Raw genomic sequence first — 70,157 nt, forward strand, 5'->3', positions numbered from 1 at the left:
CTGAGGAGGATGTGACTGTGTGGGAGCCCTTCCCAGCAAGGGGCTGGAGGGCTGGGCCCCCGCTGCAAAGTGCAGGACAGCGGCCACTCATCCCCCACAGATATGGCTGCTCCATCCTCTCTAGCAGGGGCTTCCTTATGGATGTCCCACCCTGACCCTGAGCACCGCTTTTCCCAGCAAGGGGCCACCAAGGCTGGGACAGAGCCTGCTTTGTCACCCTGCCGTTCCGGAGCGGGGTTTCTGCATGTGGCCCCAAGTCTCCCACCCCACAAGGGTTTTCCCCCACCCTCAAGCTGATGCCTTCTCTCCGCTGAGGAGAAAGACATCCCAGAAAGATTGAAGCCACCTCCTCAAACAGGCTTCCCTAGAGCAGGATCCGTGCCACTCAGGGCACAGGTGAGGCACGTCCAAAGGCCCAACTCTCGCTGCCCCTTTGGCGAATGTGTGAGGGAATGGGGCTAAACCCAGAGGCCTTGTCTCGGAGCTGGAGCCACGGCCGAGTTCACCAGCCAGCAGCTGCTCGTGCTGGTACCACCCCAAGAGGAAGGAGAACAAGAGCAGAGGAAGCTCTGGGAGAGCCTCTGGGCGCTCCGTGCACGGGCCTCACCTCTCATCTCCTCCGTCGGGGTCGGGCTCTCCGTATTTCCCACAAGGAGCTGAAGGCAAGGGAAGGGAAGTGACTCGAGAGCCACCCAGCTGCCCACAGCCCCGTAGTCATCCCTGGGTCATAGCCCGTCTTCCTCCCCAGCTCAGGGCCAGCTTCGGCCATCCCCGCCCGCAGGGGCAGGAGGTGTGCCCATGTTCCAGAAATGGTTCCCAGAAGACCTGAGGGAGGGTCCTCACGGGCTGGGGTGCAGGATGGGTTGCAAACAGAACCAAAGGGTGTCAGGTAGGTGCATTTCATATTCGGAGAAATTTTTGTTCTTTAGAAAACAGACATTTTTCATCAGCTTAAAAAATTATTGTTGGGGCCCAAGCAGGTTGGTTGTTTGCCTTGCATGCAGCTGACCCAGGTTCAATTCCCACCACCCCACCTTCCCCCCTCCCTCCTGCATCCCATATGGTCCCCCCACCACTGCCAGGAGTAACTCCTTAGTGCAGAGCCAGGAGTAACCCCTGAGCAGCACAACCCATAAAGCCAAGAACAAAATTTGTGATCCCCAGTGTGATCCCCAGCAGCACCACTGCCAGGTTTGGCCAAACTCCCCCTACCCATCCCCCCCACCCCCCTCATAAACCCGTTCTTGAGAAAAAACAGTTCACAGAGATCCTGCTAGGCAGTGGGAGGGGCTGGACCTGAGCGGAGGGGGAGGGGGAAGCCCTGACCCACAAGGTCAGCAGGGCTGAGTGCAAAGGAGCAAGTGTGGGGAGCCGGCAGGTCCTCACCGCAGCACCCCTTCAAGGTTCTCCTACGATGGGCCTTGGAGAGTCCTGCTGAGAAGCGATGGGAAGTCAGCCCAGCCGGAAAAAAAGGCTGCCGAGTGCCAGCTCCAACCTTTCTGCGCAAGACCAGGGCCCTGCGCCGGCGCCAGCGGCAGGTAGGCTCCACTGGGACGGTCGGGGCTCAGGGCAGGGGGAAGGGTATTCGGGGGGGGGGGGGCTGCACGGGGCACTCCAGACACTGGCTTTCTTTCATGCCAGTGGTTGCCCACGATGCCATCCTGAGGGGCAGGGGAGGCCCCAGGCTTCTTCCACCCCTCCTTCCTCCTCTGCATATTTGTTTGGAGACTGAGTTGAAAATTCTCTGCCTTACCCACCCTTCTGCCACTGCCCAGAGCTGCCCAGGCCACTGCCATGGCCACCAGCCACATGTGGCCATTTACCTTTGAAAGGAAAATATGAGTGAAAATTTAGGGACCGGAGCGAGAGCTCCAAGAACTGAGCACATGCATTTGCAGGAGGCCTGGGTTTGACCCCTGGCCCGAGACCCTGAACACCACTAGGTGTGGCGTGAAATACAAGAAGTGAAAACTCAGTCAACCACATTCACCCTGCATGTCTTGGTTGGCAAGCACAGTTATACACTTGCCGTGGCAGAAATTCTTGCCGTGGCAGAAATTCTCTGGGACAGAGATGCTCCAATGGGCCTCCTCTTCTGAGGAATGCTGTGAAACGCTGGCCACAAAATTAGGGCAATGACCACTGGGGAACTCAGACATTGACCGGAGAGATAGTACAACAGTGTTTGCCTTCCACGCGCCTGACCTGGGTTTGGTCCCCAGCAACCCATATGGTTCCCCAGCCCACCAGGAGTGATTCCTGAGTGTAGACCCAGGAGTAAACCCTGAGCATCGGGGGCTGGAGCGATAGCACAGCAGGTAGGGCATTTGCCTTGCACACGGCTGACCCGGGTTTGATTTCCAGCATTCCATATTGTCCCTTGAGCACCGCCAGGGGTAATTCCTGAGTGCAGAGCCAGGAGTAACCCTTGTGCGTGTCCGGGTGTGACCCAAAAAAGCAAAACAAAAACAAAAACAAAAAAAACAAAAAAAAACCCTGAACATAACCAGGTGTGACCCAAAAACTTAAAAAAAAAAAAAAAAAGGAAAAAATGAACACGTACCATGCAGAAGTGGAGTGTGTGTGTATCTGTGTGTGTTGGCAGAGGGGAGGAGTTGGTTTTATCCTCTCAAGTGGTGCTCAGGAGGCCAAAAGGCAACTTTCAAGGATTTTCCAGAGACTTGCTGAGGATGGGTTGCTGCTAGGACCCTCCGGCCGTGCTTAGGGTCACACACAGACAGTAGTGGATTATGTTGTGCTGGGAATCAAGGGCACATTCAGTGCAAACACTTTTACCCCAGTATTATCTTTCCAGCCCCATAGTTGAACTTTTGACCATAATTTTCTTTGTTTTTGGTTTTATGGGTCATGATGATCAGGGGTTACTCCTGGCTCTGCACCAAGGAGTTACTCCTGGCAGTGCTCGGGGGACCATATGGGATGCTGGGGGCAGCGGGAATTGAACCCAGAGCGGCTGCATGCAAAGCAAACACCCTACCTGCTGTACTATTGCTCGGACCCCAACCATAATTTTCCAAGCTAACAAAAAATGTCCGTTTTCTTAAAGGACAAAAATCTCTTCGAATATTAATATGTTGATGTCATAATTACAGCCTTTGATTACAAAAAAAAAATTCCCAAAGTTCTTTCTCAGATCACAAACTGATTTGGGTTTTTTGTTTTTTTGTTTTTTTGGTAGTATATTTTTCAGGGGTCTCCAGAATACTCTGTGTGTGTGTGTGTGTGTGTGTGTGTGTGTGTGTGTGTGTACCTTCATTTCCTCAGCTGACCCCATCTATGCTCTTCCACAGAGGATCTTCAGATGATTTGATGAGACCCCACCCATGTTGTGGAAATTAACCTACTTTATGTCAACTCTACTTTTTTTGTGTTGTTTGGGAGCTGGGGGGTACACACCCAGCAATACTCAGGGCTTACTCCTGGCTCTGCATTCAGGAATCACTTCTGACGGGCTCAGGGGACCATATGGATCACCTGGGATTGAACCTGGGTCAGCCACATGCTAGGCAAACGCCCTCCCCATTGTACCAGCTGCCTAGTCTCCTGCTTTAAACGGGACTCTCCTCTAAAAAGTGGCTTCTCAATAGCATCGAAGCTGGGGTTGAAGCTGGGGCCAGCCTTGTGGATGCATACGGCTGCCCCTCACAGGACAACACCAGAATCCAGCAGCACTTTGAGGAGGAAGGATAGGAACACGCAGGCCAGTAGAAGGACCCTGCAGACTAGTGTGTGTGATGGGATGTGGGTGGCAGCTGGCCCCACTGGAACTCAGCTGCAGTGGCAAGGATCCCCCCTCCCCCGCCGTCTCACTGAGCCCACCTCCACTGGGTCCCCCCGCCCCCACTGACTTCTGTGTCCTGAACCCTAACGATCCCATTGCAGGAGGAAGCTGTCTTCCTTAGCCAGCCTCTGGGCGCTGAGCAGCCTCCTCTCCTCTCCTCCCCTCCCCTCCCCTCTCCTTCCTTCTCCTCTCCGACCAGCCTGCCCCGACAGCTACTTCGAGCCAGGGCCCGCTCTGATGGTGGTGACCCCATGCACAGGGGTCCTGGGGCTTTCTGCCCTGTGGCTCCTGAGGGGCGCAGGGATCCCTACTCTCCCAGAGACACCACAGGGGAGGTCTGGCTTGGAAGACCCCCGATCACAGCAGGAGGATGACCTTGAGGCAAGCCTGGGGGTGTCATGTGCCCCCCCCATGCTTCCTGGTAGGGCAATCTACAAGCTGCCACCAAATACCAGGCCTTGTGCCAGCACTAGAGGACACAGGACCCGGGAACATAGGAGAGGACAAGAAAGGTACAGTCCCGGTCATCGGGGCCACCAAGCCTTACTTGTGCGAGGCTGGGGATTCCGTCCCAGCACTTCCAAAGGAAAATAAAAGAATTGAGGCCCGAGTGATGATACAGCAGGGAGGGCATTTGTCTTGCACGCAGATAACCTGGGTTTGATCCCTGGCATCTCATATGTCCTCCGAGTACCACCAGGAGCAGCTCCTGAGTGCAGAGCCAGGAGTAACCACTGAGCATCACCGGTGTGACCAAAAAAGCAAAAAAAAAAAAAAAAAAAAAAAAAAGAAAGAAAGAAAAGAATGAAGGGGAGTGAACAAGAGAAGACAGCATGTCAGTGCCATGGGGGATCTGGGACGGATAGGGCCCTTTCTTCAGTGCCCCAGACCTACCCCCTTGAAGGACCCCTCCTCAAGCCATGCTGGGATGTTTTTCCCAAACATCAGGCATTTTCCTTCACCCTGAGGTAGCTGGCTGAGAGACTCGGGAGGAGAGACGGGAATGGGGTCACCGTGAGGTCTCTACGCCAGCCCAGAACCAGACTCTGGCCTCTAGTGGACACCCCACACATATACATTGTCCCCCTGTCCCCAGGGGATATCAGTCTTGTTGCCACACATCTCTTCAACTCCACCTGTCGGGTCCTACATCCCCTCAGCAGCCTCTGGGGACAGACCCACATCCTCACAACCAGTCCTGGTGACTTGAAGGGCCTGGGGTTTCTGGTTCCCTGGCTCCCTGTTAGAGCATCTGAGGCTCAGGGCCCTTCTGAAGTTAAGTGACTGGCCTAGTGTCCCCCATCCAGGTGTGGGCTCGGTCTTGATGGCCACCTCTTACAGTACCCCCGGGGAGGTAGAAGTTGAGAGTATGGTGAAAGCTGTGACCTCACTCCCTCGGGGCTAGACCACAGTCCCCTCTGGGCATTGGGCTGACTGGAAATGACTACCACAGGGGCCCCTAGCACCAGTCAGGCCTGACCCGACACACACGGCTGGACCAGCTGCACCTCCTCCAGGGAGACAGAAGGCCTGCCTCTGCAGTGCCGCACAAGCAGAGCTCAGAGGCCCATGCTGACCCTGCTGTGGGCCGTGGGTGCCCACTTCTCGAAGCAGCAGAATCCCTCTATAAAAACCTGTGAAAACCTGCACAGTGGGCGGGGCACCTGCCTTGCATATAGTCAACCCGGGTTAGGTCCTCAGCACCCCACATTATCCCCCTCAAGTCCCTCCAGGGGTGATCCCTTAAGCACAGAGCCAGGAGTAAACCCTGAGCCTGGCCGTTGTGGCCCCAAAAAAAACAACAACAACCAAAAAAAAAAATCCTATAAATGAAGGGATTGCGGGGCTTGGCTCAAACAGTAGGACTCAGGGTTAGAGCAAAACCACAGCAAGTAAGGGCGTTTGCCTTGCACACAGCCGACCCGGGTTTGGTCCCCGGCGTCCGATATGATCCCCAGAGCAACGCCAGGAGTAATTACTGAGTGCAGAGCCAGGAGTAACCCCTGAGCATTGCTGGGTGTGACCAAAAAGAAAACAAACAAAAAATAGTAGGGCACATGCCTTGGGTGTGGGAGACTGTGAGTTCCACGGGGGCCCTGAGCACCACTGGGTGTGGCCCTGGCGGTCCCCCTAATGCACAAGTATAGCCACCACAGAAATTACTTAGGGAGGCCCAGGGCAATAGTATAGCGGGGAAGACACTTATCTTGCACATGGCTGACCCAGGTTTGATCCCTGACATCCCATAAGGTCCCCTGTGTACCACTAGGTGTAATTCCTGAGCACAGAGACAGGAGCAACCCCTGAGCATAGCCAGATGTGGCCCAAAAAGAAAAAAAATTACTTAAGGGTTCAGATACTATAGCAGGTAGAACACTTCCCTTGCAAGCTGCAGACTGCGGTTCCATCCCCAGCACCACATATGGTTCTCCAAGCACAGCCCGGGGCACCGCCCTGAGCACCACCAGGCACGGGTCCCAAAGAAATAACTTAGAAGGATTGTACCCAGGAGTCCCTTTCCTGTAGAAGTGACGTGCAAGAGCTATCTGCATGCGCAAGGGTGGGATCCAGACCCTCCAGTGGAGGGATGACTGGCTCTGTCTCTCCTTCCAGGAAGGAGTGGAGCCAGCGCCGTGGCCCTGGGCAGCTTCCCGGTGGGTGAGCCGACAGAGCTGACGTTGAGACTGGGGGAGCCCCTGACCATCATCTCTGAGTAAGTCCTTTCCCGGTGGGGCTCTGCTCTCTCCTGCTGTGGACCCTCCAAGCTCACCTATGACCCCATGAAGGTCTGGCAGGAGCCGGGAGGAGGAACTTAGATGGCCTGGTGTGTGGGGCCTGGGCGCTCAGAGGGCCAGGGGTCCCAGGATGCACCTAAAGGATCCTTGCAGAGCCCAGTGGCACTTCTAAGAGGGGCCCTCCCCCTCCCTTTTCTTTGCAGGAACGGGGACTGGTGGACGGTGGTGTCAGAGGCCTCGGGCAGAGGATACAGCGTCCCAAGTATCCAGGTGGCCAAGATCTCCCAGGGGTGAGTTTCCACAGCCAACCCGGCTGCAGTGGGCCAGCTCCTGCCTCTCTTCCCCCGGCACCACCTCTCTGCCCAGTTGGATGCAGAGCAGCGTGGGGACAAGAGCAGCGTGGGCCCTCACCGCCACCCACCTTCTCTGGAGCCGTCTGGCTCCGGTTGGTGGAGGAAGCTGCAGGGACCTGTGGGCAGCAGAGTCTGAGGGTCCTGAGATGGAGAGTGGACGGGGGAGGAGGGCGGGCATCCACCCAACGAGCCATCACAAGGTGCCCAAGAAAGAGGGCATCTCCGGCCTCCAGAGGTTCTCCCTGAACCCCATGGGGGTCGGCAGTGTGTCACTGTGTTTGCACTCTTCAGCTCTGACCCAGGGTGGGGGAGGCTGCCGGAGGGTTGGAGCACAAGCCATACACGCAGGAGTCCTGGGTTGGGTCCCTGGCATGGAAGGTCATCGTGTGGGCTTCCTTCCCATGGGGGCACCATCCTGACTCGTGCACCTGCCTTTTTTGAGGGGCCTGGTGACTGCCTAGCGCCATGCTGTGTGTTTTGCAATGCCAGGGATGGAACCCAGAGCTGCGCATATGCCAGGCAGGTGCTCTACTCCCGAGCTGCCTCTAGCTCCAAGCACCAAGGTTAAGACAAGGAAAGCCTGAAGGCCTCCAGCAGTCCCTTCCCTTGCTGGTCTTCATGTACAGTTTCAATTTTAGAAACTTGTTTGCTGTATTACAGAAAAAAAAATACGAGGCCCAGTTGACTGGTGACACCATTGGCTACAGTCTCACTGAGTCATTTCCTTGGGCTTCACTCAGCCTCTGACTTTGCCTGTGAAACTTCACAGGGCCTTGTTCATGCAACCCATTGGCTTCTGTGACTGAGAGTCTCAGGCCTGGTTGTCCCGGGACAGGAGGAGGCCATGACTGAGTGAATCTAGAGAATTCCTGCGGAACTTCCTGCCCTTTTCACTGCAACTGAGCTTCCCGTGGATGGCTGTGGTTGGGAAGGGTTCAGGGCGAAGGAGAGTGTGGGCATGGTCAGCTGTGATCCCGCAGCCCCGTGTTGGGTCAAGAAGTGATGAGGCTGGGTGAGCTCTCCCAAAAAATGAGGATGTCTTGAATATTCCTAGTCCAACCTTTCTGCCCACAAATAAGTCCCTCTGGGAGTTTGTTAGGTTCCGGTGAAAACAAAAAATCGTTGACCACAGGCCTTTAACCACAGGGTGAAACTTTGAAATGTTTACACAGAAGGGGCCAGAAAAATAGTACAGCAGCTAAGACGCACTCCTGACACTATATGGTTTCTAATTCTCTCTCTTTTTTTTTTTTTGGTGGGGGGGGAATGTCACACCTGGCAATGTTCAGGGGTTACTCCTGGCGGTCCTCAGGGGACCATATGGGATGCCAGGAATTGAACCCGGTTAGCAGTGTGCAAGGCAAATGCCCTACCCGCTGCACTATCACTCAGGCCCCATGCATATGGCTTCTTCAGCCCTGCCAGGAGTAAGTCCCAGATCTGAACCAAAATCCAAAATATAGAATAAAATACTCATATAGTTGCTGGGGACATGGCTCACCAGCGAAGGATTTTGCTTTGCTGCCTGAGGCCCTGGCTTCTGTCTCCAGCACACACACACAGACACACACTCACAGAAATACAGACACACACACAGACACACACACAGAAATACAGACACACACACAGACACACACAGATACACAGACACACACACAGACAGACGCACACACAGACACACAGACACACATAGACACACAGACAGAGATACATACACACAGACACACACATGCTCATATGGGAGAAGGGAAGGCAGGGAGATGGCACAAAGTGTCATATAGGGCTGGAACTTCTGTTTGTTTTGCACGTGGGAACTAGACCCTTTCACATGATCCCCAAGCACCGTGGGGCATAATAGCCCCCCAGCCTGGACCGAACAGATAAAGAACTGAAAGGACTAGAGTTCATGCTTGCACTCCTGAAGTTTGACCCCCCTGTACACCCCCCCACCCAGAGCACCACTGGGTGTGGCCCTGGTGGCCTGGACCATTGTGTGGCCAGGTCTGAGTCCCAGGTGTCAGGCCTGCACCTCTGGGTGGCTTATTATCAGGCACATCCTGGGGCTGACACCACAGGGATGCCCCAGTAAAAACAAAATGCTCAGGCTGGAGCAATAATCCGGGGGGTAGGGCACTTGCCTTGCACCTGAGTTCCATCCTGGCATCCCTTATGGTCCCTTGAGCCCTGCCAGGAGTGATTCCTGGAGGGAAGAGCCAGAAGTAAGCCCCGAGCATCACTGGGTATGGAGTACCCCCACCCCCCAAGTCAAATCTCAAAATAAATATTTACTGCAACTAGAAATAGATTTCCCTATCCAATTCCTTTGGTGAGGGGCCACTCCCAACAGTGCTTCCAGGACTCTGATGCAAGGGATTGAACCCAGGGCCGCTGTGAGCAATCATGCACTCCAGTTTGGGGCGCTATCCCCAGCCTCTCAGCCAGGCAAGGCGATGGAGTAAGGGCAGTGCCAGGAGAGAGGGGCTCACCCAAACCCCACCCGCACCCGCATTGGCCACTGGGAAATGAGGCCTCCAAGACGGAGCCCCTGAGACCCCGGACCCAGGAGCAAGAGAGTAAAGCCGAGGGGGTCCCCGAGACCCTGAGACCGGCTCCTCCTGGTACAGATGGAACTCAGAGGCCCAGAGGAAGCAGGCCTTGTGGGGGCCCCAGAGCTGGGAGAGAGGGTTCCACCGGGGTCGTGGTCAACCCTCCATCTGAACGGCCGACCCCCAACCCCTTCTCTGCTGCTCCCCAGGTGGCTGTATGAAGGCCTGAGCCGGGAGAAAGCCGAGGAGCTGCTGCTGCTGCCGGGGAACCAAGGCGGGTCCTTCATCGTCCGAGAAAGTCAGACCCGGAGAGGTGGGTGTTGAGCTGGGCCTTGCAGGTGGGGTGCGGACTCTCTCTGATGCCTGGACACCACCGACCCATTCCCCCGAGAGTCCAGGCCTCTCTGTGGGCAGGCGCCAGGCCCTGACTCAAGAACCACACTGGGGGCCCCGCGGAGGAGAGGCCTGGAGGGGCCCGGTGGGGGTCCCTGGGGCGTGTGGGCTGGAGTGTGAACAGCAGGAAGGCCCCAGGGGGCTGGCCCTTCCCCTGCCAGCAGGAAGCGGGGCGTTCTCCCTCAGAAAGGCAGCTCAGGGGCTGGAGAGATAGCACAGAGGGTAGGACCTTTGCCTTGCACACAGCCGACCCAGGTTCGATTCCCAGCATCCCATATGGTCCCCTGAGCACCGCCAGGGGTGATTCCTGAGTGCAGAGCCAGGAGTAACCCCTGTGCATCGCTGGGTGTGACCCAAAAACCGAAAAAAAAAAAAGAAAGGCAGCTCACTCGGGGTCTCTGAGGCTGCCCGCAAGTGATTCCCTGCATGTGGGGGGGTGGGGTGCTGTCTCTCAGACCTAAAGGGGACAGCTGCTCTGTTTGGCGGTACTGAAATCAGGCTCTTGGAAAATCACAGCACTGGATTTCTCGGAGCTGGAACGGTTTTCCGGATCCTTTTATTTCTCCTTCTAGCTTAGATAAATCTGAAAAAGTTTCTTTCATTTTTCCTTTCTCTCACTGATAAAAACACCCAAAGACTGATTTTTTGTTGTTGTTGTTGTTGTTACATTTTATCATACAAAAAGCCTGTGGGTTACGCCCAGCTTTTTATTTTTTTTTAATGTAGGAGTACTGCTATTTATTCAGCCATTGATTAAGCTGACTGAATTGGGCATATACTCCACATTACATTTTTTTTTAATTCAGAATGTTAATTTTATTATTTATTATTATTATTTTCCCCTTCTTATTGATTCACCATGAGATACAGTTACAAAGCTTTTGTGTTTGAGCTCTGGTCATGCAATCATCAAACATCCATCCCTTCACCAGAGCACATTTTCCACCACCAAAATCCCCAGTATCAATCCCTGCCCCTCCCCCCCAATCCCTGCCCCTCCCCCCCACTTCCCCTTTCTCCCCCCCCTCCCCCCGCCCCATTCCAACCCTTCCCCTACCTGTGTGGCAGACAATTTCCCCCATACTCTTTCTCTACTCTGGTACTTTGGTTACTTTCGATATTTCGACACCAGTCCCACCACTACTCAAACCTGCCAAAAAGGCAATGCTAGAAGATTTGCTTTGTATTGCTTGTTATGGATAGAATATAGTGTACAGGAAATTCTGCGCTCTCTCTTCCGGGAGCTTTAGTTTAGAGTCTCTGGGTCTTGGTTGTTGATGAGATTACGTGGCGCCAAGGGCAGTTTGTGGGTCTGGCTTCCAAGCTACCGGAAAACCGGGGAGCTGCGGGGAGGAGGCCCAGTTCTAATCCAAGCGGGCTTGGAGATCTCAGTCGCGGGTTCCCACATACCTGGGTTTTCCTGCCGGTCCGCTCTCGGGTGAGGTTCATCCCGTCTTGGGTGAGACTCAGACCCTCTTGGGTGAGGCTCGTCCGATGCCCAGCTTTAACGTTCAGGGTGGGTCCCTGAGTTGTGCTATTGGGTCTCACTATGCACACAAGGGATTGCATTCAGCAACATGAGGTCATGCTGGGGAGCCGACTCCCGGCCTCATGCATGGGGAGGGGGGGAGGGGGCAAGGCAGGCGTTCTTCCCACTTTGTTTTGGTTTCCCCTTGGATTTTTAGGGCCACGACTGACAATATTTCAAGGACTACTCCCAACTCTGTGCTCAGCATTTGCTCTGGGGCCCATGGAATGCCAGGCTCTTCCACATGCAAAGCAAACACTCAGTATGCTATGATCTCCAGCACCCCTTTTTAATTTATTTTTGGGGTTTCTTTTCTTTAATTTTGGGTTTTTTTTGGACCATACCTGGCAGTGCTCAGGGCTGACTTCTAGCTCTGTGCTCAGAGGTTGCTTTGGGCAGGATTCGAGACCATATGGGATGCTGGGGATTGAGCCCAGGCTAGCCACTTACTACTCCTTTGTCCCCAAACCCCTTGTCAATCAATTGATTCTCATGACAATTTCAAAGTAGAGTTGAATACCTCTGCATGTGTCTATGATTCACCACACCCAAAGACTCTAACTTGGTCAAATTGGGCACCCAATGGTGCTTAGGGATTAGTCCTTGCTCTTTGTTCAGGTATTTTTCCTGGCAGGGCTTGAGGGGACCGTAAGGGGTGCCAGGAATTGAACCCAGATAAGCCTTGGCCCATAATGCCTCCTCCACCCCCTCCCCCCCACACACACACCATGATCCTCTTCTCTGAGTCAAGAAGTAGACTTGTGATAAGGCTTCTGTGTTTGAGTTGCCAGCCCGATAGCAGCAGAAACCCCCTACAAAGTCATCTCGGGTCCTCCTCTCCCGCCATTCTCCCAGGGGAAGCAGAGGCCTCCAGAAGTGTTGGGTACTGGGTAGTTACCTCCGAGATCCCTTCCTCCCTGAGCCCCTTGGCCTGGACAGGTGGACAGGAGGGATATTTCTTTTTTTTTTTTCTTTTTCAGTCACACCCAGTGATACTTGGGTTACTCCTGGCTCTGCACTTAGGAATTACTCGTGGTGGTGCTTGGGGACCATATGGGATGCTGGGAATCGAACGTGGGTCAGCCGCATGCAAGGCAAACACCCTACCCACTGTGCTATCACTCTAGCCCCCAGGAGGGCATTTCTGTCAGCCAGTCCACCTGCTTCAGGCAGCCATGCAGGGCTGACACCGCAGTTGTCCCCACATGAGAGACTGAGGCCTAGAGAATAGGAATAATCTCTCAAGAAGTGCCAAGCTGGGGCTCCTCTGACTTCAGACACCTGAGAGAAGCCCACGGGGAGGACGGCAGGCCCAGGGTGGGCTGGGAGATGCTGAGGAGTGGGAGAACAGATGTTGGTGGGCTCCTTTGTGGGGGGACCCTCCAGTGTGTCTTTTAGGCCCCTCCCCTGCTTTAGGGGGATCCTCTCCCCACCCTCTCCTGTTATTTCCCAGGTGGAGTCCGTCTTTCACCCTCATACACACATCCATAGGCTGGCTGAGGAAAGAGGTGTGGGGGGCCAGGTGCCACGGGCTGCAAACAGGAAACCGCAGCAGGGGAGCAGAATGGGGCAGGGGTGCTACAGAGGGGCCCAGTGAGGCTCAGAAGCCACAGGAAGTGCTCTGGCTCCACCACACACTCCCGAGAACAGTGGCCACCCATCCTGCCGCTCTGACCCTTTCCCAAAATGGCCAAAGAACACAGCCGGTAGCAGAGCAGAGCTCATGGGGCTCCTGAGGAGCCACCAGGAGCCACCTGGTGATCGGATGCTCAGGCTTGTCCCCCCGAGTCACCAGAGGAGGAAGAATCTCGGTGTGACTCTGGGTGTCAGAAAGAGAAGAGGCTGCCAAGGATGCAGGAAAGGCCAAGGCCTCTGCTCTGAGTGAGGAGTCCTTCTGGATGGCGTTTGTCAGGCTTTGGAGGCCAAGAAAGCCGTCACATTCACTCGCATTCAGTCGCATTCTGTCACGTTCAATCACGTTCAGTCAGGTTTCAATTACATTCAGTCACGTTCGGTCGCTTTTAGTCACATTCAATGCCATTCAGTCATGTTCACTTGCTTTTAGTAGTTTTTAGTCGTGTTCAGTCGCATTGTCGCATTCAATTGCATTCAGTCATGTCCAGTCGCGCTCAGTCCTGTTCAGACATGTTCAGTCGTGTTCAATCGCATTCAGTTGCATTCAGTCATGTTCAGCTGTGCTGTTGTGTTCAGTCATGTTGGGTCGTGTTCAGTTGTGTTCAGTTGCTTCCGTCATGTTCAGTCACATTCAGTTGTGTTCAGTCATATTCGGACACAGTCATGTTCAGTCACATTCAGTCATCTTCAGTCGTGCTCTGTCATTTTTCAGTCATGTCCAGTCACATTCAGTCGAGTGCAGTCCCATTCGGTCGGCACTGCCTGCTGCGCCTTCAGTCCTGGTGGCATCAGGGCAACCCAGAGGGTTGGTTGAGAACCACCTGGCTCCAGGTCCAGCTTTTGAATTTGGTGGGTGTGAGGCCTGGCTCCAGTACTACCATTTCTTTTTTTTTTTCTGGGTCACACCCAGCAATGCACAAGGGTTACTCCTGGCTCTGCACTCAGGAATCACTCCTGGTGGTGCTCGGGGGACCATATGGGATGCTGGGAATCGAACCCGGGTCAACTGCATACAAAGCAAATGCCCTACCTGCTGTGCTATTGCTCCAGCCCCAGTACCACCATTTCTAACAAGTTCTCAGCTGCTGCTGCTGCTGCTGCTGCTGCACTGGTCTGGGCACCCCCAGTTCGCATGTCCACTCTGGGGTCAGCATAGACCCTGGCCTCGTGCTGGCATCGCAGTTCCTAAGCCAAGAGGGCAGTTCAGAACCCACCCACGGGGTATTCTGCTCAATGGTGGTTGGGGAGGGGCCTGGCTCTGGAAGCCCTCAAGCTCCCCAGATGAGTCTGATGAGCCGCCAGCGTGGAGACCCAGTGACCCAGTGGGTGTGGGCCCAGGAGCGCAGGAAGTGGGGCTGAGCCGCAAACGGCAGCACTCGGCGGGGTTCTGCTGCATGCGGCGTGGCTCTGAGGTAACTCCATGTGTCACTGAGTAAAACTTCGGAACATGGTTTGTGGTCAACAAAAGTCTGATAGTGCAGCTCCGGGGGTGCGAGTGACATCACACGGTGGTTCTCCGTGCCCCACGGGAGACCTATTGTTAAACTCTGGGGCAGAGGGGCTGAGATCTGCCTTCCTGAGCTCTCAGGACAGTTCCCATGCTCCTTTATGTCTGCAAACACACTCCCAAGCCGGGAACCCAGAATGAAGTATGCGCTGAAGAGAGAGTACAGGGGTGAAGCCTTGCTTGTAGCAGCCAACTCCAGTTCCATCCCCAAATACAGAGCCAGGAATAGACCCCGAGCACTGCCGGATGTGGGCCTCACTCCCCTCCCCCAATAGAGAAGGAAACAGTAGGGGCTGGAGCCATAGCACAGCAAGTAGGGCGCTTGCCTTGCACTCAGCCAACCCAGGTTTGATTCCCAGCATCCTATCCCCCGAGCACCGCCAGGAGTAATTCCTGAGTTCATGAACCAGGAGTAACCCCTGTGCATCGCCAGGTGTGACCCAAAAAAAGCAAAAAAATATAAAAAATAAAAAGAAGGAAACAGTAGGAAAACTTGTCTTGAGAGAGAGTTCAGGGGTCAGAGCATTGGCCTGGCATGCGGCAGCCCCCAGGTCCAGCCCTGGCTCTAGCAGGAGTCACTTCTGAGCCTCACCAGGTATGGCCCGAATCCTCCTCACTCTGAAGAAAAGAAACCCTGCCCTTTATCCCCACGTTGTCCATCTTGTCCTATGTGACGGATGGCCTTTCCTGTCACCCCAGGCATGGAGTGAGAGCGGAATGGGCTCATCTTCAGTCCACGGTGCTTGTGGCATGTGTGGAAGGGAATTTTCTAGGGCTCCGAGGACCTCAGGGAAACCCCGAGTCTCAGCCCCCAGAACACAGCCCCCAGACTGAGGTCTGCTTGCTCACCCCACTACTAGGCTTTCTCTGGCTTTTCTGCACTGCTTTTGTCCTGAGTGTCCAGTGTTCAGCAGGAGAAAAGGCAGGACCTGCGTTCCTGACACTGCATCAAACAAAATAAACACACACACACACACACACACACACACAAAGTCTCTTGGGTCAAGTGACAGCTCACAGGGCCGGAGCACATGTGCCCAGGAGCTGGGTTCCATCCTTAGCACCTCTTGGTCCCCAAGATCCATAGAAGAGACCCCTGAGCACCCTGGGTATGGCCACCCCAAAATAAAATAAATTTTTTACTTGTTTTTTGGCTACACCCTGCAGTGCTCCAGAGTTCCTCCTGGCTCTGCCTTCAGTAATTATAACCATTGATGATCGGGGGACCCTATGGGATGCTGGGAATCTAACCCAGGTCAATTGCATGCAAGGAAAATGCCCCTACCTGCTGAACTATTTCTTTAGCCCCTCAAACAATTTTTTTAAAAGCTTATCTTTGCTTTTGGGAGGTCACACCCCGCAGTGCTCAGGGCTCACTTCTGGCTTTCTGCTCTTGCCAGGGCTTAGGGGACCTTATGTGGTATGGGGATCAGAAGTGCATCTTTTTTGTTTGTTTTTTGTTTAGGGGGTTACACCCAGTGGTCTCAAGGCTTACTTCTGGCTCTGTGCTTAGGGATAACTTCTGGTGGGGCTTGGGGGAGCATATGGGATGCTGAGAATTGAACTCAGGCAGGCCGTGTGCAAAGCAAGCACCCTCCCCACTGTCCTCTCGCCCCAGCCCCAGAAACCTGTCCTCTTGAGCTGTGCTGTGAGGCCACCAGAGCCCTGTGTGGGGACAGTGCCGACTCTAAAAATAGGCCCCGCCAGGCCACTGCTCTGCTACGTGACGTACTACCTTCCATCCTCTGCAGACCCCACCTGGCCACCGCACCCCACAGCTAGAGCCACAAAAGGGAAGTGCAGTTCAGATCTGGGCTGAGGGGAGGGGCATAGACAAGCTCCACCAACCCCACTTGGGATTTTGCCAACCAAGGCCCCTGTGACTGGCCCCAGGCAGCCCCGTGCATCAGGCGGCGCGTACCTGGTGCTCTCCCCCTCTTCCCGACGACCCCCCCCAACGTGTGAAGCCCTGTAAGATCTCCCCTGGCTGGGTCTCTAAGGCACCCCGCAACAACCACCGGTGGGTCCCCAGCAGCTGCCCACCCCCACCCTGCCCCGCGTCAGACTGTCATGGACAGCCGCACACTCGTCACACTCTGCGAGAGTGTGAGGCCCGTGCCCTGGAGAGGCCCTTCCCGGAATCCATGCCAGGGCCCCTGTTCCCCTCTCCCACTCACGGGCCTTACTTGAAATTTGACATTACTGCTTTGGCGTGCACTAGGCGTGTACCTCCAGATGCCTCCATGTATGACCGCACACAGGCTGCTGTGGTGCCTGTGCATTTAGCTGTGGGGTGGCCCGGGGATTGCCCTGAGGTCACAGCACCCACCCACACTGGGGCCACACCCCTCCAAGTAGGGGTGCCCGTGCATATTCTGGTTACAGCGCTCGCTCGCAGGAGATGCCTGTAGGGCTTACACTTACTGGTGCTCGCTCCCAGCCTGAGCACTCACTCTCATTCACACCACATGAGATCTGGTGCCAGAGAGGGCACTTACACCGGACTTGTGTGGCCAGAAATCTCCTGTGGCACTGGGCCATCCTGGACAGCTCGGGGGAAGGGGTGCAGGGCGGTATCAGGATCGTGCCAAGCACATGCAGGACATAGGACTGGACTCAGTCCTATGCAATGCTTAGAGCTTGCAATGCAGTTTAGTCACGGAGCCAACTCCTGGCCCAGCAGCGGCCTTTTTTCCTCCAATTCAGAAGGAAAAGTCTGATCTTACCTATTAAGCATGAGTTGCCCACAGACATCTCTCTGATGCTTGGTGTAGACCTTTTTCTGGTAGGCAGGTGTGTTAGACTGACCCCAAAATATCTAGGCCCCCCATCTCGGGAGCTTGTGTCTATTTCTTTACATTGCAAGCAGGAGTCTGGAGCTTGACTAGGAAAGGATTTTGCAATGGAGAAATTATCGTGGATCAGGGGGCTGGAGAGATAGCACAGCGGGTAGGGCGTTTGCCTTGCACGCGGCTGACCCGGGTTCGATTCCCAGCATCCCATATGGTCCCCCGAGCACCGCCAGGAGTAATTCCTGAGTACAGAGCCAGGAGTAGCCCCTGTGCAATGCCGGGTGTGGCCCAAAAACCAAAAAAAAAAAAAGAAAGAAAGAAATTATCGTGGATCAGCCAGATGCAGCCCCCATGAATCCACAAAGTGGTGGGAAGCTGGAGGTCAGAGTTTGCGGAAACTGGATGGAGCCAGCCTGCTAGCTCAGAAGGCAGGGGGAGGAATGGTGAGTTAGGGGATTCTGGTGGCTTCTAGAAATGAGGCAAGATGGAAGAATGGGTGGTCCTCTGGATGCGGCAGAGAAAGAGTCCCGCAGACAAGCCTTTATTTTGGGCCGGTGAGAGGCCTCTTTCAGGCTTCTGGCCCCGGGACTGTGAAGTCAGGCATTTGTTTTGTTTTACTGTCATTGGTGATTTGTTACAGCAGTGAAAGAAACAAATACATCCTGTAAATACATCCTGTTCATAGTTTCCTGTTGTCATTTTTTTTTTTTGAGGGTGGGAGCTTCTCTGCTATGCTCAGGACTTACTCCTGGCTCTCAGCTCAGGGATCGCTCCTGGTAGGGCTCAAGGAACTGTGTTCCTGCCAGGAATTGAGCCATGGTCAGCTGCATGCAGGAAAGTGCCCTACCCACTAGTTATGTTACCAACCTGTCTCTGTTTTTGTTTGTTTGTTTGTTTGTTTGTTTGTTTTCTTAAAGCATGATTAGTGGGGCCGGAGCATTAGTATAGCAGGTAGGGCATTTGCCTTGCATGCGACCTACCCGGGTTCAATTCTCAGCATCCCATATGGTCCCCTAAGGACCCCCAGGAGTAATTCCTGAGTGCATGAGCCAGGAGCAACCCCTGAGCATCGCTGGGCGTGACCAAAAAGGAAAAAAAAAGATTCCTGTCACATGATTTTCTGAATTTCTCTAGGTGAAGGGCCTAAGATGGTGAATTACACTGTTGTTCTTTTCTTTTTTTTTCTTTGAGGGGGTACACCCAAAGTACTCAGGGTTTCCTCCTGCTGGAGGAACATAAGCAGTGCCAAGAATCAAATCAGGGTTGGCATCATGCAAGACAAGCACTTTACCTACCATACTATCTTTCTGACCCGATGTTTGGTTTTTCTTCCCACTGTAATTCAGTTTAATTCAGTTTTATTTTCATTTCTTTTTTCTGAGGTAACACGGGTTTGCAAATTTACATGTGGTGGTTTGGTTTGGTTTTGGCTGTGGGGGTGCTCCAGAAACCCTTCCCAGTAACTATGGGCCCACCAGGCCCTACAATTGGATGCGATCGTCCAAGATGGCAACGCACTTAGGCCCTGTGGCACCAGCCAGTCACCAGGACCACCCAGGGGTCCAATGAGCTCTGCCTGGAGGTGATGATTGGGAGACCAGGTGGGGCAGGGATCACACCAGGATCAGGTTTCATCTGGGTCCTGTTGTTCTGTTTTTCTGGGGAGTGTTTGAGAGGGGGTGGTGTTGAGCCACAACCAGTAACCAGGGCTTATTCCTGGACTTGTGCTCAGGGATCACTCCTGGAAGTGCTTGGAGGAATACCGTGTGTGCCAGGGAGCAAAAGAAATTCGCTGCATGCAAGGCGGGCATCTGTACTATCTCTCTGACCCTTAAGTTGTTTTTATTTATTTATTTATCACACCCGGCAATGCACAGGGGTTACTCCTGGCTCATGCACTCAGAAATTACTCCTGGAGGTGCTCAGGGGACCATATGGGATGCTGGGAATTGAACCTGGGTCGGCCGCGTGCAAGGCAAATGCCCTACCCACTGTGCTGTCTCTCCAGCCCCCAAGTTTTTATTATTTTGTTAAAAATATTTTTCTGGAGCACATGCTTTGCCTACAGGACCGAGTTCAATCCCTGGCACCCCAGCACTGCCAGGAATGATCCCAAAGCACAGAGCTGGGAGTAGCCCCCAAGCACCACGTGTTGTGGTCCCAGAACAAAACAAGGAATTTCCAATTTCCCTGTCACTTATTTCTTTTTTGAACCTTGGATTTATGAGTATTTGAGGATTTCCAGATATCAGTTATATTATTGTGGGGGCTGTACCGGGTTGTTTAAGGAGACACATATTCCTGATGGTCGAACCCAGAAGCTCTTACATACAAGGCATGTGCTTTACCACTTGAACCACATCTCTATCTTTTTAAATTTTTTTTTGCTTTTTGGGTCATACCCGGCGATGCACAGGGATTACTCCTGGCTCTGCATTCAGGAATTATTCCTGGTGATGATCAGGGGACCATATGGGATGCTGGGAATTGAACCCCAGTTGGCTGCGTGCAAGGCAAACGCCCTACCCGCTTGTGCTATTGCTCCAGCCCCTCTATCTTTTTTCTTTTTGTTTTTTTTTTTGAGCCACACCTGGCAGTGCTCAAGGCTTATTCCCGGCTCTGTGCTAAGGGATCATGGCTGGACGACTTGGGCATCTTAACCAGTGATCAAATCTGAGTCAGCCATGAGTAAGGCAAATGCCCTACCTGTTATGTTATAGATCCAGCCCTTGAACTGCCATCTCTGGCCCCAAATGTCTTTTTGTTTTTTATTTTTGTGCCACACCCGGCAGTGCTCAGGGGTTCCTCAGTACTCAGTGCTCTGTACTCAGCAGTTACTTCTGGTGCTGCTCAGGAGACCATGTGTGACTCCGGTGATCAAACCCTGGTTAGTCAAATGCCCTACCCATCGTACTATTGCTTCAACCACAAGGCCTCAGATATCTTTATGATGTTATTAATCCCAAATTCGATTGAGGTCAGAGAACATACTTTAATTAGTTCAATCCTAAAAAAAAGAATTAGTTTGATCCTTTTGAATTTCTGTTTTTGTGGCATAGTCTATAGTCTGTCTTGAATATTCCATGTGCACTCAAAAGAAAACGTGTGTTGTTAGCAGAGACAATGTGCTGTGCTAAGGTAACTTGGATGGTTGGATTGTCCAAGTCTTTTTTTGATTTCCTGCACTGCTCTGAAGAGGTCTGAGAGGAGAGACTGAAATCTATAATTATAATGATGGATGTCATCCATCAGGTTTTCTTTTTCTTTCTTTTTTTTTTCTTTTTGAGTCACACCCAGCGATGCATAGGGGATACTCCTGGCTTTACACTCAGGAATTACTTCTGGTGGTGCTCAGGGGACCATATGGGATGCCGGGAATCGAACCCCGGTTTGCCGTGTGTAAAGCAAATGCCCTACCCGCTGCGCTATCACTCCAGCCCCTCCATCAGGTTTCCTTCATGCATTTTGAATCTCTAGTTAGTTAGAGGGCTGGAGCAATAACACAGTGGGTAGGGTGTTTGCCTTGCACGCGGCCGACCTGGCCAACCTGAGTTCAATTCCTCCACCTTCGATTCCTCCGCCCCTCAGCCCAGCAAGCTACCGAGAGTATCTCGCCCTCACGGCAAAGCCTGGCAAACTACCCGTGACATATTCGATATGCCAAACACATAACAATAAGTCTCACAATGTTACTGGGCCCACTCAAGCAAATCGATGAGCAGTGGAAGGACAGTGACAGTGACAGTGACAGTTAGTTACATACAAGTTTAGGTTGCCTATGTCTTCTTGGTGCATCTCATTATCTCTGGTACAGGGGTCAAATCTGATCTGGCAAGGCCTTATCTCTGAGTCTTGAATTCTACTTTGATACTAATATGACAGGAACAGTGCAGCTTTCCTATTATTAATACTGACGTGTCTTGGGGCTGGAGCGATAGCACAGCAGGTAAGGCATTTGCCTTGCATGCGGCCGACCCGGGTTCGATTCCCAGCATCCCATATGGTCCCCCAAGCACCGCCAGGAGTAATTCCTGAGTGCATGAGCCAGGAGTAACTCCTGTGCATCGCCGGGTATGACCCAAAAAGAAAAAAAAATACACTGATGTGTATTTTTTCTTTTCAATTTATTTTTATTTTGGGTTTTTGTTTTCCTTTGGCCACACTCAGCAGTGTTCAGGGCTTACTCCTCATACCACACTCAGGGATCACTCCTGGCAGTGCTCAAGGGACCATAAGTGGTACCTGGGGTCAACCCAGATTGGCCATGCCTAAGGCATGTGCCCTTCCCACTATACTATCACTCTGGCCCACAGTGTCTGCCTTGTATGTCCCTCCCCCTCTTATGCAATGGTCAGACTACCATTTCTTTTTTTTTTTTTTCTTTTTTTTTAATCCTTTTTTTTTTTTTTTTTTTGGTGAAACACCATGAGGTACAGTTGTAGATCCACAAATTTTTGTGCTTGGGTCTCGACTATACAATGATCAAACACCCATCCCTCCACCAGTGCCCATTTCCACCACCATGGATGATATCGCTCCCACCCCCATCCCCCCCATCCCACCCTGCCTCTGTGGCAGGCGTTCCCTTTTGTTCTCTCTCTCCTTTTGGGTGTTGTGGTCTGCAAAAGAGGCATTGAGTGGCAAACATGTTCAGACCATAGTCTACTTCCAACATGCATCTCCCCTCCTGGGAGGATCCTCCAAACACCCTTTATTTGGTGCTCCCTTCTCTATCTGAGCTGTCCTTTCCCATAGAACACCTGGCTGGCCTCTAAGCTATGGAGTAATCCTCCTGGGGCTGATCTCAGCTATTCTTGGGTATTAATCTCATATTTTGTTACTTTATATCCCCCAGATGAATGCAATCTTTCTATGTCTATCCCTCTCTTTCTGACTCATTTCGCTTAGCATGATACTTTCCATGTTGTACCACTTCTATGTAAATTTCATGACTTCATCTTTTCTAACAGCTACAGACTACCATTTCTTTTCTTGGTCGTGTCCCTTAAGTATATTTGCTTTGAGATTACCATGCAGTTTACCTATGAATTTCTGAGTCTATATCTCCTTTTTTTTTCTATTTGGGTCACACGTGGCAGCTCTCAGAGGACCATATGGGGTGCTGGGGGATAGAACTAGGAATGCCCACTGTACTATCGTTCCAGCCCTATATCCCCTTTCAAGTACAGAGCGAGTCTTGTGCACATTGCTCAAGACTCCATTATTTCCTTTCCTCTTTTTCCACTTTGTATGTTCTTAATATCTTACTATCTCCAAGTAGAATTCAATTCATTTTTATTGTTGTTTGGCAATACCACGGTCTCATACATGCAAGCAATCCGTAATTTCTTGGCTTTGTATAGAAAGCATGTGTGTGTTTGTGTGTGTGTGTGTGTGTGTGTGTGTGTGTGTGTGTGTGTGTTTGTTTGGGTTTTTTGTTTGTTGTTGATTTTTTGTGGTGGAGGAGGTTGGAACTTGGGGGACCTGGGCCACTGGTGATTCTCAGCCATCCTGTTTGGTTGGTGCTGATGGGACCCAAAGATGCAGTGACTGCTACTCAGGCCCCACTGTGCTGGGATCACCAGATCACCAAGGCCACACTGAGCAGTTCTGGGGGGTCTGGGGGCTTTTAGATTTCTTTTAGAGCTGAATTAGTGGGCATTAATTCTTTAGCTATTGGTTATCTGTGAAGCTTTGGTTCATGCCTTTGTATCTGAATACCCTAGAGACTAAGGTGTTCTTATTTGGATGTTTATTTCCTCCAACATGTTGGCTGTGTCATACCTTTCTTTTTTGCTCTGACGAGTTGCCTGTGGGTTTTATGAGGTTCCTTATCTGTCAGTTTCTTCTTTGATTTTTCTGCTCTCAACAAATTTTGCAGTGTTAAGGTGTCTTGGTTTTCCGTTTGAGTTTATTCTGTTTGGAACTCTGATCTTTTTGGGTCTAAATATATTACTTTATTCTCAGACTGGGAAAGTTCTTTTTTTCACTCTTCAAATTTATTTTATTTTTATAAAGTTGTTCACAGTAACTGATTACACTTGATATTCGAACACCAATCCCATAACAATTAACTTTCCCACCAACATATTTCAAATGTTTCCACCCTGAACCCCAAGCCCTGCCCCAAAGCAGAACCAAAATAATTTATTTTGTATTGCTTGTTATGAATAATCTGCTTAAAAAATGATCCCCAAAAAAACTTTCCTTAGAGAAAAGTGTGTGAAGATTGTTGTATTTCACCCTAGAGCCATTAAGCCCTTCTATAAGAGATTACTAACATGTTGTTAAAGGTTGAGCCTTGTGTGTGTGTGTGTGTATATATATATATATATTGCCTTCTGCTTTAAACCCATCAAATGTTCTGCGCAATTCTTGGTACATCAGTGGTGTAAGATCTGATACATTATGTAGCCACATTTGCGGCCAAGTGTTCCAGGAATTCTAAAATTTAAAATACAGTTAGACAGGAGATTCTTTCATGGGTGAGGCTTGTCCGAGCCTGTGGAGATGGGCCGTGAGCATGGCGGCAGTTGAGTTCTGGAAGTTTTCAGCTGTCAGGGCTCTGTTGGGGCGGAGAGGGGTCTCACCCGCCCCCCCTCCTGCTTGCCCTGGAGGAGACAGCCTGGAGGCATCTCTGCAGTGTATTGTTCTATGTTGCTCTCTTCCAAAAGCTTCATTTCTGCAAACTGGAAAATTCTTAACTGTTTTTTTTCCCTTTTATTCTTTTTTTTTTTTACTTTTTGGGTCACACCCAGCAATGCTCAGTGGTTACTCCTGGCTCTGCACTCAGGAATAACTCCTGGCAGTGCTTGGGGGATCATATGAGATGCCGGGGATTGAACCCGCCCAGCCGCATGCAAGGCAAACGTTCTACCCACTGTACTATTGCTCCGGCCCCTCTTTTTGGTTTTCAGGACACACCCAAAAAATGCTCAGTATTACCAGCTTACTCCTGGCTCTGTATTCAAGGGAACTATATGGGATGCCCAGGATCATACCTGGGTGAGCCATGTGCAAGGCAAGAGCTTATCTGTTGTATGCTACTCTCTCCAGCCCTGTAATTTTTTCAATCAGTAATTCTTTTCCATTTTCTTTCCTCTCTCCTTGAACTCCTGTAGTTTAGATGTTATGTCTCTATTATGCCCACAAGTGCTTGACATTTTCTTCATTCTTTTTTCTTTCTTGTCTTTGTTGATAGTTTCATGTGTCTTTTCCCCAAGCTGAGGAATGAGCCTCATTCCTCAGCTTTCATTATTCTGATGCTCGGTTCATCTGTGTTTTTTACTTCACCAACCATGTTCTTCAGTGACTTCTTTTTTGTCATTTTGTTTCTGGGTCACACCCGGATGTGCTCAAGGCTTATTCCTGGCTCTGTGCTCAGGGATCAATCCTAGTGGGGTTTCGGGGGACGGAGATCGAACCCAGATCAGCCGCATACAAGGCAAGCGCCCAGCCCACTGCACTGTCTGGCCCCGCCAGTGACTTGCTATTTTTTCGCTCTTTCTCTCCTTTTGAAGGTCTTTTCTATTACTTTCCTTCATTTCCTGAACATCCTTACCGTCGTCACTTTGAAGTCTTCAGTGGGGAGATTAGAGAGGGCTCATGTGCGTGGGGACCGTTTTGGCATTTGTCTTTGCCCGTTAGTATGAGAGGCGCGCCCCGCTCCCCTTACTCCCTGTGCCTGGTTTACTGTGAGGGATTTTTATTGCAGGCCTGAGTGACTCTGAGGGCCCTCCTTTCTCCATTGTCACTGGGACTGTACTGCCGGCCATGGCCAGGACTTTGCAGCCCGGACCACTGCTGCCCCCCAGTGCTCAGTCCTGGGGCCTCCCTGAAGCTTTGTTGTCAGTCCTTAGAGTCAGGCACCCGGGCAGCACAGAACCCACCACATCTTGAGTGAGTCATCTTTGGAACTTTGGGCTCCTGTCAGGTGCTGTACTGGGATGCAGGGCTGGCTGCTTTCACCTGAACCAGGGAACTGGTCTGCTCCAGCCCTGGAAGGACAGAGAGATGCTTTCCTGCCAGGCCTCTCCTTGCCAGTCCCCACAGGGCAGTTTCAGGAGAAATGCAGACTTTTAGCCCCCCAGTCCTGCCCCATCCCCTCAGTTCAGTGCTACAGTTTCTGCTACACACACACACACACACACACACACACACACACACACACTCACACACACCACTGGGGCCTTGCTCAAACTCCTAATCTAATCTGAAGCCCCCGCTTCTACCTCAATATTCTCCTGGAGCTGCTCACTGGCTCCTCACACTCTGACCACACCAGTGTTTTTGCGATGAGTCCTGGTCATGGCCCCGTTTTCTGTGATGTCTCCTGCTTCAGGATGGTGTTTTGTTTTGGGAACCCAAGACAATCTCACTACCTTCTTTTCTTATGGTCTTTTTTTTTTTTTTTTTACAAATTGTGTGGGTTTTCTTAAGTTTTTTTTTTTATTGAATCATTGTGAGATAGACCCTTTAAAGCTGTTCATGATTAGATTTCAGTCATACGGTGTTCCAACACCCAACCCTCCACCAGTGTACATTTCCCACCACCAATATTCCCTGTATCCCTCCTGCCACCACCATTCCCCTCACCCCCTGCCTCTAGCCTGCATCTATGGAAGGCACTTTTCCTCTCTCTATCTCTCTCTCTCTCTCTCTCTCTCTCTCTCTCTCTCTCTCTCTCTCTCTGTCCTCCCCACCTCCTTTTGGGCATTCTGGTTTGCAATACAGATACTGAAAGGTTATCATATATGTCCCTTTACCTACTTTTAGCCCTCAGTTCTTGTCCAGCGTGATAATTTCCAACTATTGTTGTCATGCTGGTCCCTTCTCTATCTCTGCCATCTTGGTCCAGCCTCTCCACTCCTTCACTTTTATTTTTATTTTTCACTTTTATTTTTAGCTTGTTTTAGTATTCAATTTGAAAACTCCTTGCCTTAAATGGGAGTGTTTAGATTATTCCCTTAAAGTAAATGTTTCCTACAACTGAGCAGCGCCTGTTTTGGCCTTTTCAGCTTTCCACTGGGAAAGGACTAAGTGACAGGGTCTCTGCCTCTTCTTCTAGTTCTCTGTGCCAGTTTTCTAATCTGTAGAGTGGGAATAATTGTATCTAATTGAACCCACCTCAGAGGGTGACTATGAGAATTAGATAATTATATAGAGCATAAAATAAATATTCAGTAAATGAAAATTACAAGTAACTTTAGATAGGTCAATCGATTACTTTTTTTTTCTTTTTCTAACTAAACATCCTCTTCTCATTTGGCTTTTGTGTGTGTGTGTGTGTGTGTGTGTGTGTGTGTGTGTGTGTTGAGGGCATGCACACCTGGCAGTGCTCAGGGCTTACTCCTGGCTCTGCATTCAGGGACCATTCCTGACAAGGCTCAGGGGACCATAAAAGGTGCCAGGAATGGAACCCGGATCAGCCATGTGCAAGGCGAGTGCTTTACCTGCTGTACGCAGTTCACTACTTGATTTGAATGAAGTGTTGAATGAAGAATGGATCTCATGGCAGGAGAGACGGCTCAAAGGAATGAGCTCAGGCTTTGTATGCAAAGGCCTGGATTCAATCCCTTGCACTGCATGGTTCCCTGAGCACTCGGCCAGGAGTAGTCTCTGAGCACTGCAGGGCGTACCTAAAAATTTTGGTTTTGGGCCACACCCAGCGATACTAAGGGCTTACTATTGCCTCTGCAAGGATCAATCCTGGTGGGCCTCAGGGGACCATATTTGATGCTGGGGATTGACCATGGGTCTCCCTTACCTGCTGTCCTATCTCTTCAGCCCCCTGCCCCATTTTTGGGGGAGGGGGAGTTTGGGCCACAATGAACCCAGCTCACAGGCTGAGTGTATGTGGTTCTGCATGCAGGAAGATCGGGCTCAATATTTGGCAGTGCATGGTCCCTGAGCACCACCAGGTGTGGCCCCCCAAATAAACAAGGACAGGGGCCAGAAAGATAGTACAGTGGCTAGGGCACTCACTTTGTATGCCCCTGACCCAGCTTCAATCCCCCGTCGCCCATTTGGTCCCCCAAGTCCACCAACAGTGATCCCAGAGTGCAGAGCCAGGAGTAAGCCCTGAACACTGCCAGAGAGGGCCCAAAACAAAATGAGAAAACCCCAAGATATATCCCAGGTGAATAGCTCAAGTGCACTCTCACCATGTCTAAAGTGTACTGTCACCTCAGTCTTTTACCTTATAAAAACCAAGGGAGATGGCTCCCACTTTGTGGTCAAAACCTGCTCTCAAATGCATCCTGTTCCACTGTAGCCTAACGTGAGACTTCAGCAAGCAAGAGTTTGGAGGGGGTGTGTACCAGAGCCACACTGGCCGTGCTCAGGGCTACTCCCAACTTGTTAGTGGTGGAATGTGGGTTGTTACAGGGGTCAGGCGAGAACAATCTGCATGACCTCATCTCATCCTCACAATTAAGAATGGCCCAGAGGGCTGGAGCAATACAATGGGAAGGGTATTTGTCTTGCATGTGGCCGACCCAGGTTCAATCCCCAGATCCCAGATGGTTGCCCAAGCACCACCAGGAGTAATTCCTGAGTGCAGAGCCAGGAGTAAGCCCTGAGCATCGCTGGGTATGACCCAAAGTCAAAAGAAAAAAAAAATTTAAAAAAAAAATGGCCCAGAGACAGGACTGCAGAGACTACGGTGGGCAGGACACTTCCCTTGCATTCAGCCAACCCGGGTTTGATCCCCGGCATTTCATATGGTTCTCTGAGCACCGCCAGGAGTAATTCCTTAGTACAGAGCCAGGTGTACCCCTGAGCATCACTGGGTGTGACCCCAAAACAAACAAAAATGGTCAAAAGGGGCCGGAGCAGCAGTACAGTAGGGAACTTGCCTTGCACGTGGCCAACCCAGGTTTGATCCCCAGCACCCCATATGGTCCCCTGAACCCCAGCAGGAGTTATCCCTGAATGCAGAGCTGGGAATAGTCCTGAGCACTACTGGATCTGGCTGCAACAACAAAAAAAAAGAAGGCCAAGAGAGCAAGTCCTTTTCCTACCAGTTTCCTTTCTGGGCCTTGTGGCCATCTCCCCACCTCTCCCCGCCTCCTGGGCAGGGCTGGGTCCCAGGAGGGACTCAGTCCTCTGCTACTCAGCCCTTCCCTTCTCAGGCTGCTACTCTCTGTCCATCCGCCTCAGCCGCCCTACATCCTGGGACCGCATCAGACACTACAGGATCCAGCGCCTTGACAACGGCTGGCTGTACATCTCACCACGCCTCACCTTCCCCTCGCTGCAGGCCCTGGTGGACCATTATTCAGGTATGGCCTGTCCTTGTCTCTGTGAAGACTTGGGATGCGGAGCCTGAGGAACGGCTGTTGGGCCCTTAAACCTTTCTCACTGAAGAACACCCAGACATTTAATGCGAGTCCTGTTCTCAGAAGTGTATGCTGGGGGCCAGAGAGATAGTACAGAGTAGAAATCTTGCCTTCATGAGACTGACCCTGGTTCCATCATTTATGCCACACGGTACTCCAAGTGCAAAGCCCGGAGTAGGCCCCGATCACCATTATGCATGGCCCAACACAGAAGCACTTACAAGCGCGTCCATGTTGGCGGCTGTTTTCCTCCACGCCCTGACAGAGCCCCGATGCCAGCGGCTCCTCAAGAGGTCAGACCTGAACCTCCCTGTGACCGTGTGTGAACCAGCCCAGCAGCAGCTGGGACAGGTCACTTCACAGCAACGAGGCCCAGAGCTGCTGGGGCTGTGCAACTCAACTGAGGCTTCGCGTTCCTGGTGCCTGTCTTGTGGGACAATGGCGGAGGTCCCAGGGCAGTGTCAGAGGGCCCGGAGGAGACAGTTCCTGAACTCATTCGAGCTTCTCTGAGACGCCAACAGGAAGACTCTTGAGTTCCTTAGCCTGCTTCTTCCAAAGCCTCTGCCTAGTCAGAAAGTAGGGCTGACAAAGGTCCACCAACCTGCCCTAAATCACCTCCCTGAACCTAGCCCAGCATCCCTGGCTGTAATGGCCGCTCCAGGACACCAAGAGCTTGGGGTTCAGCCCACTCGTCTTCCTTTGCCCAAGCCGCCAAGTGTGGAAAGCGGTCGGGGTGAGGTGGGGTGGCTGCGGGCTAGCTGGGTCCAGCCGGCCATGTCAAGGTCAAGGTCTTTTCCTCAGAGATGGCGGATGACATATGCTGCCCCCTCAAGGAGCCCTGTGTCCTGCAGAGGACTTGCCTGGTTCCCAGCAAGGCCATACCCCCACCTGTGACTGTGAAGACGACACCTGTCAACTGGGAAGAGCTGGACAGGTGAGGGGAACCTGGGAACAGGTGGGACGAGGGGAGGACTTGGCCCTGGGAACCCAACAGGAATGTCACCTTCAAGGGTACTTGAATGCCCACGGCACTGATTTAAAAGTGAAGAAGAGGGGCTGGAGTGATAGCACAGCGGGTAGGGCGTTTGTCTTGCATTTGGTCAACCCAGTTCGATCCCCAGCATCCCATATGGTCCCCAAGCACCACCCGGAGTAATTCCTGAGTGCAGAGCCAGGAGTAACCCGAGTATCACAGGGTGTGACCCAAAAAGCAAAAAAAAAAAAAAGTGAAGAGGAGGGGCAGGAGCGGTAGTACAGTGGGAAGGGCGTTTGCCTTGCAACCCCAGCATCCCAGATAATCCTCCAAGTACCACCAGGAGTAATTCTGAGTGCAGAGCCAGGAGGAGGAACCCCTGAGCATCCTGTGTGTGAGCCAAAATAAATAAATAAATAAATAAAGCAGTAAATCACTGTCATCCCGTTATTCATCCATTTGCTTGAACGGGCACCAGTAACGTCTGCATTCCTCCTAGCCCTGAGATTTTGGCAGCCTCTCCTTACTCGTCCTCCCCAACGTGCCGCATTGGCGGCTCTTTCAGGGTCAGGGGAATGAGACACATCATTGTTACTATCTTTGGCATATGGAATACATCACGGGAGCTTGTGAGGCTCTGCCGAAAGCAATAAATAAATAGATAAATAAAAGTAAAGAGACGGGTGACTCTCTACAGGCCAGTCTGCTGGGAGGCCTGAACAGGGGCAAGCAAACAGGTTCAGCAAAATGGGGCAGATCAGAGAGCACCGTCCCAAGGGCCGAAGCTGGGTGTGCGATAGGGAAGTGGGGGCCACTGAGTACTCAGTGTCAGCGACATGAAAGGGGAGTGTGGCCTGGGTGCAGGCCCACCCTCAGCTCTTCCCCATCTCCACAGCTCCCTCCTGCTGCTCTCGGACACCTCTGCCACGGGACCAGCGTCTCTCCTCAGTGAGGGGCTCCGGGAGGCGCTCAGCTCCTACGTCAGCCTGACGGATGACATCTCTTTGGAGGATGCCGAGACACGAAGTAAAGGCCGGAAGGGGAACAAAGGTTACAGTAGTTAGAATTCCAACTCAGCTCAGCCCGCCTGAGCACCCGAGGCAAGACTGCAGTGAGTGGGGAGGAGGCGCAGACATGGCGCTATATCCCTGCTCCTGGCTCTCAGCGCGAGGCAGTCTGGAAGCTCTGGCTCGAGGCGGGGGCAGCAGGGCTGCAGAAGGTAAGCCCTCTCCACACAGCCAAGGCCATCCGGTTCTTCATCGTCCTGCAGCCCAGAGAGGGAAAGAGGCCCAGATGGAGTGACTAAGGGACAGGAAGTTGAGGGAAGGGGACAGGAGAGCATGACTCGAATTCAAGGCCCAAGGTGAAGGAGAAGGGCTGTTCTAGGTACCATCAATAGATTCTCAATTAAAGATCTGATTTATTCAAATATCTGAAAACATTCTACAATGGAAACTGTTATTAGAAGCCGCTTGCACTGTGCTAAGCATCACGCACGTTCTGCCATACTGTTTTCAGAAGACTTGAAATGCCACTGATGGCTTTTAAAAAAAGTGAGGAAGACAATTTAATGTTTCATCCAGATCCAGAAGTGCTTCCAGTAAATGACAGCTCCAATCAGCAAACTGGCGTTTCATGATGTATCCGAGAAATGGTTGGTGATGGCAGATTCAGAAACGCTTCCCCCAAAGGGGCAGATTCTTTTAAAAGGTTCAGGTCGCAACCCGTGCAGAAGACACTGATGTCCAGCACACTGGCTCCTGGGCTAGGAAACATGGGTCTTCCAGGCTCCACGTGGCTGGGTGCCCCTGTAATCGCATTTCTGGGCTGTAACTGAGAGTCCTTTGGATGGATGGGGAGCAGGGGGGGCGGCACCCCTTCAGTCATAGTGGATGGCCGTGTAGAAGATGATCCAAATGACCTGAGAGGAGAGAAGCACTGGTCAGTCTCCTGTGTCGCAGTCCCCATTCCACTCATGACAGAGGTCAGAGAGGAGCCACTGATATAGGACCAACCGCTAGGGCTCTCGGGAGTAAGCCTCCACACAGGTGGAGCCCTCCTCCTACCCCCACAAATAGGTTAGATAAGAATGCTTGCTAGTTATGGGTAGAGGGGGTAGGACACTTCCTTGCACAGGGCCAACCAGATTCCATCCCCAGCACCCCATATCGTACCCCGAGCCCCACCAGGGATGAGCACAGAGCTAAGAGTAAGCCCGGAGCACTGCCAGGTGTGGCTCACCCTACTCCCATCCCCCACCCGGAACTAGCCAATGTATTAATCTGCTTGGAGGCATCTAAATTTTTTCACCATAATCAAGTTGTCCTGAACAGAGCTCACAGCAGACCTGCTGCCCAAACCTAGCACTAGAGCAACGGATGTGGAAATGAGGGTCCCAGCGTGGCCTGCAGGAACAGGAGTGGTAGCACAGTAGACAGGGTGTTTGTCCTGTGTGAGCTGGGTCCGGGTTTGATCCCCGGCAATCCATATGGTCCCCCAACAGCAACAGCACAGTGGGTAGGGCTTTTGCCTTGCACAAGGCCAACCCGGGTTCAATTCCCAGCATCCCATCTGGTCGGTCCTCCAAGCACTGCCAGGAGTAACTCCTGAGTGCAGAGCCAGAAGTAACCCCTGTGCATTGCTGAGTGTGACCCAAAAAGCAAAAAAAAAAAGAAGTACTCCCTGACTGCCTAGCCAGACTGCTGAGCCAGGAGTATGCCCTGAGCAAGCCAGGTGTGGCCCAACAATACAAGGCCTGTACTGCCAAGGTCATCTGAACACCTACAATACTGTACTGTACTGTGTAGGTGTTCAGATGAGCAACAAATCTGAAAGCCCAAGCCATGCCACTCCACACCATCACATTAAAAAGTCGAGGTTTTCAAGCCTAGCTGATCTCTGCGATCTTCTGGGGCTTTCAAATTTATCAAAGACATTGAGGCACCATCTCCCAGACATCTGACTTTGTTCTGGACCAGCATCTGGACATACAGGGGACTATGTACAATTTTTTTTGAAGGTGGAGGTTGGAGAGGCAGCTCAACGAGCCAGAGTATATGCTCTGCATGCAGGAGGCCCAGATTTGATCCCTGGTATCGCCATGGTTCCCAAGCATTGCCCAATACAACCCCTAACACACACAAATGTATATTTGTGTACTGCACAGGTGGCAGTGCACAGGAGCTAATCCCAGCTGTGCTTGGAGGCCCTCCTGGGAGTGCTGGAGACTAAACTCAGTGTCCCCCACGCAAAGGATGTGCTCTGGCCCACCGAGCTATCTCTCGGCCAAACAGGCCGCATGCAACACAAGCGCCCTACCGGCTCTCTCTCCAGCCCCCGACAAATAGATTTCTACATGTTTCCCAGCTGTTTCAAATGTGCGGCCACGACCACACTCTGTTATGGAGCATTCTGAGTAGAGCCAACAGAGAAAGGCTCTAACCACAGTCTAGCCGACGAGCAGGCTCGTTCCCGGTCACTGATGCCAGGTCTGAGGTGACATGACAAAAGCTGGTGTAAAACGATCAGCCGCACATACCATGAACAAGGCAAAAGACGTCATAAAGCCTTCTTTCGTGAGTTCCCACGTGCCGCCGTACTCCTCCTCATCTATCTGTAGGTAGTTGCTGAAGTAGAGGTACAGGACTCCCGCGTTGATCAGACAGAACCTGCAGAGGGAAGACAAACACCAAACGCAAACCTAAGTGCGGAGACTCCCACCACCACCACCAGCTGTGAAGGCCCCCACTGTGGAATTGTCCACAGAGAGCTACAGTGCAGGAGAATGCTCTCAAGGGGGTTACCTTCCTAACTAAGCCAGAGACTGGATTTTGGGGTACTGGGGTACGAGCCACAGAAGTCCTCACAGGGTTCATGGCTCTGGGCTAGCTACCGTCATTCCTGGATCTGTGGTCTGCGATCAAACCAGGGTCAACTCACGTGACGTGAATGCTGTACCTCCTATACCTCTCCAACCCCAAAGCTAGAGACTTTTTTTTTTTAAACTTTTTGGGTCATACCCAGCGATGCTCAGGGGTTATTCCTGACGGTGCTTGGGGGACCATATGGGATGCCAGGGATTGAACCCAGGTCGGCCGCACGCAAGGCAAACGCCCTCCCCGCTGTGCTATTGCTCTGGCCCTTTTTTTTGGTGGGGGTGAGGGGAGGGAAGGAGGGATCCACACCCAGCAGTGCTCAGGAACCACACCTGTCAGGCCCTTGGACCATATGGGGTGCCAGGGATACAACAGAGGTTGGCCACATGCGAGACAAGTGCCCTTACTGGCTATGCTACCAGAGAGCTGGAGCTCTGTTTTTGAGCCAATCAGCGGGGCTTACTCCAGGCTGTGCCCAGGGATCACGCCTGGTGGGGTCTGGGGCAGGGCACCATAAGTGGTGTCAGAACTGAACTTGGGTCGGCGGCGTTCAAGGCAAGCACCTTACCCGTGATACTATCTCTGACCCCCCATCCCTGAATGTGGCACGGCTGCAGAGGCCAGGACGTGCATGTTAAGGCCCTGGGTGTGGTTCCTGACACAGCAACACACTGCTGGGTACAATCCAGCACCACCAGGTGGGAAACCCACACAGGAACAACACGAAGTCAATTGCGCAGGGTTCCACTGAAAAAGCACATCAAGGACTGGCAAGAAAGTGCCAAGAACTTCAGTGCACATGCTGCACATAGGTTCAAACCTAAGCAGGTTCGATCCCCAGCACCACTTGGTCCCCTGTACACATCAGGAGCGACACCACCAAACCCCCACCAGGATGTGGCCTCAAAACCAAAACTCATAAAAAGTGGGTTGGAAAGCTGGCACAGAGCCTGAGACACTTGTCTTGCACCCCGCTGAGTCTGGTCACCACCGGGTCACCACAGAACCACGAAAAGCCCCTGAACACTGCCAGGTTTCACATACACACCCTGCCCCGCAAATCAAAATCTTATCCTAGCCGAAAAGATGCAGTAACCCCAGGTTTTATTCTAAACCCCATGTGTGGTCCCTCAAGCACCATCAGGGGCCACTCCCAAGCAAAGGGCCAGGAACGGAACCTAAGCACCACCAGGTGTGCCCCACCCCCCTCAAACTCATCCTAAAGATTTCAGTCAGAATTTCAGCAAGACAGTACATCTCAAACAAATACCTTGCACTTTATCAACGGTAATGTATGATCCTGACTCCAGGGTCAAGGGGAATTCATTGTACTTTAAAACATTTATTCATTGTAGTTTATTTCTTTCCCCCTCTGGTTTTTGGGCCACAACCCGCAGTGCTCAGAGCTTACTCCTAGCTCTGTACTCATGATCACTCCTGTATTTTTTTAATTGAAGGGTTGGAGCGACAGCACAGCGGGTAGGGCGTTCGCCTTACAAGCGGCCAACATGGCCGACCCGAGTTCGATTCCTCCGCCCCTCTCGGAGAGCCCGGCAAGCTAGGCAAGCTACCGAGAGTATTCAATATGCCAAACACAGTAACAACAAAGTCTCCAATGGAGACTGGGCCCGCTGGAGCAAATCAACGATCAGATCAACTGGAGGGCCTTTACCTTTACTTTTATAGTGAGATACACTGTTACAAGGTCGTTCTTGACTGGACTTCAGTCATATCATGTTCCAACACCCATCCCTTCACCAGTGTACATTTCCCACCACCAGTGTTCAGGGATCATTCTTGGGGGGCGTCCGGAGACCATATAGGGGCTGGAGTGATAGTACAGCGGGCAGGGCATTTGCCTTGCACTTGGCCAACCCAGGTTCGATTCCCAGCATCCCGTATGTTCCCCCAAGCACTGCCAGGAGTGATTCCTGAGTACATGAGCCAGGAGTAACCCCTGTGCATTGCCAGGTGTGACCTAAAAAGCAAAAAACAAAACAAACAACAGACCATTTGGGGTGCCAGGGATCAAACCTGGATTGGCTGTGTTCAAGGCAAAGACTCTACCTCTGTACTACTGCTCTAGCCCCAGTGTAAAACACTTTTAAACAGGCACATCTGCACCAAGGTCCAGGAGGCAGCAGGAAAGCCACTTTTCGAGATACAAATTCAGGTATCAGGCATATATGCACAATGAGGGGCTGGAGAGAATCTCCAGCAGGGGCTTCAGTTCAATTCCCACTACCACGTGGTCCCCCTTAAGCACTGAACCAGGAGTAGCCTCCAAGCACTGCCAGGTGTGTCCACATATTATCAATTTAATTATAAAGTAAATTTTATAAAAAAAATTATAAATGAGACCCAAGAAATGGTTTTATCCCCACAGGCCCTCACCGGGTGGCCCGAGAGTGAGAAACAACAGGCAGCCCAGGCAGGAAGTGGGAGCAAAGTCCAAAGCCAAGTAGGGAGGGGCTGGAGCAATAGCACAGCGGGTAGGGCGTTCGCCTTGCACAAGGCCGACCCGGGTTCGATTCCCAGCATCCCATATGGTCCCCTGATCATCACCAGGAATAATTCCTGAGTGCAGAGCCAGGAGTAACCCCTGAGCATCGGCTGGGTGTGACCCAAAAAGCAAAAATAAATAAATAAAAGGAAGAAAGCGGAAAAGCCAGCATGTGCAACCAGTTCTGAGGGCAGAGCAAACAGTGCCAAGCAGGGGACTTTCATCCCGAATCCCTCCCGGCACGCTTGGACACAATGGGGTGGGACTCTGCCCAGCATCCAGGCACTGCACCCAGTCCCGAGTGAGCCACTCCAAGGTAACCTCCTGAACACTTGAGATCCGATTCAACAGCCCAATGTTATCATTCTTTATAACGCCATTCATAAAATGACTGAGGAAACAATGTCTCGAGGTACTAAGCATTACATTCAGCAGTTTATTTACATTTAATTTCCCTTAATTTCTACATCACTTTCACAAGAAAAGCACTTTCTCTGCCTCCGTTTCCACGAAGGGGAAACTGGCCCAGGCTGATAGCGTGTGAAAGGGATGGCCGGGCTCTAAGAGAACATGGCCCTCCAGAAGCAGAGGCACCGAGCAGAGCCCCAGCTCCGACGTCGTGTCGTGGGAGGCTCCGCGCTGCAGAACCACCCTCCTTAGCCACGGGAGCGGCAGTTCTGCTGCTGGCGCTCAAGGATGCCCTTTCCGAGAGAAACAGCCTTCGACCAAGGTGGAGGGGAAACAACCCAAAATAAATGGAAGGAAAGAGGGAAGGGAGGGGAGAGAAAAGGGAAGGGAAAGAAAGGGAAAAGGAGCTGACAAAGTGACAGGGCAGAACCGGAACCCAAACCTGCTTTTTGTTTGAGGGCCATACCAAGCAGTGCTCAGTCACATACCAGGCAAGTGCCCAAATTCGTTACTACCTCCCTGGCCGTGATTCCGGAGCTTTACTTTTTTCTTTGGCTTTTGGGCCATACACCAAGGTGCCAGGGAAGAGGGGGTCCTCTTCTTGGGGGTGCTGAGGCGATTAGGTGGTGCTGTGGGTTGCTCCTATAAAGCAAGAGCCTTGGGGCTGGAGAGACAGCACAGCGGTAGGGCGTTTGCCTTGCACAAGGTCGACCCGGGTTCGATTCCCAGCATCCCATATGGTTCCCCAAGCACCGCCAGGAGTAATTCCTGTGCAATGCCAGGTGTCTCACACACACACACAACACACAAGAACCTTAACCTCTGTGTTATGTCTCCAGTCCCTAATTTTTCATCTGGGGAAGTGGGTGATGGGAAAATATCTCAAAGGGCTGAAGTCTACAGGCTTTGCATGCAAGAATTCTGGGTTTGATCCCCAGTACCCGCTGGTGCCCCCAGCACTGCCCAGTGTGTCACACTCCCACCCCCTACTCAATTTGGGAACAATATTAGAGTAGTGGTAGTCCTTGCTATATTAATCCCATATTAGATTAATTCAAAGAATCCCCCCCCTTCTTTGCAGGGGATCCCACATCCAGCTGTGCCCTCAAGGCTACTCCTGGCTTTCTGTGCACAGGGCCAACTCCTGGAGGGCTGGGAGGTGGGGGTGGAGGGGAAGAGGTGGCATCAAACCCAGGTTGGCCGCATGTAAGGCACCATCAGTCTGGCCTCAGAATCCCTTACAGGTACAGGGCTCTTAACCAACATCTCCCTAGACAAACGGTCTGGAGGGAGGATGGAAAAACTCCTTGTTGTAGACCATCTTTCCCTTTCCTGTTGAATTTTCCTCCTGTCTGCCCTTTCTCTCAGAGTAACCACATTTTAAAAAACACTCTTATATAGGAGCTGGAGTGATAGCACCCAGCATCCCCCTAGTATAAGGGATCAACAGATTTGACTTTTCATTGACAAGGGCAAATTTGTATTCCATTTGAGAAAAGCAGGCCTCTAAAGCTCACCCACAATTTCTTTCTCTCTTTTTTTTTTGGGGGGGGGGTCACACCCAGTGATGCTCAGGGGTCATTTCTGGCTCTACACTCAGAAATTACTCCCAGCAGTGCTCAGGGGACCATATGGGATGCCAGGGATCAAACTGGGTCCGCCGCATGCAAGGCAAATAACCTACCCGCTGTGCTATCACTCCAACCCCTTCACCCACAATTTCTATCTTACTGTCTTTTGGGGCTGACACTCCTGCTGATACTCAGCTTGCAACTACTGTGGGCTACTAGGACCATCCCAGTGGAACTCAGGGGACCATGTGGTGCCAGGAATGAAACTCAGAAACTCCACAGCCAGGTCTGTGCTCCGGTCCTTTGAGCCATCTCACCGCCTCCACAGTCCTATCAAAGTAACGCCCACAACCTCTTACTCAATCTGGTGAAATATAGATTCACTTTCAGCGACAGGTTAGAAAGCTGAGTCACGTCAAGGGCTAGTATCAACTGTAGCTGTCACTATCCAGAAAAAGCAAAAATTTAACATGGGGGTCCACCCTCGACTTTTCACTGCCTTTAAATGCAGGGACCTGAAAAAACTACCATCAGAGCCCAGATTCAACGTATCCAGCAGAGTGCCCCGCACAAGGAAATGGTGCTCATTACAGAAACTCCTTCATTTTCCGACCTGCCACAGTCCAAAGGTCCTACGAGAACTAGAGTGGCAGCCACCAACAGGTACTATGGCAGACCCGGGTGGCAGAGAGATCCTGATGGGATGGAGCACATGCTTTGCATGCAGGCAGCCTAGGCTCGATTCACTGCATCCCCTGCTCATTCCCCCAGCATTGCTGGGAGCGACAGAGCCAAGCAGGGCCCCCAGCACTGCTGGGAGCGACAGAGCCAAGCAGGGCCCCCAGCACTGCTGGGAGCGACAGAGCCAAGCAGGGCCCCCAGCACTGCTGGGAGCGACAGAGCCAAGCAGGGCCCCCAGCACTGCTTGGAGCGACAGAGCCAAGTAGGACCCCCAGGTGTGACTCCCCAGACAAGAAAATAAAACATGGCCGCCTCTTGCACACCAGTCACTTTAGACCCATTAATATAGAAAGATTGGCCCATCACTCAGGAAGGGAACAAATATAACGTAAGGTGCTCCAGACGCATAATGCCTTATCCCAAACAAACAAAAATCATTAAAATCAGACCCAGATCAGGGAGCTAGCTCAAAGGGCTGGAGCACAAGTTCTGCATGTCGGAATACCAGGTTAGGTCCAGAACACTGCCCTGTAATTCTGAGCACCAGGGGGAGTAAGCCCAGCACTGAGCCAGGAGGTACCCCCAAACACTGGTGCAGCCCACTGCACCCCCAAATAGCAAAGGCCTTTTTCCATTGAGAGAGAGAGAGAGAGAGAGAGAGAGAGAAAAAGAAAATCTGTGTTTGAAAAATACAAGCCATACAACTAACTTACCCTGCTATTCCCAAGAAACCTCGTAATGGCAATACTCCCCAAATGACACCTAGGACCACAGCAATGATCTGCCGAAACCAGTAGATGACATCTAAAAATTCATCCTGTAGGAGAGAGAGAATGCACACATTATCCGACCCAGGGGCCACAAGGAAAGCCTCCCGGAATAAGAGGAAGAGAAAAGCATTCTGCTAAACACGTCTTCCAGGGAATTCTCTCCCCAGAGCAATGGCATACGGGCCCATCTCCAAACCTGGCTTCCAGGTTCCAAATTCCAAGCGCAAATGTTAATTCGTTTTCTGTTTTTAAGGCCCCCGCCGGCAGGGCTGACTCCCGGCTCCGTGCTCACTCCCCCGGCGGCGCTGGGAGCACCGAACCAGGGGTGGGCTCGGCCGAGGCCAAGCGCCCTGGCCGCTCTGCTCTTTCTCTGGCCCTCCAAATACAAATTCCAGAAACAATCGTTCTACTCGCTTTTAGGAGGCGCAAGGAGCAGAGAAAAGGACTCCTGGGAAGTCGCTGACCGGGACCGGGCCAGGGGCCCCGGACGGCGCCTCTGCGAGCCGGACAGGCGGATGGGCAGCGCGGCGGGTGCCCGGTGCCCCAGATTGCAGCAAGCGGCCCCTCCCCAGCAGAGAGAAGTGACACAGCAGATCGGGCCCGCGGCCGGGGGCCGGGGGCCGGGGGGCTGGGGGCGGCCCGGGCGGGCCCGCGCACGTGGGCAGCGCCCGCACCTTGTCCTCCCAGGCCGCGTCGCTGCGCAGCGCCTTGCTCCACGCCGACACGCGGAGGGCCCCGTTGGCCAGCTGCGGCGGCGACGGCTCCTCCTTCCGCCGCCCGCCGCTCATCCTCCCGTCGCGCCGCCCGGGCCGCGGGGCCTGGGGCGCGCGGGCCGAGCCGGAGGGGTCGGGGTCAGGGGTCGCGGGTCACGCGGCGCAGGGCGGCGGCGGCGGCTCCCGGCGGCAGGCTCGGCTCCCGGCGGCGCGGCCGCGACTGCACTCGCTCCGGCCCGGCGCCCGGCTCGGCGCTCGCGGGGAGGGGGCGGAGCCACACGGCACCTCCTCCCGCCCCCGGACGTGCCCACGCGGCCAATCAGCGGCCGCGTATCCGTGCGTGCGCGCGCCCGAGCGGCCGGTCCCTCCGCGCAAACGCGCTGCGCGGGGCGGAAGTGACGCAGGCTCCTGTCAGGCTGGCGCTAGGGTGAGAGGGAAGGGACAGCCGGGCCCGGGAGGCGGGGGCCCGGGGCACTCCGCCGGGACTCGGCCGCCAGGGGGCGCTGCGGGGTCGGAGGCGCGGCGCCTGGGCCCTCAAGCCCCCTGCCCAGCCCCGCGACGCCGCGACGCTGCCCGGGCTAGCTAGCGCGGCTCGCAGAGGGTCTCCTGCGGTTCCGTCGGCCGCAGCCGTAGGGGGTCCCAGGGGGCGGACACTCGCCCAGGGTGGGAGCTCGCCCCGCAACGCGGAGGAGGAGGAGGAGGAGGAGGAGAACTCCTCGGGCCAGAACAGCGTCACCCCCGCTTCCACCCTGGCACACAGGCTGACAGACAGACGGACACACCTACACACACACACCTGGCTTCTGTGCGAATTCTCACACACACACAGCCACCCTGCTTCTGCCCTGGCACAAACACAGACACACACAGACACACACACACCTGGTTCAGCCACACACACCCGGCCCGGCCACCCACACACACACACATACACACACACACACACTCACCTGGCTTCTGTACGAATTCTCACACACACACACACACACACACCCTGCTTCCGCCCTGGCACACACACAGACACACAGAGACACACACACCCGGCCCAGCTACACACACACAACCTGGCTTCCGTGAGAATTCTCACACACACATACATACCTGGCCACACACACACAATCACGCTGCTTCCGCCCTGGGACACACACCCAGCCCGGCCACAGCACACATACACACACACACACAGAGCCACCCTGCTTCCGCCCTAGCACACACACAGACATACACAGACACACACACACACCCGGCACACACACACCTGGCCCGGCCACACACACACACACCCCTAGCCCGGCCACACACACACACACATACCCGGCCCAGCCACACACACACATACACACACCTGGCTTCCATGAGAATTCTCACACACACAAACATACCTGGCCATACACACACAACCATCCTGCTTCCGCCCTGGCACACACACACCCAGCCCAGCCACAACACACACACACACACACACACACACACACACACACACACAGTCCAGCCCTGAATTCTAAGTGTCCAGGTGGGGGTCCATATCACTTTGTGTGTGCGTGTGTGTGTGTATGTGTGTGTGATTCAAGGGGCTATTCCTGGCTATGTGCTGGCTCAGTGCTGGGGAAAGGGATAAGGCATTGTGGGGATCACTCCCAGTGGTACAGGGGGACCCTGAGGTGCTAACTGGGAGCCTATGTCCATCTGTAGGGCAAGGCAATTGCATTCAGTGTTTTTGTTTGTTTGGGGGACACACCCAGCTATGCTCGGGACCATATGAGGTACCCAGGATTGAACTCTGGTTGGCCACATGCAAGGCAAGTACCTTACCCACTATACTATCACTTAGACCCCTGAAGGGGTCTTTTTTGGGTGGAGGAGGGGATGTAGGGTTGGGGACCGCATTCAACTGGGCTTTGGGTCTCCATCTGGCTCCGTGCTCAGGAGTGAACCCTGGCACCTGCTGGAGGATCATTTGTGATGCTAGGGATGGAACCAGGATCAGCTGCGTCCAAGGCAGGCATCTTCCCCCTGTACTTTCTTTCTGGCCCCTGCTGTTTGTTGCAGTTTTATTGCGAGGGGGATGGCATGGTGGAGGGCGTTGAACCACAGCTGGCAGTGCTCAGAGCTTACTCCTGGCAGAATTTGGGGAACCATATGGATACAGAGGATTTAACCTGGGCCCAACAGTGCAAGAAAATCTCCTCAGCCCCAGTACTCTCTCTCTCTCTGTCCTCATCGTTCTTAACAGGACCTCCAGGTAGGAGCACTGTGTTATGCATTAGCCTGAGACCAGGGAACATTACTATAGGCAAATTTACAGAAGCAGCAAAGTAACTCATCCACAATTAATGACTAGTACCTGGATCCAACTGTAAGTCTTAAAGAATATTAGCAAGGTCAGAAAATCTTTTGTCAACATTCACCTGTTATTCTCCACTTTAGGTGAACACAAGAAATCTCTTAGAGGGGCCGGACTGATAGTATAGCAGATAGGACGTTTGCCTTGCATGTGACTGACCTGGGTTTGATTCCCGGTATCCCATATGGTCCCCCAAGCACCACTAGGAGTAATTCCTGAGTGCAATGCCAGGAGTAACCCCTGAGCATCACCATGTGACACACACAAATATATTTATTTTTTCACACACACATATATATATATTTTTTCAGAATACCAGAGCAGGTGACCACCACAATCAAGTCCCAGCATCCTGGGTTTTTGTTTGTCTTGGGGGTTAGTGTGGGCTCACACTCAGTAGTGATCAGGTCTTACTTGTGGCTTTGTGCTCAGGGATCATTCTTGGAATTGCTCTGTGACCCTTATGTAGTGCCAGGTATCTAAAGAGGGTCTGCTGCATGCAAGGCAAGAATACTACCTGCTGTATTATTTTGCCAACGTCCTGTTTTAGTGGGTGAACTTGGGCCAGACCCCAAAGGTAAGAAGCACTACAACAGATCTTACCTTTGCGGGAGAGCATTATACGGGGTACACCTTAAGCCCTGACACTCCCAAGGGCCTTGATCCTTTAATTCCTTCCTCTTTTCTGAACCGTTTTCCTTCCATATGGAAACTTTGGTAAAATCTAATCAGCTTACTCCAATTTGAAATATACACTTGGCTGTAAACCCTTTGTTACAGACTCCTGGGTAGCTTGCAATGCTGAAGACAGACATCAGTACCATGACGGTTGGACTGCCTAGCCTTATTCCTAGACTGAAAAGGAAAGCTTTCCCTCTGGGTCTAAGGACACCGGTTGTAATGGGAACCGGATGCGTTGGGGGGGGAGGGGGTGTTAGGGAAGGCAGCTCTGAAGGAAGAGTAGATGGGGAAGAGGAGACATTGGGGTGTGTGAAACCACGTGACTAATCTAAAGCAGGTGCTGAGGGGTGGGGCCACCAGAGCTACACCCATGCTGGCAGGGGAGGACGTGCTGTGCCCAGGATTGAATTTGGGATCAGATTATGGCTCAGCCTTAGGCCCTAATTCAATCCCCAGCACCACAAAAAGAGGAGGGAAATTTTTTAAGCTCCAGCCTCTGAGCACCAGTAGGTGTAGCCAGAGAAAAACAACAGAAGGGGCCAGAGAGATAGTGTAGTGGGTAGGGAGCTTGCCTTGTATGTGGCTGACCCAGATTCGATCCCTGGCACCCCACAGGGTTCCCTGAGCCCACCAGGAGTGATCCCTGAGCACACTCAGGTGTGGCCCAAACAAAACAGAAAACCAACCAGGCCAGCAGTTCAGTGCTAGGATCTGAGGCTCAGTGCTGTTCAGCGCTTGGAAAACCAGGGATTACCTGGGCCACCCTAGAGGTGCTTGGGACCACCCAGAGCCACCGCTCAGCAGTGCCAGGAATAAAACTGGGGGTGGTCACATGCAAGGCATACACCTTAAATCCTGTATCATATCTCCAGCCCATTTTCATGTGTTTATTGACCATTTGTGTATCTTCTTTGATTTTGTTTGCTTTTTTAGTCACACTCAGAGATGCTCAGGGATTACTCCTGGCAGTACTGAGGGGACCATATGGGATGCTGGGATTGAATCTGGCAAACGCCCTACCCGCTGTACTATCACTCTGACCTGTTATGTATGTTCTTATGGAGAAGTGTCTGTTCCGCACTTTTGCCCATGTTTGAGACAAACAGATCATTTGTGTTTTGTTGTTAAATTATTGAGATCTGTATATATTCTATAAATTCCTTATTGCGCCTGTAATTTGTAGATCTTGCCTGCTTTACTGTGGGTTTCCTTTCTTTCCATGTTGATAGTATTCTTTTCTTTTGGAGAGGGATGGGGTGGTGGGGACAGGTGCCTGGTCCTGCATCCTGATTCTACATGCAGAACATTCACTCTGCCATTAGGTTGCATCCCAGATAGTGTTCCTTATTAAAAAGAAAAAGGGAGGGGGGAGCTAAGCTATAGTATAGCAGGTAAGGCATTTGTCTTGCACGCATCTACCTGGTTTTGATCTCTGGTATCCCATATGGTTTCCCAAGTACCGCTAGGAGTGGTTCCTGAGCATTGCTGGGTGTGCCCCTCCCCGCCAAAAAAATGTGTAGTAGGTGTTAGGGAGAAGAGCTGAACAGACTGAGTGAGCATGCAGAAAGCCCAGGTTTGACAACTGGTACCTCATGGATCATGAGCACTGCCCAAATGACCGTTGAGCACAGAGTTTTGAGTAGCCCTTAATCATCTATGATCTCCCTCCTGAAAAATTAAATTAAAATTTAAAAATGGGCTGGAGCTGCTGGTGCGATAGCACAGCGGGTAGGGCATTTGCCTTGCATGCAGCTGACCCGGGTTCGATTCCTAGCATCCCCTGTGGTCCCCTGAGCACTGCCAGGAGTAATTCCTGAGTGCAGAGCCAGGAGTAACCCCTGAGCATCGCCGGGTGTGACCCAAAAAAGCAAAAACAAAAACAGGGACTGAAGAGATAGTACAGAGGGTAAGGCTTGCACACAGTAGACTCCAGTTTGATCCCTAGCACTGTATCTGGTCCCCTGAGAACCATCAGGAGTGATTTTCTGAACACAGAGATAGGAGTAAGCCCTGAGCACAGCCAGTTATGGCCCACAAATCCATAATTTTTTTGGGGGGGCCACACCCGGCAATGCTCAGGGGTTATTCCTGGCTCTGCACTCGGGAATTACTCCTGGCGTTGCTAAGGGGGGGGGGCATATGGGATGCTGGGATTCGAACCCGGGTCAGCCGCATACAAGGCAAATACCCTACCCGCTGTGCTATCACTCCAGCCTCCAAATCCAAAATTTTTTTTAAAAAATTCAAAAATAAAATCAGTTTTTAAATCAACATGACATTATAACATTGTGTGGTTTGCAGTATTATAATTCAGAATATATACATGTATATATTTTAATTAAATCTATCACGAAAAGTCAAATCCACTGACTCACCCCTCTTCCTGTTTCTCCTCTGGGAACAACTAATTTGGTCTTTTTTTTTTTTTTTGCAAAAATTATCATTAAGATTTCCCCCTCTTCCCTTCTGTGTGTGTGTGTGTGTGTGCGCGCGCGCGTGTGTGTGTGTGTGTGTGTGCATGCTTATCAGGGATCAAACCCATCATTTCTGCATGCAAGGCATGAACTTTACCACCAAGCAACATCTCATCCCCTTCTTTAAGTTGACGTTGCAGTGACTGGGGGTTGCACACATGCTTGGTTGTGGTGCTCGCTCATTAGGTTGTGGTGCCCTGGGCCATAGTCTTGTCACTTGAAGTATTCAAGTACCCTTCCCCCACCAGATCAAACCCAGGGCCAAGCACAGAAAGTACATGCTCCACCGTTGAGCTCTATCCCTGGTCTTCCATGTGTTTGTAATGTCATTTGTGAGGCTAGTTGGGTGTGGCAAACATCAGTTGTGCTCACACATGTGCTTGCTGGGGGTGGGGGGGTCTTACTTTGGAAGGTCGTATTCACATACTTTCAGTTGTGGCTCGCCAGTCTGGCTGACACTTCAGTGGCAGTACTCGCACCTGGAGCTGCAGCGTATCTGGAGATCACTTAGAGCACCAAGGATCAGACAGCAGAATCACCCTAACTGCTCAGTTCATGCACATGACGCCAGGAGTCAAACTCACAGCTTCATATTTGAGCCGTAGAATTGTTTTCCTAACTCTCATTACAGAGATTTTTTTTTTCCTAGGCCCACACCACCTGGCACCAGCGGTACCCAAGCCAGAAAGTACTCAGGGGCTACAAGGTTCATACCTAGAGGTTCATAGGAGGCCATGCAGTGCCAGGCATCTCAGGTCTTACCAAGGCCATCCCAGGGCATCTCAGGACCATCTCAAGCCATCTCAGGGCCATGTAGGCCCTCTCAGGATCTTGCTCATGCTAGGATGTGTTCTACCACAAAGTTGTACCCCTGATCAGTCATTGCAGTTTTGGCGGAAATTGCAAATTTCTGTATCTGAATCTGTAAATCACTTGGGAAATATTGCTATATTAATAATATAGCAATATATAGCATTCCAGGACCAGAGGGTAAGGCAGTTGCCCGCATGCCGCTGACCTGGCACCACACTGGCTTCCCCAAGCACTGCCAAAACTCACTCCTGAGCAGAGAGCTTGGAATATTCCGGGAACACAGGAGGTGGCCTGAAAATTAAAAAAAAAAAAAAATCCCACCTGGGGCTGGAGCAATAGCACAGCGGGTAGGGCGTTTGCCTTGCATGCGGCCGACCCGGGTTCGATTCCCAGCATCCCATATGGTCCCCCAAGCACCGCCAGGAGTGATTCCTGAGTGCAGAGCCAAGAGTAACCCCTGAGCATTGGCCGGGTGTGACCCAAAGAGCAAAAAAAAAAAAACAAAAAAAAAATACCCCACCCAAGTCTTCCAGTTCGCCAGTATGATGTATCCCATTTCTTTATATATTTTTAATTTCTTTATGTTTCATACTATACTTTTCAGTGTACAAGTTTTTCACTTTCTTGGCTAAGATAATTCCTAAAAGTTTCATTCTTTCCTTTTTTTCCCCCCTTCTGTATTTTGGGCCACACCTGGCAGTGCTCAGGACTCACTCCTGGTCTGTACTCAGGGATCACGACTATTGGGGCTTGGGGAAACACATGGGGGTGCCAGTGATTGAATCTGGATTGGCCACGTGCAAGGCAAATGTACCCATTGCATTATCTCTCCTGCCCCTATTTTTTTTTTTTTTTTTGCTTTTTGGGTGGGTCACACCCGGCCAATGCTCAGGGGTTACTCCTGGCTCTGCACTCAGGAACCACTCCTGGCAGTGCTTGGGGACCATATGGGATGCTGGGAATCGAACTCAGGTTGGCCGAGTGCAAGGCAAACGCCCTACCCGCTGTGCTATCACTCCAGCCCCCCCCCATTTTTTTTGATGCTACTGTAAATGGAATTGTTTCCTTAATTTCCTTTGCAGATTATACATGGCTATTGTATAAAAACAATAATTTTTGTGTTTATTTTGTATAAATGCAATTTTGCTCAATCTACTTATTCAACAGATTTTTGGTAGGATCCTTAGGATTATACTTACACACACACACACACACACACATACATGATGTCATCTGTGAACAGAAGTAACTATTTCCTCTATAGAAATGTAGATTCCTCTGTCTTGTTGTATTATACTGTGAAACTCTAGCCGTAAGTCCTGGATTAAGTTTGTGTTCACCTCGGAGCAGAGGGGATGCCACCGAAAGTTAAATATGGAGGAGCTCGGAGCAGCTCCTGGAGCCTGGCCCAAGGTCAGACGACGAGCCAGCCGATTCCGCAGGCATCTGAAACCTGATCCAGAGCCTCGGCGCTGCTTTCGAGGAGCAGACAAAGCCTCTCTGGGAGCTGGCTGGGAGAACCCGGCCGGGCTGGTATTTATGGGACTGAGACTTGTTCCCTTTCTGCTTTCACCCAAGGCTTTCCTTATCTTAGGAAGTAGGGAATTTGGCTAAATCCCAGTGTATCCATCTGGTTAAAATAAACATCCTGGGTGGTCTAAGACGGAAAAGAGCTTGATTAAGAGTCAGATTTAGAAGTGGGAGAGGCAGATTTGGAAGTAGGATCTTTTTTTGCCTTTGTGAGGTCGCCGCATTTAGTACCAGTTAAACACATGATCTCACCCCGGAGCTGAGCGTGTCCTCCCAGCTGAATGCCTCTAAACCTGTGCCAGCTGCCCGGAGTGGGTTTGGAGAGGAAGGTGTGCTTGAGGGTAAGACTGCAGCTCCACACAGACACAGAACCAGGCAGGAAAAACCAGGAGGCAGGAAAAGCTGCTGTTGCTGCCTTTTTTTCTTTCTTTTTTTGGGGGGCACAACCAGAGGTTACTCCTGGCTCTGAACTCAGGAATTACTCGCGGTAGTGCTCGGGGGACCATATGGGAGACTGGAGATGGAACCCGGGTCGGCTACATGCCAGGCAAGCGCCCTACCTGCTGTGGTTCAGTGTCTTTTTCTTTTTTTTAACCTGGTATATGACTAGCACCAGTCGAGCCTTTACCATGTGCCATCTTGGCTATATGTTTTCCACAACTGACTGGGTTCTTGACTACTAAACTCCTTTTATACTGTAGTGGCTGGAGGGCTGGCTACACCTGGCAGTGCTCAGGGGTAACTTCTTGGCAGTGCTCCAACTGCTGCATATGGTGCCAGGGATTGAACAGGGGCCCACCATATGCAAACCAAGACCTTCACCTCCTGAACAATCTCTCTGGCTCTCCTTTCGTCTTTATTTTAAAATTTCCTACAGTGAGTGTAGCTTACTTGTATAGTTAGAAGTCTCAGCCAGGCTCAGTACATGCTCTCTAAGCCACCATAAGGACGAGAGCCAAAGGGGGAAGCCAGATGGTTACACTGGACCACGGGGTGCTACTCTTCTTTGTCTCCTGTAACTTTGAAAGATGAGGTGCTGCCTTCCCAACCCAGCAGAGTTTCGATGATCAACATTAGGTCTGTGGAGCCGAGCATCAGAGCCTCCTATGGGGGAGGGGCTGCACATGCAGTTGAGTGGCAGAGCAGCATTCTTCAGCTTTTCTCTACCTGAGGCCCGGCACTGACCCGTGAAGGCTGCCGTGGCAAAATCTGCCTTCATGTGTGACCCTGGGTCTGATCCCTGGTACCACACACACACACAAAGTTCTCAGAATCTCTTGTAGAATGAAGGGTACTCCTCCTGTGAGTGAGGTGGCCTGGGAATTTGCATTTTTTAGGCACTCTTGATGATTTTGATTCCTATTACTTCTTTGGTGTGTGTGTGTGTGTGTGTGTGTGTGTGTGTGTGTGTTACTGTTTGTGCGTGGGGAGCCATGTGTGGTGGTGCTGGGGATCAAACCTGGGTTGAAGGCCAGAGCAATAGTACAGATAGTACAGCGGGTAGAGTGTTTCCCCTGCACACTTTTGACCGAGTTTGATCACTGGCATCTTATATGGTTCCCCAAAAACCGCCAGGAGTAATTCCTGAGTGCAGAGCCAGGAGTAACCCCTGGACAATGCTGAATCTAGCAAAAAAACAAAAACAAAAACCTGGGTTGGCCACATGCAAGACAAGCACCTTACCTGCTGTTTCTCTGGCACCGTTTTGATGTGTATTAAAGCATAATAACTACTTCACTGGGCATTCTAGTTTTGGGACATAAAAATTGATGTGGTATAGAAATTTGAATGTTCTGTATTTTTTTTGCCCTCTTCTTTGAGGTCTGATGACAATAGCCTATGAGCTGATCTCATCCTGCTACAAGGTGAATATTACTTTTTTTTTCTTTTTGGGTCACACCCAGAGATGCACAGGGATTACTCCTGGCTCATGCACTCAGAAATTACTCCTGGCAGTGCTCTGGGGACCATACAGGATGCTGGCACTCGAACCTGGGTCAGCCGTGTGCAAAGCAAACGCCCCTCCCACTGTGCTATAACTCCCTTTAAAAGGGGCCAGAGAAATAGTACAGCAGGTAAGGCATTTGACTTGCACACAGTCAACCCAGGTTCAAGCCTTGGCATCCATATTGTCCCCCAAACCTGTCAGGAGTGATTCCTAAGTGCAGAGCCAGGAGCAACCCCTGTGCATCGCCAGGTGGAACCCAAAAAAAGCAAAAAAAAAGGGGGTCACCCCTGGAACAAGATAGTATAGTGTTTAGGTGTGTTTGTCTTGCACACAGCCAACCTGGATTTTTTCTTTGGCATCCCATATGGTCCCCTAAGCACTGCAAGGAGTGATTCTTGAGTGCTGAGTTAGGAGTAACCTCTGAACATTGCTGAGTATGGACCAAAAACTAAACAAAACGAAAACAAAAACCATTATAAACCAAAAACTAGGGCTGGAGCAATAGGACAGCAGGAAGGGCATTTGCCTTGCATGCAGAGCCAGGAGTAACCCCTGAACATCGCCGGCTGTGACCCAAAAAAGAGAGAAAAAAAACCCCTAAACTGGGTCACTCTCTTTGGTTCTTGTGAATCGGGAAAATTCAAGGTAGAAGGAGGAAACAAAGGCAGAACCTCTGAGGGACCAGGCAAAGATAAACAGGTTGAACATCATGAAGGCACAACAGGAACAGACGGAGTGAGGGAGCTAGACTTGAGGAAAGAGTGCTCCCGCCTCTTCGCTCCATCTCAGCCAGCAATGCAAGGGGAAATGCCAGGCGTATGTGCCCCTCACAGTCCTGCCAGTGTCACAGGGCAGCCACAGAGCTGTGCATGAGTCCACTTGTTCTGTAGGGGATGATCCCTGCCACCTAATTTCTCAGGGATCCGTGGACTCAGGCTGGAGCGAGGAACTGCTCTTTGCAGGAGTGTCAGTCCTCACTTTGGCACAGACCTTCTGGGTCTGCTGCCTTTCCCTCAAAAGAATTTCAGGAGGAAGTGAAATGGTGAAGCAAGATAGTTTTTATTCAAACTTAGAAAGAAGAGGGGAGAGAAAAGAGGAAATATGTGTTCAAGAGAGAACACCCGGGCCAGAGTGATAGTACAGCGGGTAGGGCGCTTGCCAAGCATGTGGCTGACCTGGGTTCAGACCCTGGCATCCTATATGATCCTCCGAGCACCACCAGGAAGGATTCCTGAGCCCAGACCAGAAGCCTTGAGCATTGCCAGGTATGATCCAAAAGTGAAGAAAGAAATAGAGAACATGAGCTTCTCCAGAGTGGAAAAAAGCAGAGAGGAGGCATAGGGAAAAGCAAGTGAGATGTTGAAGAAGCAAGGGAAAATGCAGGCTTGGCGAGCAGTCCTCCCTTACTTTTGACTTCCCCAGTAGATTGCTCCGGGCAATACCTGTTGGTTCTATGCTGGAGGAGCACCAGGGCACATCCATTGGTGCTTGGGAGACCACATGGTGCTGGAAACCAAGCTCGGGGTGCTCTCCCCTCTGAGGGAACTCCCCAATTCTTTTTTATTTCTGTGGGGAGGGGGGTATGGCACTCCCAGTGGTACAGAGATCAAACCCAGGGCTCTCACATGCAAAGCAGGTGTTCCAGCCCTTTGAGTCATTTGCCCAGTGTCCTTTTTCACCTCTTTAATATTAGACACAGGGTCTAAGTTTACTTTGATACCAAAGGACCCAAAGCATCATCACAATCCTCTTGTGGAAAACAGGAGTATGTGGACCAGAGCTCTAGTACAGTGGGGTGTGGGGCATTTGTCTCACACATGGCCAACCCGAGTTTGATTCCTATCATCCCATATGGTCCCCAGAGCCCACTAGAAATACAGAACCAGGAGTAAGCCCTGAGGCCCCCAAAACAGAAACCAAATGGGGGGGCATAGTGTGCTGGAGAGATGGTACAGTGGGTAGGGTGCTTACATGCTTGCATGCAGCAGCCCAGGCTGGGTCCCTGGCATCCCATATGGTCACCTGAGTACTGCCAGAAATAATTCCTAAGTAGAGAGCCAAGAGTAATCCCTGAGCATTGCTGGGTATGTGGCCTTTCCTCCAATAAAATCACAGGGAGCAGGGCCGGAGAGAGATCAGGGGTTAAAGCAATAACCTTTCAGGAGCTGGCTTTGGTTAGACTCCCAGAACTGTAAATGTTCCTCTGAGTACTGCCAGGAGTAACCCTGAGCACAGAGCCAAGAGTAGCTTCTAAGTATGACCAGGTATGGCCCCCAAACCAAACCAAAACCAAACAAAAAAAAAGACCAGGGAGCAGACATGTATTTAAAAGCTATTTCTGGGGCTGGAGAGATAGTGGAGTCTGCGAGCAGGGTACAAGCCCAGCTGACCCAGGCTCCATGCCGACACTCTCCATGGCTCCCTGTGCCCCACCAATCATGATCCTCAAGCAGAGCCAAGAGTAAGCCCTGAGCACCACCAGGTGAGCCCCGCCCCCCAAAACAAGTTATTTGCTATGGGCTGGATAGTATGGGGGTTAAGGCATCTGCTTTGCATGTGGCCAAGTCTGGTTTGATCCCCTGGTCCTATGACCACCAGCAGGAGTATTACGCGAGCAGAGCCAGAATACCTGAGCACTGCTAGGTGTGACCACCACCTCTCCCCCCAAAAAGCTATTTCCTAGTTCAGCCAGTTATTCAGGATAAAGGATTTCCTATCTTGGAACCATGGTCCAATTTGACTGTAACCTCGCAGAGAAGGGCCAGGCACTGGTCAAAATGGACTTCCTTGAAACCATGGTCGATGTTCGGCAATATGCCGAAGCTGAGTGGGCTCCTCCAATTTACAGGATCTTTATAGCTATTCAGAGTTTGGAGAAAGTCATCAGTGCTAAAACTAATAGTTCCTGGGGCCAGAAAGAGTAGTAGTACAGGGGCTAAAGTACTTGCCTTGCACACAACTGACTCTGGTTCAAATCCCTAGCACTGTGTATGGTCCTGAGCCCAATAGGAGTGACGCCAAAACAGCAAAACCACAAACTTAGGAACTGGATAGTACAATGGGTAGGGCACTGGGTTTACATTTGGCTGACCTGGGTTCAATCCCCAGCATCCAATGTGGTCCCCCTGAGCACCGTAGGGAGTAATTCCTGAGCGCAGAGCAGAATAGCCCAAATATCATCAGAAATGCCCCCCTAGTATCCCACAGTTAAACCCTGCCACATGGTTTGGCAGCCACTGAGGAACAGGTGCAGTTTTTTGTTGCTAAAACCACAGGCCCTTTTGGGGAGTGTGTGTATGTGTGTGTGTGTGTGTGTGTGTGTGTGTGTGGAGGGTGTCATATCCACAAGTGCTCAGGGCTTACTCCTTGCTCTGCACTCAGGGTCTCTCCCAGTGGGGTTCAGGACCATATGGGAAGCTGGGGATTGAGCCTGGCCTGGCTGCATGCAGTACCAGCCACTGTACTCTCTTTAGCCCCTCAAACATGCCTTTAATGGCTATGTTTGACGATCAGTCTTCAACATCTGGTAATTTGGTTTATTACTTAGGTATTTAAGAGGTCTCCAAAAATAAAAACTTATTTTAAGAAAATGAGACCAGTTCAGAACAGGCAGGTCTCCTTGGAGAACATTCCCAGCTTGAGAAGAGGGGCGTTCTAGCCCTATCAGCTTTCAGAATCCGGAGCGCCTGCCCAAAGACCTCATCAGCTTGAAGCTTTAGGCACAAGGAACTTTTCAGGGGTCCTCAAGAGCCAGGGCTTCCACTCAGGGATCACTCCTGGCAGACCAGGGTGGGTGCCTGTGTGTGCCAGGGATCAACTGCAGTTGGCCACAGGCAAGAGCCCCCCTGGCTCGACTGTTGTTCTGACCCGGGCTCAAGAAACTTTTGGTTTCAGTTCACTGAAAAATATTTTTAAAGTCTTCTCTCCTGAGATAGTCAAACAATCCAGATCACTTCCCGTTTTATAGTACTGTTCATTTTCTGGATGTGAAACGAGAAACTTAGTCCTTCCAGTATGTTCCACTTCTAACAAGCCCCACAGACAAGTGTTCAAATTTGGGACAGAGTCAATTGGAAGTATCAGGGTTTGGGATGAGCTAAGGGAGTGGAGGTTTTGTTTTTTGGTCACACCCAGAGGCTGATCAGGGCTTACTCATCTTTGCACTCAGAGATCACTCCTAGTGAGCTTGGGGGACCATAGTGGATGCTCGGGATTGAACTCGGGCCAGCTGCATGCAAGGTAACACCCTACTGGGTGATGGACAGGGTTTACTCTTGATTCTAAGCTCAGGGGACATGGGCTGTGCCAGGAATCAAACCCAGGTTGGCAACATGCAAGACAGTGCCCTCCTCACCGTGTTCTCTCCAGTATCCCAATCTCCACATTTCTCAACTAACGACCTACGGGAGAGATTATCCTACATGTGGGTGCAGGAGGCCAAGAAGTTGACTTAGTACATCTCTAGTGCTTAGCCCAACCAAGCAGAGAGTTGGATACCAGTTGGCATTAGCTGCTCGTTGCTAGTTCAAACAAGGAGTTGGGGAGGTGCCTTAGAGGACTTGAGCACATGCTGTGCATGCAAGCGGCCTGGGTCTCTCCACACCCGAAATGGTCTCCTGAGCATGGGACTAGACATGGCTCCTGAGTAGAGCTGGTAGCTGCTCAAAACAAGATGAAACTCAAGCCCCCCAAAACAACCAAAACGTAAACAGTCTGGGAAGACCTCAGGGTGCTTTGAAAGCGTGATAGACTTGAATTCATGTCCTTGCTATACATTTAATACTGGCTGTGTTACGCTCAATGTCTCTCCAGCCCCCTGGTGGGAGGGGCACTGAAGCAGTGCTAGAGGCAGAACCCAGGGTTATCGCACGCAAAGCGTGTGCTCCAGCTTCTCTGTGCCATTTCCCCAACCCCAAACTTCCCTACCACCCGGGACATCACTCTTGTGTGCGTACAAACATTAAGGGTCATGAAGTGAGCATCGCACAGGTGCTACTACAGACCTTGACCTCTGCAGTTTGGCTGCAACCAGCGCAATAGAAATTTCCTCGTGATGTAAATGCAATCCAGTCAGCTTACGCAAAGGGGTATTCTACTTGCTTGCGCAACAGGGAAGTCCAGAGGCGGGCTGGTTTCAGATGGCTCGGACCGTCTCTTCTCTGCGGCTTCCCGTCCTGGCGTCAGACAGTGTGCTACAGCCATGCCCCTTCCTCATTGGAAGACGGGAAAAGAGAAGCTGCTCATCCCTTAGGTTACCTCATCACTCAGCAATTCCAAAACCTGACCACCGATGCCAGGGAAGGCTGACTAGCCCCGCTTGGGACGCATTAGCCTCTGTACACTGTGATGAATTGGAGACACAACAGGGTGGAGGTCTGGAAAATACGGATGCAGGGAGCAGAATGCTTTCGGCTGATTGCTAGAGGTTGGTCAACGAGACAGCCAAACCCAGCAGCTTCCCACATTAGAATTCAAAAACACAACAAACAAAAACCCCACCAAAAAACCCCCAAAATTCTGCTTAAAAAAACAAAAAACCCCACGAAAAACCAAAAACAACTTTATTTGACAAAAGACAAAAACAAGTTATTTACAGTAGTTTCTTGCTCAGAGAATTCAATGGGATAACTGTGCTTCTCTAGGTTTTTCTCCCAGCCAAACTTCGCAGGGGCTGCCCTCCCCCCGGCCTTCCCGTCTCGCACTAGGGGGGATGCCAACCAGAATTCAGCAGCACGGCTCTCGCCCCCGGCCACCTCTACTGCTCAGTGCACTGTGGGAAGGGAAGTCCCCCCAGACCGATACTCCCCGCGCCCCTGCTGCAAGCACTTGGCAACCGTCATGCCAGGTCTGGACACGGAGATGTGGGTGGGCGGAGGAGGGTATGCCAGCGACTTCCACTCACCTTAAAGCTGCCGTGGTGGTTTTCTCTCGGCTGGACCTCAGGAGGGTGAGGATCCCTGATCCCCCTGGGCCACACAAAAAGAAGGCACAAGAGGAAGAGGCGGAGGGAAGCAAGGAGCCCACCAGGCCTGGCCACTGAGAGCAAAGCTCTCTCCTGAAGCAGTCTCCACTCCTACAGTTCTGGGGAGGTCAAGTCTCTAGAAGTGTGTGTGTGGGGGGTCATCCCCGAAGGCCAGGCCACTCCAGGCAGCCAAGCCCAGGAACTCCCCTCCCACAAGTGCCCCGGAAACTGGGGACTCCTGACCTGTCTTCTGGATGGCCCACTAATGATATTCAGAACAAAAACATCTGGCTAATAAGAACCTAGGATTAGTGTTTCTTAAGATACACAGAGATGGGCTGCACTGCTCTGGAATGCTGTCCAAAAGGAGAGCAAAGGAAGAAAGGAGACCGACTGCTACCTTCTCCCATGAGGCCCAGGCAGGCGCCTCGAACCCCGCTTGAAGGAAAGCTGCTCCTTAAACCGGATTTCTGACCCCAGCCTCCTGGGAAGGCAATCTGTCCACTTCCTCCAGAACAGTTTCCTGCCAGCATCCTGGGAAGAGCCATCACTGGAGTCGCCTACAGGGGACTTCTGGCCAGCAGGTGGCTCTGTCCTCTCCCAACAGGAGCCGCTGGGAACACATGACTTACTGGCCCCACTAACCCAAGCTCCTTAAGGAAAGCAGAGGCTGCAGGGTAAAGGGTTCAAGAATTTAAAAAAAAAAAAAAAAAAAAAAAAAAAACGGGGGTGAGGTGGGAAGACAGAAAACAAAAACAACACCCACTGCCTCAAGTCTAGCTTACTTTCCCCCTACTCCCAAATACAGTAAAAAATAAAAATAAAAAATAAAGAAAAAAAGGAAACTGGTTTTCTCCTTTCTGCTCTGTGCCTAGATGGTTTGGTCCGATTCTGTTGGACCCGTTCCCTGGCTCTGGCTCCCCCCTTCTGTGTCTGATACAGAAAAGCCAAAGCCCATACAAGTCTTTTTTTTTTCCTCCTCCTCTTTTGTAAACCAAACCCAACAATAAAAGAACCATTTGGAATTTTGCGGAGATATGCTGGTCCCCCAAACACAAACATTCCTCCCTTCTCAAGCAGAGCCCGCCCGCGGCCGTGGAGGATGGCCCCCAGTCTGTCGGACTCCGTCCCCCGTCGCGCGCGTGACCCACGCCTGGGCTCGTGCCTCCCATTGATCCAAACCACAGCACAAGAGGACAAATCAACTCAAAAGTTTAGTGAAAACCTAAACATTCAACTGGAGTCGGTTCTGTTCTGTCCGCCAAGGTTCTCTCTTGTTCACGCCAATGAACTTGGGAACTCTCTGGACTCGGCATGACATGTCACTGTGAGCACCGGCTCAGGGGCAGCCTGGACCTAGGACAGATTCCTTGTGCCCCGCCCAGGAAGCAGGTTGGCATGAAGATGTCCTGGGATCTCTGGAGGACCGGCGGCGGCAGCACCCGGCCCGCCTCCCGTCTCTTGGTCCCCTCACTGAGGAGCCTGGAGAAATGCTGGGTGGGAGAGGGGTCGGGGAGGGGGGGCGTGCCTCATCACAGGGCAGTGCCACCAGCTGCCGTCTCCCTGCTGAAGACCTCTGACGGAGGAGGCGACCCCAGTGTTCGGCAGTGATCCAAAGAAAACCCTCCGCGCAAGGGAGAGCCAGCGTGGAACCCCGGGACACTGGCTCAGGCCTCGAGCGCCCCAGCGGGCAGGTGCCTACTTGGGGTTTTCCGAGACTAAGGGGGGAGGCGTGTGCAGCAAGGGCAGCTTGGACGGGTCCTGCTGCTTCTGGAGCTCCATCTCGGCCGCCCGCTGCAGCGCCACCTCCACCAGCAGCTGGAAGCTGCTGAAGTCCTCCTTGTCCTGCTCCGGGGGGGTGGGGGGCGGCGTGTTGAAGAGTCCACCGGTGGGGCTCCCGGCATCAGCCCTGGTCAGCAGGGTGAGGGTGCTGCTGGGGGCGGCCAGGGGCTTGGGGGGCTCCAGCTCCACCGGTGGGAAAGGAGCGGCCGGCTTCTCCCCCTGGCCCGAGTGGAGCGGCACGGAGCACACGGACAGCGACAGGACGTTGGCAGGGGCCGGCACGGACAGCGCCAGCACGGAGGGGCTGCCGCCGCGGGACAGGGCTGCCTCAGAGGCCTTTCCCCCGCGGCGGGAAATGGTGAACTGGTTGGGGTCTTTGCCGTCCTTCCGGAGCATGTCTGGGAGAAGCCGCCGCCGGGCGTTGATGAACCAGTTACAGATCTGGAATGAGCGTAAAGAACAGTCAGTCACGCCAGCAAAAACCTCGGGGAACGACTCTGTCCAGGCCCAGGACAAGGCTGCACAACCTGGTCATACAGACGTGATCCCAGCCCTCAGGGGCAGTGAAGAATGAATGTAGAAATTAGGGGCTGTGGGGCTGTAACGATAGCACAGAGGGTAAGGCATTTGCCTTGCACGCGGCCGACCCAGGTTCAAGCATCCCATATGATCCCCCTAGCAGCACCAGGAGTAACTCCTGAGTGCAGAGCCAGGAATAACCTCTGTGCACCACCAGGTGTGACCTCCCTCCCCCCAAAAACAAACAAACAACCAAAAAAACCCCCCCACAAATTAGGGGCTGAGGAGATGGCTTGGCTGCCATGTGCAGGTACCAGCCTTACATGTGTGATGCCCTGGTTCAGTCCCTGGTGCTGGGAGGAAAAATGTATTTTTTTAAGTGGGAGGCTGGAAGAGGAAGAGCAATGAACTCAGGGCGGGGTTGGGAAACACAGCGCCCCGGACATGATGGGACAGACTTCTCACCAGCTCCAGGGCTGAGCTGTCTGGATTGTATGACCCCAGATTATGGTAGGTAGGTAGGCATGTGTCCATCTATGTGCCCTTGTTTCCGACTCAGAAGAACTGAAAACTTGGTGGCGCCTATGAGGAGCCCCGAGAAGGCCTGTAAAGTGGGAGCACAGGACTAACTACAATTTTCTCCTTACGGTTCTTTACTCCAGGCCGATGAAAAACCAGGGGAGAGTTTTAAACAAAGCAGAAGCCTTCTATGTTTAGAGCATAGAACGAAATGGATGCAAGGAGAAAGGTTAGTCGTTCAAGTGACATTCAGGAAAATCACGAGAAGATGACGAATATTTGCTCCATTTGTGAAACGGGACTGGGTGCCCAACTGGACACGGGCGATGGGGGGGGGGGGGAGGTGGAGTATGCAGAGTAATTTACTCCTAAATTTCTATAGCCCTTGCTGCAGGTCAGAGAGATGGAAGAAAAGTTCTTCTTTCTTTCCTTTCTTTTTCTTTTTGGGTCACACCCAGCGGTGCTGAGGAGTTACTCCTGGCTCTGCACTCAGGAATCACTCCTGGCTATACTTGAGGGACCATATGGGATGCTGGGGTCGAACCCGGGTTGGCCGCATGCAAGGGAAACGCCCTACTCGCTATCTCTCCAGCCCCCAAATTACTGTTTCTAGGAACAACCAGGGTTTGCTTTAATGTGAACTCAACCCACATCTTCAAGTCTTTTTCTTCCATGCTGCTGAGAAAGTGGTCATTAACCTTAACCCCATTCCTGTCGGGGAGACTGTTTAGTCCCATTTTCAGCCCCGTGCGCACGAGGCACGAAATTTCTCGCTGTTGAGCGCTGCGCCGTAAAGCCAGTCTATACCTACGCATGCTGCCTTGTGCCAGTCTGGACTCTGATAATACAGTCTCCCAACTTAGGGCCCTCTCATCAAGCCTCTCCGTGGGGTGACTTACCCACTCTGGGGAACCGTCACGTTTCCTACAACCTAGACGCTGCTGGGACAGCGGGTTAGCCTCACATAGCCCTTGAAAGGACCAAAGGTCTTTAGAGCATTGCAAGGAGTTTTACCGAAAACCTTCTCATCCTCTGTATGTGAGGTTTCTCAGCAGACCTCGCTCAGGCCCTGTGCTTATATTTTTTTATATTTTTTCTCCCACTAGGACAGCAAAAGGGATGATTCTTGGCACATGTTATTTTCAGTGCACACCCTTCTGCACATCACATTTCTTCTTTTTCTGAATGACTTCTTCACCTGAAGTGTGCCCACTCCTCCAAGTGTTGGCTGACGGAAGATTCATCAGTTAGGGCCAGTGCAGAGGAAGTGGATTCAAATTCATCTTTCAGCATGGCTGATGGGGGGCCGACTATCCCTTCTTCATACAAGAATAAACGATAGCACTGTAGCACTGTCCTCCCATTGGTCATTGATTTGCTCAAGCAGGCACCAGTAACGTCTCCATTGTGAGACTTATGTTACTGTTTCTGGCATATCGAATACACCACGGGGAGCTTGCCAGGCTCTGCCGAAGAATAAATGATACCAGGAGGTATTTAACCATGCAGGAAAAGTGTGAACAGTTCACCAGCAACAGGAACCTAGCTGTGGCGGCACCAATCTCAACCACCTGAAAGGAGAATTATTTACATCCCCTCTCTCTCGGTTCTCGCACTCCTGCCGACATGGAGACTTGACAAGATGACTCACTTGGGCACTGTGTGAGTCACAGAGCAGAGAGCCAGCGAGATGGCTCAAAGGGCCAGAGCATGAGCTCTGCGTATGCGGGAGGCCAGGCTCCAGCCTCATAGCATCACTCGGTGCCCAAGCACAGCCAGAATCATCCCTGAGCACTGCACGGCCTGCCTCCTCCAAGAGTTATGCATTAAAAGTTTCTTAACTGCGGGGCTGGAGAGATAGCACAGCAGGTAGGGCGTTTGCCTTGCACGCAGCTGACCCAAGTTCGATTCCCAGCATCCCACATGGTCCCCTGAGTACTGCCAGGAGTAATTCCTGAGTGCATTAGCCATGAGTAAGCCCTGTGCATCACCGGGTGTGACCCCCTCCCCCCAAAAAAGTTTCTTAACTGCATGGATGGCATAAGTTCACAAATACAGAATTTAAAAACATAAAACCCAGGGCTGGAGTGATAATACAGCACATAGGGCGTTCGCCTTGCATGCGGTCAACCTGGGCTCGACCCACTGAGCACTGCCAGGAGAAATTCCTGAGCACGAAGCCAGAAGCAACCTCTGAGCATCATGGCTGTGGCCCCCAACAAAACCCAAAGAACCATAATAAACGTGAGCTACATTCACTGGTGCTGGGTGTCACTTGTGGCGGTACCTGGGGGGCCGTGGCTGTGCTCCAGATGGAGCCTGGCCTCTGGCACACAAGGCAAATGCACCAGCCCCCTAAGCCAGCCTCCAGCCCTTGCCATCCACCATTTTTGTCCAAGTTCATTTTCCTCTAGTCCTCACCCGGAGTGGCCACTCCAGGAGAAAAAGCCATCGGATCGTTTCCCTGCCACAGGAGTGGTGGGAGGGAGAAACATCAGAAACTGTGTGTGCCGGGAGGGGCCCAGCACCTCCCCAGGAGCCTTTGTGGACGCTGGTACTGCCCCTTCTACCAGTCCCCGTCACACCCCAACTCCCATGTTCCTGAGAGAAGTACTTGAGGCTCAGCTGGAGACAGCACAGCAGTGGGGCGTGTATGCTGGGACTGAGTGTGAACACTGGGACCCCAGCTCCGCTGAAGGGCATTCCCAAGCTCCTCGGCCACACGCCTCTCTCAATCTCTCAGAATCTCTCTGGAGCTCCTACAGGGCACCCGCGCCCAGCGGAGTCTATTCAGAGACCAAATCCCACTTTGCTCTCGGCTTCCCCTTTGAAGGCTCCGTGCCCTCGGTCAATCTCGGGATGGAGTGCTTCCTAAACCCGCGGAGCCGGGCCTGCAGACACTCAGCTCGGTGGCACCGAGGGGCCATCTAGTTGTGGGGACTGGCAATGCATGTGGAGGGCGGACGGGCACCTGTCAAGGCCTGAGAGAAAGCAGGCAGGAATGGAAGGAAGGGCAGCGCACAGGTAAGCGAGATGCCGGGACGCAGGCCCTCCCGGGAGGTCCTGGACCTAAAGGCCATCAAAGAAATGATACTGGGGCCGGAGCGATAGCACAGTGGGTAGGGTGTTTGCCTTGCACGCAGCCGACCCGGGTTCGATCCCTGGTATCCCATATGGTCCCCCAAGCAATGCCAGGAGTAATTCCTGAGTGCAAAGCCAGAAGTAACCCCTGAGCATTGCTGGGTGTGACCCAAAAAGAAAAAAAAAGAAATGATACTGGGGAAAGCTGAGCGAGGGGAGTCCCAGAAAAGGCATGCTGCGGCCAGGTCCAGGCGGGGCTAACCCCTGACCAACACCAGCAGCTGCTGATGGGCCTGAAAGTGGCCTGGTCTCGGCGTCACACTCAGTCTATGCTGTTTCCCCACAGATACCAACGGCACCCGTGGCAGTGGCCACAGGGAGAAGCGGGGAATCCCCCCCGCCCTACTGCAGGGATGCTGGGAGCCAAGGGCTGTGGCAATACCTAGGAGTCCTCGGACATGTGCGGGATACTTGACAAGCCTCGGACTAGCGTCTCCCCACTGTCGCCTTCTTGGTGTATGCCCAGGCGAGCCCTTCGAACCCCCTGACCAGATGGTTTGCCTCTACCCAGCCGGTCAACAACACGACAGGCGCCAGTGCATGGAGCTGCCCCGCACTCATGTCACAGGTGACCCACACGTACTACACCCTGGTCCCGTCAGGTCGGCAAAGCTCCTAGGCAGGACAGAGCCAGTTTTCTTGGGGCCCCCCCTCCATCCATTCATTCACTCATGCATGGGTGCCACGTCCTGAGGCTCATCTGGAGTCTCTACCGCTCGGGTCCCTCCCATCCAGTGGCGCACATGCCAACAGCAGGCAAACACAGGCCTAAGGGGAGCCCCAAGGAGAGGGAAGGCCAAGTGGGGTGACCCAGGAAGGAAACAGGAAACCAGCCGAGCCCGCAGATGCCAGGTGCCCTGCCACCCACCCCAAACGCTTCATGTCCAGTCTGCAGACAAGCCCAGAAGGCAGGACAAGCCCCCGAAAGGCCAGCAGACAAATGGAGGGCAGGAAGAGCGTGTTAGAGCCATACTCCCACTAGCGGCAGCAGCTGGATTCAAACCCATGACCTCAGTTCTGTTCTCCCTCTGCTTGGCTGGGTCTCAGCAGGGGTGGCGGCCCCCTGAATGCAAAGCATGTGCTTGGCCACTGAGCCAACTCTCGGGCCCTCAGGGTTGTCGCGAGCGTTTCCCATGGATTATTCATTTTCGCGTCCAGTCTATACAGCCAGTTCTGAGATGCTCTGAACTGCTGCTGAAACTCAGCGAGGTGAGGAACTCGCTCAAGGTCACAAGTACAAAGGCTGGGAGCTGAGCCAGACCAACTCGACCTCCCAGAGAAAGGCCGAGCAGAGGCAGCCAGAGGCCTCTGTGCTGAGCGGCTTCCAGCCGTCCACACTGCTGCTTTTTCAGGTGACCTGGGGGCTGTCGGGGGCCCTGCCCTCACCCTCTCCCCCAAACACGAGGGGCACCATCAGAACACCTGTACCAAAGGCGGGACCAGAGCATTTTGGCAGCATGTGTGTGAGTACCTTGCCCCTCGCTGCACCTCCCCTTTTGGCTGGCAATTCTGAGACAACAGCACAAACTCCAAACTCCCCCTTCACCCCCTCAACTCTGGCTGGTGTGCAGCAAACCTGGCAGCTCACTGTCTTGTTCTGTCTCATCCAAAAGAAACTCCTAGCTGGAGGGGGCCAGGCAGGGCAGGAGGCCTGGGAGCACCATCGGTGTCAGCTGTAGGGACAGGCTAGGGACCTTTTCTGCAGAACTTTAGTTTGGTGACCACACCCAGCAATGCTCAGGGGTTACTTCTGGCTCTGCACTCAGGAATTATTCCTGACAAGCAGCTTGGGGGACCATATGGGATGTCGGGGATCGAACCTGGGTTGGCTGCATGCCTACCCATTGTACTATCCCACCAGCCCCGGGACTTTTTTCTATAGCTATGCCAGCTGCCTAAGCCAGGATAAAGTCAGGAAAAACAAATGTGGCTGCCCGCCCCCCTCACCCCCCCGCAAGGTCCTTGAGGGAAATGGTCAGAATGACAAAGCGACCTCTCCAATGGACACGGTGAAACAGAAGCTGTCGATCTGAAAGCCCGTCTACCGAGAAAGAGCGCCCCAGCTGCAAGCTGCTTCTGTGGCCATTTTTTGGCTTTGTCTGTATCAGTAGCTGGGCTGAAGGACACAAGAGGAATGATTGTCAAAGGGAAAGGCACCAGGACAGAGGAAGGTCACCTTCTGCAACAGGGAGCGTCTGAAGGAGACACAGGACCTTTAACTGTCACTTCTTGCCAAGCAAAAGGAGGACAAGAACTGAAGGATTGAGGGTGCTTTCCAAAACACCAGTCTGTGTGGGACCACCTGGATCCATCCAGGTGCCTTTAAAAGCAATAGGCTGGGGGGGAGGGGCACGCTGGAGTGAATAGCACAGCGTGTAGGGCATTTACCTTGCACGTGGCCGACCTAGGTTCGATTCCCAGCTTCCCGTATGGTACCCTGAGCACCGCCAGGAATAATTCTTGAGTGCATGAGCCAGGAGTAACCCCTGTGCATTGCCGGGTATGACCCCCAAAAGCAAACAAAAAAAAAGCAATTGGTTGGGGTACAAAGTGATAATCCAGCAGATAGGGCGTCTGCCTTGCATGCAGCCAACCTGGGTTCAATCCCTGGCATCCATTTGGTCCTCCGAGCACTACCAGGAGTAATTTTGAGTACAGAGACAGGAATAACTCCTGAGCATCGCTGGGTGTGACCCAAAACGCCAAAAAAATTTTTAAAATAAAAAAAAAGCAACTGTCCGGATTTGAATCAGGAAAAACACAGGGCCAGGAATGTAACTCAGTGGATGGATAATGTTCTGGGTTCAATCCCCACCACCACAGAAATAAACAGATGGTTACTTCTCATCTGCCTTATTAGATCCAGTGGAAGTGTGGGACAGTCAGGTATGTGGGTTTTATTTGTTTTGATTTTTGTTTTTTTTTTAGTTTGGGGGGCCTCACCCTGCAGTGCTCAGGGCTTACTCCTGACTCTGAAATCAGGGATCATTCCTGGTTGGATGGGGCTGGGGAGTGCCAGGGATTGAGCCCAGTCAGCTGCATGCAAGGCAAATGCCCTATCCATTGTACTAGCAATCCAGCTGGATTTTAAAATACTCTCTAGCACTGGAGGAGGGCCCGGGAGTGGGGTGGGGGATGGGCACTTGCCCTGTATGCAGCTGATGTCAGTTCAGTTCAACCTTCAGAACCATAGGGTTCCCCTACAGCACCAACTGGAGCAACAGCCAAGCACAGAGCTGAGAGTTGTCCCTGAGAACTGCTGGATGTGGGGGAAAAAAAACCCAAATAACAAAAAACCCCACCCCCCCAAAATCACAAAAGCAGTAACTCAAGACTAATGTGGCCCCTACTTAGAATCCAACAGGTTAGCCTGTCCTGGTTAACCAAGCCCTTTAATTAGGCAAAAGAATTCATACAACATCACAAAACAACAGAGGGTGGGGGTGGGAACAGTTCACAGCCTGGGGTGGGAAGACAGTGGTCGGTAGGAAGACAGGAGAGCAGCCCCCAAAGGTGGCCAGGCCCCAGGAAGGCAGGCTGCCCAGCCGCTCGGGGGCCCCCTCTTGCCTCGTGCCCCCCACACCAGAGGCCGGCCAGCACGCCCCCTCCCGCCCCCTCCCTTCCAGTCTGTCAGGACTTCACTGAAGTGTGATTGTGAAGGCCAGCGGGTAGGGCACTTGCCTTGCATCCGGAGGCCTGGGTCCTAGAATCCCATAGGGTCCTAGAGCCCGCCCGGGGTGACCTGAGTGCAGAGCCAGGAGTCAGCCCTCAGCCCCCACGGGGCAGGCCCCAAAACAAGAGAACCAAATGCTTCCAGAGGTGAGTCCTTCCTGGTACCACCTGGACCGCAGGGAATCCTCCCCACTCCAGCTCAGAGGCTGCAGCGTTTACAGCACACCCCACAATGCTGTCACCGAGCCAAGGGACAGACCCGACCTCTCCCGCCACCAACAAGCTGCTTAGCCCACAGGAGCAAAGTCAAGTCAGTTTACAAGCACAGGGACCTGCAAAAATCCTGCACAAAAGCCTTTTTTTTCTTTCTTCTTTTGGTCTTACCCTTCTTCCAACTGTCTAGCCCCAGGCAAGCACCAGCAAACCAGTTAGTTAAATGACTCATTGACTTGCTAATGAGATCACTTCACCGTTGGTCAAAGGAGACAATCAAAAGGATGTCCCCAAGGAGAGGGAAAACAAGGCCGCAGAAATCGGTGATCTTTAAGCTGCTTGTTTAAGTCAGGTGATTGGCACCAGGGGTGCCTTAGGACGTTCTTTCCTGAGGATCTTCGCAAAAGTTACTAATTACAAAATGAAATGTGGGGCCAGGGGCAGGGCTCGACAGGCTGAGCACATGCTTCTGCATGTAGGAGCCTGGGTCCCGATCACCACAGGGTCTGTCCCGGGCAGGAGCAACCCCCCAAGCACTGCTGGGTGTGGCCCAAACTTTTTTTTTTTAAAGAAAATACTAGAAAAGTTAAGTACTGGGAAAAGAGCTGCCTTCGAGGGTTTAAGTCAACTTTTTTTTCCAGCTTGGGTCTCAGGATGGTTTTTTCCAACACCTAATTTTTTTGTTATTTAATGAACACGTACTGAGCTAAACATTTGGATATAACTGATAAGACTAAGCCTCTAAAGTTCTCATTTTGGGGGGGGGCGGAAGAGGGTCAGGGGATACAGGGTGGGGGTGGGGCACACCTGCTGGCCGAGTCATGGGGCCAAGCAAGCTCCTGGAGCATCTTCCGGTCCAACAAGCTGGGGGAGGGGGGGTTGTAAGGGGGGAGGGGGAACAGTTTCTCAGCCAGGGATGGTGAAGTGGCCCTCAGGTCTCCCAGAGGCCATGGGCCAACTCCTGCGGGTGTGCTCTGTAGTGGCAGGGTGACACTGCTGTACCCCTGCTGAAGGGGCTGGCTGAAGTTGGGTGGTGACAAGAAGACTAGTGAGAGCTAGAACCAGGGCAGGAATGGAGCAGTCATCCCCTAGGAACCGAACCCATGGAAGGGAGAAAGGGCTACCAGAGGAAGCCCCCGAGAAGAGAAGGGACAGCTTAAAGCAGCTGCGGACTCGGGGGCTGGAGAGGTGACACAGAGGCAGAGCCTCACTCTTCCGGCCTTGCAGCCCTGAGCGTCCCCCAGGCACCTCCAAGAGTAACTCCTGAGTGCAGAGCCAGGAGTAAGCCCTGAGCATTGATGAGTGTGCCCCCACCCCCACCCCCTGCAAATAGATAAATAAATAAATAAGCTACCAATCAAGCCAGAGCAATACTACATACAGCGGGTAGGTAGAGCCCTCACCCAGCACGCATCTGACCCAGGTTCAACCCCTGGCATCCCAGGTGGTCCCAAGCTCTGCCGGGAGTGATCTCCGAGCACCCGTGGCCCGGAAATGAGATGAAGAACCGACCCTGAATCAAGAACCCGAGGTGCCCATGAGACCTCCGAGCACGGGTACAAGGTTGGGACGGTTTGGGGCTCACCCGTCAGAGGGTCCCCCTGCTTCCCAGCTCAGCATGGTTTTACCTGTTCTCACTCTCTGCCCTTCCCTCTTCAGTACTCTCTACTCGGCTTTGCGAGGTCCTGGGATCCGGGAGCACCTAACTGCGTCCAGGCGTCGGCATTTTCGCCCAGAGAGCCCTTCAGCACACCTCCCACCGGCGGCCCCTTCCCCGCCAGTGTCCGTCCAGCCCACTCCTGCTCCAGACCTCAGCTTCCCCAAGTGGACCCGCAGATCTCACCGTGTTGTCCTAGGGCCCACTGGTCAGCCACAAGAATGCTTGGGCTCCGTGCTTCCGTTATCTGATTCGGGCCTTCCTAGCCAAGGCAGTTCCTCTGTCCGACCCACAGCACCGCAGCCTCTTGTGATGCCGTAGGCGGGAACCACGGAAGGCGACCGATGTTTACCTTGGCAAGCTGCCCGTTAAACACTGTTACCAACCGGCCACACCTGGCGGTGCTTGAGGCCCGTGTGGTGCTGGGGATTCAACCCAGGCTTCCAGAAGGCAAAGCAAGCACTCAGCCCATTGTTTAGTTATTTTAGAGCTTCCATAAGAGGCCAAAAGCACTTACTGTACTTTTTGTACGCGGTTTTATGTCTGCTCGTTCTTAAGTGACACGGCAATAAAAATGACTCAATAATTGTGTCTGGAGAGTTGGAGAGTGGGCCATGAAACAACTTTTCTTTTTTGTTTTCTTCATCCATACTGGGCAGTGCTCAGGGCTGACTCCTGGCTCTGTGCTCAGGCATCATCCCTGGCAGCGCTCAGAAGACTTTATGGTACCAGGGACTGAACCTGGGTCCACTGCATATAAGGCAAGTGCCCTTCCTCTACTATCTCTCTGGCCCCCCAACAAATTTTTTTTAACTGAGGGAAGAGGCTGGAGATGTGGGGAGACCAGATTTGATCCCCAGAGCCACCAGGACCCCTTCCAGGTACCATCAGAGCAGCCACCAAGCACAGAACTGGAAGGAGCCCTCAATGGTCAAAAGACAAACAGAAAGATTGTGGCGGGGGCACTCTGTGGTGACCAGGAGTCACCAGTCACACTCCATAGCTCCAGTGATGCAGTGTGGCGCCCAGGGCTGAACTCAGGGCATCCTGGCCAAAGTCTTGGGCGGCTGGAGAGATAGCAAAGTGGGTAAGGCGTTTGCTTAGCACCCAGCTGATGAAGGGGGTCCATCCCTGGTACCCCATGTGGGTCCCTGAGCACGGTCAGTAGTGACCCCTGACCACTTGGGAGTAAAAACAAACAAAAATCTTGGGGTTGATAGACAGCACAGCAGGCAGGGAACTTACTTGGCACACAGGGACCTGGGTTCACTCCTTGGCCCTGAGTCCCGCCAAGAGTGATCCCTGAGCACAGAGCCAGATGTTAAGCTCTGAGCACTGCCAGGTCTGGTCTAAAGCATCAAAAACAAGAAAGTCCTTACAGAAGTAAACCTAGGGCCATCCTGGGCATAAAACGTCTTCTTTAAAAGGTACTGGGGGAGGGGCTGGAGCAACAGCACAGCGGGAATGGCGTTTGCTTTACACGCAGCCGACCCAGGTTCGATTCCCAGCATCCCATATGGTCCCCTGAGCACCGCCAGGGGTAATTCCTGAGTGCATAACCAGGAGTAATCCCTGTGCATTGCCGGGTGTAACCCAAAAAAAAAGCAAAAAGAGAAAAAATAAAAAGGCATTGGGGAAGCTGCAGAGAGAACAAGGGGGTAAGGTGCTTCCTTTTCATGTGGCTGATTCCCCGGCACCGCAAAGGGTCCCCTGAGCACCACCAGCACTGACTCCTGAGTACAGAGCAAGGAGATGCCCTGAGTACTGCTGGGTACAGCCCCAAACCAAAAATAAATAAATAATAAAACAGAATAAAGATAAATAAACACAGAGTCTGGATAGTTCTGGGCTTAAGAGGCACTTGCGAGGGCTGGAGAGATAGTCTAACAAGGGGGCACTTGCCCTGCATGCGGCTGACCCGGCTTCATCCCGGGCATCTCATATGGTTCCCCCAAGCACTGCCAGGAGCAACCCCTGGGCATTGCCAGGTGTGACACTCTCCCCCCACCCCAGCCCAACAAAAAAGGCAATAGCCTTTGCCTTGCACATGCCTGACCCTGCCCTGGCACTGCCTATGGTCCCCCCAAACACTGCCAGGGGTGATCCCTAGGCAGAGCAGGGAGTAACACCTGAGCATAGTAACTCAAAAACCAAATTAACTTGTAACCCCAAAACCAAATTAACAATAATAAAATTTTCGAAGTACAAAAATAAAACAGGGCAGAGATGGCTCAGGGGTTCAGGGGTCCAAGTGCTTGCTTTGCATCTTGCCGACTCAGGTCTGAATCCCTAGCATCACAAATGGTCCCCCCACACACATCCAGGGGTCGCTTCCAGGAACACTTTCCAAGCACTGCCCCGCTGGGCCCTAAGACCCCAATAATAAGTAAGTAAAGGAGGCGGGTTCAGGGAGGGGGCTGAGTAGGCTGCACCCTCCGAATAGCTTGAGGCCCCGAGTCTGATCCCAGGCACTGCAAACAATGAAAACACAAAGCTGTTCTAGCGGTTGTTAAGAGAAAGGTTCCCCGAGAAAAAGCAATTCCAGCAAAGGTCCGAGAAGACACTGTGGCTTCAACAGGGGCTGCAAACGCCTCCGAGAACCCGAGAACGCATTCAGAAGAAAAACGCAGCCAAGTTCAGGAAGGTCACTCAGAAACACAGCGATAGGTCAAGGATCCCAGGGACAGAAAGAGCAGAGATGATGAGGGGGAGGGGGGAGTGTTAGTAAGGAGTCAGACTGTCCCGAGGGCAGAGCGATTCCTGATGATGGGATACAAT

At 52.3% G+C, this 70,157-nt stretch overlaps 3 protein-coding genes across 4 annotated transcripts in view; 1 reads left to right on the forward strand and 2 right to left on the reverse strand.

Annotated features, from left to right (window-relative positions):
• Positions 1-1,444: 1,444 nt before the first annotated feature.
• SLA2 (Src like adaptor 2) lies at positions 1,445-31,102 on the forward strand. Its single transcript, XM_056121490.1, has 7 exons — positions 1,445-1,538; positions 6,416-6,515; positions 6,741-6,827; positions 9,646-9,749; positions 28,424-28,573; positions 29,432-29,564; positions 30,499-31,102. Exons 1-7 carry the CDS (start codon positions 1,445-1,447, stop codon positions 30,665-30,667), a joined length of 837 nt encoding a protein of 278 aa, XP_055977465.1. The 3' UTR covers positions 30,668-31,102.
• A 205-nt stretch (positions 31,103-31,307) lies between these two features.
• Positions 31,308-40,354, reverse strand: RAB5IF (RAB5 interacting factor). Its single transcript, XM_056121494.1, has 4 exons — positions 40,086-40,354; positions 39,355-39,458; positions 33,142-33,271; positions 31,308-31,524 (listed from the first exon to the last, which is right to left on the reverse strand). The coding sequence occupies exons 1-4, from the start codon at positions 40,197-40,199 to the stop codon at positions 31,483-31,485; spliced, it is 390 nt and encodes a 129-aa protein (XP_055977469.1). The 5' UTR covers positions 40,200-40,354; the 3' UTR covers positions 31,308-31,482.
• A 16,740-nt stretch (positions 40,355-57,094) lies between these two features.
• TGIF2 (TGFB induced factor homeobox 2) overlaps positions 57,095-70,157 on the reverse strand; it is a 19,200-nt gene continuing 6,137 nt past the window's right edge. For both annotated transcript variants that reach the window (XM_056121491.1, XM_056121492.1), the window contains exon 3: positions 57,095-58,099. In XM_056121491.1, the coding sequence (XP_055977466.1) occupies positions 57,575-58,099 (525 nt within the window). In that variant the 3' untranslated portion in view covers positions 57,095-57,574. The remainder of the gene's footprint in view (positions 58,100-70,157) is intronic.

This window comes from Sorex fumeus, unplaced genomic scaffold (genome assembly GCF_029834395.1).
Source record: "Sorex fumeus unplaced genomic scaffold, SorFum_2.1 ptg000044l, whole genome shotgun sequence".
In the NCBI taxonomy this organism is placed as follows: Eukaryota; Metazoa; Chordata; class Mammalia; order Eulipotyphla; family Soricidae; genus Sorex; species Sorex fumeus.

What these genes read in the sequence shown, in the direction of transcription:
- SLA2 (XM_056121490.1), top strand. Translation starts at nt 1,445, where the DNA reads ATGGGAAGTCAGCCCAGCCGGAAAAAAAGGCTGCCGAGTGCCAGCTCC. An exon ending in CCCCTGACCATCATCTCTGA is followed by an intron (nt 6,516 to 6,740) that starts GTAAGTCCTTTC and finishes TTTTCTTTGCAG; the next exon opens with GAACGGGGACTGGTGGACGG. An exon ending in AACTGGGAAGAGCTGGACAG is followed by an intron (nt 29,565 to 30,498) that starts GTGAGGGGAACC and finishes CCATCTCCACAG; the next exon opens with CTCCCTCCTGCTGCTCTCGG.
- RAB5IF (XM_056121494.1), bottom strand. Translation starts at nt 40,199, where the DNA reads ATGAGCGGCGGGCGGCGGAAGGAGGAGCCGTCGCCGCCGCAGCTGGCC. An exon ending in GGTTTCTTGGGAATAGCAGG is followed by an intron (nt 33,272 to 39,354) that starts GTAAGTTAGTTG and finishes TTCCCTCTGCAG; the next exon opens with GTTCTGTCTGATCAACGCGG. An exon ending in CGTCTTTTGCCTTGTTCATG is followed by an intron (nt 31,525 to 33,141) that starts GTATGTGCGGCT and finishes CTCTCCTCTCAG; the next exon opens with GTCATTTGGATCATCTTCTA.